Raw genomic sequence first — 72,089 nt, forward strand, 5'->3', positions numbered from 1 at the left:
AACTCCACTTCTAAATTACGATAAAGGTGAATCATCCCAATTAAAAGATGACAAAGGAAAAACCAAGGTGAGTTACACTTATACCTACGATGATGTAGTAAATGTGTTTATTGTTAACGAAAATCCATCTTTAGAGCCAATCAATGTTATCATGAGAAGCAAAGCAAAGGTTACCTTTCCAGGTATAGTAAAAGACCCAACACCCAATCCACAACAATACAATTTAGTAGAGAAATTACAACTAATACCCGCTCAAATATCAATTATGGAACTTCTCAAGATTTCACCTATGCATAAGGACATTTTGGAGAAAGCTTTAGTGGAAACAACAATTTCAAAATATTTGGATATAGATCAGTTCCAAAATATGGTAGGACACCTCATGGCTCCTCATTTCTTATCATTTTTTGAAAATGATGACGCATCCTTACAACATCCTCACAATGCTCCCTTACATGTTGAAGTCTCCATAAATAAAACTCGTGTCAAATGTGTGTTCATAGATGGAGGAGCTGGCTTAAACATTTGTGCATTAAGTTTGATAAAAGCTTTGGGATATTCAAAGAATGCAGTAGACCCGAAAAAGAAAATAACCATCAAAGCTTATGATGAAGCAAAGCGTTCTTCTAAAGGAACTGTTGTGCTACCAATAAGGATATGACCTATGAAAAAAGATACATTGTGTCAAGTTTTAGATTTGAACCTCTCCTACAACATTCTTCTAGGAAGACCATGGATTCATAAGATGCAAGCAGTTCCTTCTACATATCATCAATGTGTAAAATTTCCTCATGAAGGAAAACAAATCACTCTAATTGCAGATTACAGTCAATATTGCGATAATTTGAAGCCAACACAAGATACATGAGTTCCACATAACAGAGAATCAGTATATCCTACCAAAGAAATTCAAGAAAAGTTATGGGAAACTTTTGAAGAAAAGCTCAAGTTAAATGATGAAGGAATGGGAAAGTATTCTTTGCAAACTTTTCCACTTTCCCCTAAGTCATATGGAAAGCCTACAGATATTCAATCAAAGACATCAGGAAAATCAAAATATATGTTTAAAGGAACCTTTGTTAGTGCTAGAACTCTTGAAGAGGAAAATGAAGACAAAGATATTCTTGGTTGGTTATACAAGGATGAAGATAAAACTATAGCAACAATAGCAGAAGTTAATATTCCCATAAAACAATATGGCAAAGGATATGAAATCATGCAAAAGATGGGATATGAAGGAAAAGGACCAATTGGTAAGCAACATCAAGGTATTTCATAACCTATTTGTCTGCACTCACAATCCACAGAAGATAAATCCAGGCTGGGATATCTAAAATCCAATCAAAAGCAACATAATAATCAACAACAAAAATGGAGAAAGAAATCTGTTTCTAAAGAAGAAAACTAGCAAGAAGAGCTACATCAAGCGGCTGAAATAGTAATCAATAAACAAAAGAAGCAAGAAGAACATGAAAAGAAAGAAGAGGAGACTACCATCAAAGATGAAGAAAAATCTTGTCAACAAGTCTTGAAAATACAAACAAAGGCAAAACTTGAACAAGATATTCCAGAAGCAGTAAAAATAGAGATGATAGAAATCAGAGAACTCTTTGCACCATACAACATTCCGGTATGGTATAGTGGAGTAATCTTAGATGAGGATTCAGAAATAGACTCCAATGAATATGAATGGAGTCTAGATGTCTTATCCACCACATCAAGTAAAGAACATAATGAAGATCAAGCAACTATCACGAAAGAAGACTTGTCTATAGCAGAACAAAAGATGAAGTTAGAAAGAAGGCAAGAAAAACTTAGAATTCAGAGAAAAGAGGCATATACAAAAAGGAAAGGAAATGACAAAGACAGAGAAGCAATGCCACAGGAAGCACAAACATGGATCAGATATGGAAGAACTAAGGAAGAGGTAAGAAATAATCAAGTTGGACTAACTATTAGTCCAGAAGAAGTTGAAGAAGACAAAATCTATTAAAAGAATCCACTTTACCATGTGCACAAATATGTCAACTCCAAAATGCAAATGAGGTCAATCAACAAGGGATTTGCAGTATCAAAGATGTGCGGGTGGATATAATCCATTCATTTAAGGGACAAACGTCAGTTGAAGAACCACTTGAGTGTGAACTACAAAATGCTAATATTAATTTTGTTAAGACTAATTTGGAAATGCTTGAGAAAGACAATTCTCAAAAATATTTAATGTATGACAAAACCTATTCTATGCCAAGTTATGACCATTATGTCATGAACATTGAAATACCTAATGATGACAGTGATTATGATTTACGCCTTTTACATCCTGAACTAATTGATTGGGATAATTTAGACAACACCAAACTAAATGTCTTTCCAATGTTCATGACTTAGCCGTGTACCTTAACATTGTTGAACCCATCCATCCTAAGATATCTTCCATTACAGAATCAAGTGATGTTTCTCATAGTCAGGAGAATGCCAAACTTTCCAGTCACAAAAGCGAAATAAAATAAGGAAAGAGACCTATTGTTGAAAACAATTTTATGGCAACATTAGATCAATCAAAAGAGAAAACAAAGGGCATATTTGATGGTGAAAACCTCCTTGAGGCGCCAGGAGATGGAAAGTTTGACATTTTTCTTGCATATTTTCAAGAGAGATCTACTATCCTGATAGAACCAACAGAAGCAGTAAACATTGATACATCAAAAGATCCTAAAATACTTCATTTTGCTTCCTCATTATCAGAAAGAGAGAGGAAAGAATACATGGAATTCTTTAAGCAAAGACAAATAAATTTTGCTTGGTCTTATTTAGATATGCCAGGATTTAACCTAGATCTTATCATGCATCATCTTAATGTGGATTTAAAAGAAAAAACTGTTAAGTAGAAACTAAGAAAGATGCATCTGCATATTGTTCTCCTTGTCAAAATCAAGCTCAAGAAACTATTAGAAGTGGGTTTCATAAGACCAGTTGCTTATCCAGAATGGGTCTCAAGTATCATACTAGTATCAAAGCTAGATAAGAGCATAAGAATCTGTACAGATTTTAGAGATTTGAATAAAGCATGTCCAAAAGATGATTTCCCACTACCAAACATTGATATCATAGTAGACTTATCAGCAAGACACAAGATGTTTTCATTAATGGATGGCTTCTCAGGTTATGATCAAATAAGAATCACACTTGAAGATCAAGAGAAGACAACTTTCACCTGTGCGTGGGGAACATATTGCTAAAATGTTATGCCATTTGGGCTTAAGAATGCAGGAGCGACTTATCAAAGGGCTATGGCAACAATTTTCCATGATATGATGCATACATTCATGGAAGATTATGTCGATGACATACTTGCAAAATCTCACACAAGAAAAGAACATTTGAACATTTCAAGCAAGATTTTTGACGGGCTGGAAGATATCAATTGAGATTAAATCCAAAGAAATGTGCATTTGGGGTAACCTCTCGAAAGCTCCTTGGGTACATAATATCAGCTCGTGGCATTGAAGTAGATCTTAGAAAAGTTAAAGCTATCATGGAGATGGAGTCACCAAAGAACATAAGTCAATTGCGATATTTATAGGGAAGGCTGCAATCAATCAAGAGATTTATTTCTCATTTGGTTGATAGATGTCTTCCATTTACCCATCTTCTACATAAAAATGTTCCATTAAAATGGGATATAAAATGTGAAGAAGCTTTTTTGCAAATAAAAGAATATCTTATGAGTCCTCCAGTACTAATATCACCAACCAAAGGGAAACCATTGTTACTCTATGTCTCAGTAACAAGTGTATCATTAGGCGCTCTCCTAGCTCAACATGATGATGAAGGAAAGGGAAGAGCAGTTTATTATATCAGCAAAACACTTGTTGGCTATGAGTTAAATTATTCCTCAATTGAAAAGATATGTCTAGCAGTTGTATTTGCAACTCAGAAGCTGAGACATTATATGCTAATTCATTCTGTAAAACTAATAGCAAAGATAGATCCTCTCAAATATCTTTTGATCAAGTCAACATTGACAGGGAGACTAGCTAAATGGGTTATGATACTGAGTGAATTTGACATAGAATATGTTGACCAAAAAGCTATCAAGGGACAAGTCATTGTTGATCAATTGTTTGATGCACCTTTACAAAATAACATGCCTTTGCACATTGAATTTCATGATGCAGATATCTTGATAGTAAGTACAAACTTTTGGGAATTGTACTTTGATGGTTCTTATACTCAATATGGACCAAGTGCAGGAAGCTTTTTCATCACACCTCAAGGACACACAATTCTGAAATCGTATAGACTGCGATTTCCATGCACCAATAATACTGCAAAGTATGAAGCATTGGCTATAGGGCTTAAAATGGCCATTGAATGGAATGTCAAAGAGCTACATGTCTATGGTGATTCACAACTTATCATTAATCAAATAAATAATGAATATCAAATAAAGGATGATAAGCTTATGCCATACAAACAGCTAGTGGAGGAATTTAAAGAACACTTTAAAGAAATCACATTCACCCAAATTCCCAAAAATGAGAATAAAGTAGCAGATGCAATGGCTACAATAGCATCTCTCTTGCAAAATAAGGAGAATCAACAGCATTACGAATTTCTCGTGGAAGATATCTTAACCCCTACCATTCAATCCCAGCATACCTATCAAATTTCCCATATATCAAGAACCAGTCAATCATTATACGATCAAACCTACCAATATTTGAAAGATCATATCCTTCCCCTTGAATTATCTCATAATCAACAAAGAAACTTTATCCGTTAGTCCTCTCACTATACTATTATTGTTGATATCCTATATAGGCGTGGTCTAGATGGTACTTTATTGAGATGTCTTGAAAAAGACAAATCTGAGAGAGTTCTTAATGACATTCATGTGGGTATTTGTGGTACACACTCAAGTGGTTTAACATTGGCTAAGAAACTTATTCGTATGGGTTACTTTTGGCCTACTATGGAAGGAGATTCATTTACCTATGCTAGAAAATGTAAACAATGTCAGATCCACGGAAATCTAATTCATGCACCAGCACAAGAGTTATATCCTATGACAAGATCATGGCCATTTTCACAGTGGGGCCTTTATTTGGTGGGAAAGATCAATCCCTCTTTTCTAATGGATGTAAGTTCATTTTGATTGCTACTGAATATTTTACTAAGCGGATTGAAGCAGTGCCTTTAACAACAATGACAAGAAAACAAATATCATCATTCATCTTGAATTACATAATATGTCGCTATGGAGTTCCTATGACCATTATCACTGATAATGGAAGACCATTCAAAAATCAAGATGTGAAATAGCTATGTGAACAGTTTCATATCCAACATAGATTCTCTACTTCATATTATCCACAAGGTAATGGTCAAGCTGAAGCATCAAACAAAACTATCTTGAAAATCTTAAAGAAAATAGTTAGTGAAGCTGGAAAAGATTGGCACATTCAGCTAAATCCTACTCTTGGGCATACTGAACTAGCGTCCGCACTCCAACAGGGGCAACTCCATATTGTTTGGTCTATGGATCAAAAGTTATATTACCTATAGAAGTAGAGATATCTTCTCTACGAGTATCCTTGTGCGGTCTTATACCAGAAGAAGAAGAACGAGTCTCTCGACTCCAAGAACTAGAATTAATCCAAGAACGTTGCCAAAATGCAATAGAACATTTGAAGGTATACCAACAAAGAATGGCAAGAATCTATAACCACAGAGTCAAACCACGCATTTTCCAAATTGGAGATATAGTTCTAAGGGAGAATCCAAGAAATCAGCAAGACTGGGAAAAGAAGGGAAAATTTGAACCAAATTGGCTAGGACCTTTTGTCATAGTAGCAACATATGGATCAAGAGCATACAAGTTATCTACCCCCGAAGGTGATTGGTTTGATGAACGTATCAATTCTATTCATCTCAAGAAATTCTATGCTTGAGATATAAAGTTCTAAAAATCAATAAAAAGCATATAAAGTTCTAAAAAATCAATAAAAAGCATATAAAGTCCTGAAAAACTCAATAAAAAGTATATAAAATCCAAAAAAAATGCAATAAATTCAGATAGTGAAAACTTGGTAAACATGCGCTATCTACAAAGTGAGTTCCTCCATCTATGAGATCGCTTTGCGCACCTATCCACTCCATCCTATCGCATCTATCGATTCCATGTATCTTAGCTTGTCCATTCCATCTTTCGCATCCATTGCTCTGATCCATTTAGCAAGAAATATGCAGCTTACCAACAATTATCAATCTTTGACATACTTGTCGTAGTCACTATCTTAGATCTTATTAGAAGCAATCAATCTGCATTTGTATCCCTCCATGGTTTGGATCTTGATCAATTCATACATCCATAATAATTTTTGTTTCCATTGGGGGCAAGATCCTAATTCCTTTTGCTAAGGTGATCTTTTGAGTCTTTGAAAATCCCAAAACATTCGAAAAACTTAGAAAAACCAAAAACACCTAGGGTTTTGAAACAGATAATGAGCAACAAAACAATGAAGATCAAGGCATTTCATCAACAACAGAATCATGAAACTCGGAAACCAAAGAATCAATCAGCAAGTAATAAAGGATTATCAAAGACCATTCATTAAGATGATTATATCAGTTAATGACCATTTGAATGACATGCAAGATTCAGTGTTTATATCTTGATTTTATTGCTAATCATGTACTCTATGTGACTCAGGGACGTCCATGACTAGAGAAGCTATGATGGGGCATGATTATTTTCTTTGATTGTTGTCTGTGGTTTATCTCTTACTACGGTATGTACTTGTCTCAGGATATGATCGGCAAAAGATGAAGGAGGACATTCCAAGTCATGCATGAAAGAGGATAATCCTTGTCTATTCTGCAAGCAATACTCAGGTCAACTTGATCCATTATATCAAGTTGCTTGTATTAACTTGCTATATCAAAATCCATGTAAGAAATACTCAGGTCATCTTGAATCATTATGTCAAGTTGCTTGTATTTTCTTACAACATTTTAAAGCTCAATGATGAAATCAAGCACTGTTACAAGATAACATATGAAGAATGGCAGTACAATTTTTAATTAGCTTATTATTCAGTTGCATTATAAGCATTCATTATTTATTTGCATTATAAGCATTCATGATCAGTTGCATTGTAAGCATATCATTTCATTAATAGATCAACGGTTATAAATAAAGATTTAGTATACTTGGACAAACAAAAATAATTTGCATCTAATCATTGTAGGTGCATTCATTTTTACAATCATTTTAATCATCATCCATTTCATTTAGTTGCATTTAAATCATTGCATTAGTTTGCATTCAATTAAGTGCATTTCATTAACCATGTAGAGTATCATCATTATTATTTGCATTATCATTTCATAAAGATCATTTAGATGCATCTTTGCACTTAGATTCATAATCATTATAAGCATAACATATAAATAAAAAACAAATCAATCATTCATGTGCAAATCCATATAGATCATTGCATTCATATCATTAAAGTTAGAAGTCATTTTCATTTGCATCCAAGGTCATCAAAATAAAAAATCAACAAAAGCATTTATCATTACATCATCATATGAAGTATCATCATCAAATAGAATAACATACATAACATCATCCATATAATCACTGCATCCATATAATCAAAGCATATAGATCATCATCAAATAGAGTAACATGCATAATAAAAGAGAGATCATCATATAGAGTCCATGTCTACATATAGATCATCATAAAACAATAAAAGTCCAAGTAAACAATGATATCAAATAAACAATATACATCAAATGCCTCATCAAATACAAATCAAGTCACGACTGTCCTGTACCACTACCACCTGATTATGTCCATCTCTGTGGCTGTGGGTGAGAAGATCCTCTAGATGCCTGTCTCCCATGCTCACCACTCCTCTGAGGAGGTCCCATGACCCCACCACTGCTAGTATCAATCAGCATGGTGGTATGATAACTACCTGCTCTCTGTCTCTCTACAACTACCTCCTCATATCGTCATCGCCAGTGGGAAGTCTCCTTCCTAGCCCGAACTAATGCTCTAATAATATTAGCTGAGAGAGTACCTGATCCAACCCACTAAATATGATCAAGAAGGCCCTGAGTATTCTACTATCTCCTAACAGCTCTATCTCGCTCAGTAATAAGAGTCTGCACCTATGCTCAAAGTTGATTAATCTATTCTCTCAGACTGTCAATGGTATCATGCTCTAGTGCAACCTTCTCTGGCATGACATGCTTTGGTGCAACCTACTCTGACAAAGCCTGTTGTGGTGCATGAACCCCAATCCCCTCACCACCAACCTGTCCAACTGCTAGAATATCGATCCGAGTAACTCTCCAAATCCGTCATCTAATCAGGGGAACATGATCCTCAAGATCCTCATCATCTCCACCATGCACTACAATAACCCTAGGATCTGGCTGAATCTATCTAAAATCAATGCCTCTCCCATAACCCCCATCCAGTCGAGTCACCCTGCCTCCTGTCAATGGTAATCCTCTCAGTGATCTCATGTCGGCCCTACCATGATCTCTCCCAATCCGTCCAACATCCCTCCCACCCATAGGATGTGCTCTCTCAATCCTGCCAGTCGGTCCAAACAGTCCTCCATGGACTCTCAATCAGCCTCCTCTTCGTCCAGGTCTCCTCCCACCACCACCTCCATCCCTACCCTCATCTCCACCTCCCCCAGCCTCCTGAGTAGCTCCAAGCTCTCGTCTCCATCTCCATCTCCTAGAAACTGGATCATCTGAATCATCATCCTCATCTCCTAAGCTAGGAGGAGGATCTACTGGATCAGTAATGCGAGGAAATGGATGAGCTAATATATACTGGACATAATCTGCAGTAACCCCAGGATCAAGAATATGTAATCTCATATCATAAGCCACTCTCGGAGTAGCAACAAACTCTGCATGAGAAATCTCAAATGACAAGGAAGGTCCCCAATCTCGTCTATCTCTGCAACGTCGAACATATATCATCACACCAATAGGCATAGGCTGGATGATACCAAACTGTCTCAAAATATAACCAATCAACTATCGCTCAACAATGAAAGGTGTCCGACCAATGAGATATCTACTCTGCATGATAAATGGTAATGTATGTGCATCATCCATCCATGGCTCACAATCAAGATATGGTCTCCAAGTAATGTTATCCAATTAATCTAGCACCCAACGCCAATACTCCATCTTACCTAGCTTATGCTGAGTAAGGATACCTTCATAAAAATACACATATGGCTTCCTCTCTCCATGAACTCTATGATGGATAGGCCGGGTAACAGTAATGTGCTCCCAACACTGGATCTGCAATAAAGTACATCCAGTAGATAAACTCACACTCTCATCATACACTACCTGGTGAAGATCATGATATAAATGTGCCAGCATGCAAACACCCCACACATATTGAGTATGATGTTGCATCATACTTAGGAGTATCTCACCCCATCCAACCAAAAAACCTCGTGATCTCCTATCAGGACATATAAATCCTCCAATCAAACCAGCAAGAATAACAGGAAGATCCTCATAATACATCACCATATCAACCCATCTGATCTCTCCTCTACCAATGCTATCATCAAAAAACATGACTCTGCAAGCCTTTGTCCCAACATGATCCTAATAATCATACTGCACAAGCTCGCCAGTCACTGGGATATGCAGAATTCTGTAGGCATCCTCAAGAGTCACACTAATCTCACCCGTCAACAGGTGGAAAGTGTTATGCTCACTGTGCCATCTCTCGGCCAATGATGTCAATAATCCTCTGTTATGCATAATCTCAGGCATATACAATAAATGATGTAAACCATAGACATCTATATATCTAATCTTAGCATGGGTCAACTCTGGAACTAAATGACGCACGACGGGTAATTTCTCCCGACATTGGAGAACATCAAGTTTCTCCTATTTTGTCAAGAGAAATCAACCAAAACAAATCAATCATCAAATCTATTTATCTATCAAATCAAAATCAATCATCAAATCTATCTGTCTATCAAATCAACACTCAATCATCAAATCTATCTATTAAATCAAACTGCAACAAACTATGCTATCTATCTATCAAATCAAAATTGAATCATCAAATCTATCTATCTATCAAATCAAATTGAAGCAACTTACACTATCAAAACATTTTAAAACCTATCAATCATGGGTTTTTATCAATCATTGAGTTTACTCAAAAACTCTGCTAAGCTCTTACATCAGAAACTAAATCGGTTTCTTAGAGCTATCTATCAATCAAGCTAATCAAAATTTATCTATCAAACACGCTAATCAAAGCTACTTTATCAATCAAGCTAATCAAAGTTATCTATCAATCACACAATCATGAAATTGCTAAATCAAGACCCTATTTCATCATCAATGCGTATTAAACATGTTAAATCTAATCATCAAAGTGATTTTTAGCCTTTGCACTTATCAAAAACATCAAATTTGAGCAAAAGCGCTATCCTATTGAGCATTTGTGCTAAACTACAACAAATGCGCTAAATCTAAAGGCATTTGCACTAACTTAGTGCATATGCGCTATCTTTTTGAACAAATGTGCTAAAACTACAAGCATACGCGCTAACCCATGCAAAAGTGCTACCTTTTCTAGCAAAAGCGCTAACAAACTTATCAAACATGTGGCTAAGGAAATTAATATTTCTTAAATATTAATTCATCATTTATCTCCAACTTCCAAACTTAATGAAAATTGTGTACGTACACATATTTCATAACCATTTCCTATATTCTCTCCAACACCCCTACATCTTAGGAAGGACTTGAGTCCACTTATCCTATCATGCCTAAATCTTCTCCAACCATCCCTAGATTCTCTCAGTCAGCAACCCAGTCAAGCTGAGATGAGTGACACTTGTCTTCTCCTTCCCTCTTTCTCTCAACCTTCACCTTTGCTCATAGCCATCCAAATTTGCAGATCTGATCATGACCGTTGATCTATGCCACATCATCTTATCCTCTCAAAGTCTATAAAATCAAGAGCTTCAGTTGAGAGAGAGTTAGACTTCAAGAGGCTTCAAGTGCATTTTGCAAGCTAATCATATGCATCTGTGAGTTTTAGTTTTGAAGTAAATAGCATTTATCATATAATATCATTTAGCATAATCATTTAGTATAATCATGTAGTATTGCATATCATAGTATCAGTTAACTACAAGTTATTAGTCCATTCTTCATATGCCATCTTGGAAGCCATCAGTGTATTGTCTGAGAGCACACCATCTGCAACCTGGAACTGTGGAGTTAGGACACAATGAGACATAAATCATGAAGGTAAAAGAATGTTTTATTTTAGTATGTATTTCATGTATTTTCATTAGTTGAATTTGGATTTCCTGTATGCATTTCCACTTGTATTTTGTGAAACTAACTTATTGCAGGTAACATTCTAAGGATGAAATTCAAGCTCACACAACTATATTGTTATTTAAAAGTTGCATGCCTTAAAAAGTTTAAAATTATCCTTCTAATGGCTAAAAAATTTCATATCAATATTGAGTATGTTTTAAAATAATCATTTTAATATTGATATTATAAATAAAAACCTAAGAGTACTATTAAATGGTTTATAAAAATAAATATTTATACCTTTATAAACTAAGAAAACTAGAAATAGCTCAGTAAAAAATAGTAAGTGTGCAACATTTCGTCTATATGGCTATAAATATTTTTTCCTATCAACCATTCAATAACACCTTTAGGTGTTGTTTATAGTAAAAAGTAGGTTAAAATATTAAAATAATTTAAAATATCTCATTTAGTTTTTAGTATTTTATCAAGGTAATAATTCAAAATCACGATAACCCACAAAGTACACAAATATCTTTCAAAAATACTAGGAGATGATGTTAATAATATGACTTAATTATGTGAGGCATTATAAAAAGTTGTAAGAGTGTTTTTATTTGTCATGGATAAACATGAGTTGAAAAATAAAATAAAGCATTGCACCTACAATTTATGGTATAGTGCCACTCAAAACTTTATAAATAAATATGTTAAAGAAGTGGAGAAATAGGTAAATTGTTGCATTCAAAAGTCAACTCATAAGAATTAGTTTTCCTTGAACTAATAAATTATATTTTAAATTTTTTTTCTACAATTTATAATAGGTCACTTGAGGCTAAAAATATATATTTGAGTTGTCATTGACCATATGATTGTAAAGAAAAATTACCTCTTCGTAAAGCATTATTAACTAGAATAATCAATTGATGTTTTCAATAAATACAAAAAATCTAGATAATGAAGTTGTGGACCATGAAATGTCATAATAATAAATTCTAATTATGGAATTTATTTATAAATGGGTTAGGGTACTTAAATCTATCCCAATGAAGAAGAAGAAGAATTGTAATGTAACACTAGGATATCCCTATCTCAAGACAAAAAATTAAAAAATTACATATGCATTTTACCTTGGAATTGTAATAGTTTTTCAATGCTAAATTGTGGATGGATCTCATGCTTAAAGAATAGTTTTATCGGCACAAATATATTATCTGGCCCATCAATCTGATCTAGAATATTAAACACTTCTACCTTCTAATTCACTTGATTATCTACCTTGCACTAATTGTCAAGGACTAGTGGTATTTACAAATACATTAAGAGACAATTGGATCACAAAGGGTTCTCTTATCCTAGATTGATAGCCTTGATTAGTTAAAATTTATAGTCAAGTAAATGAGAAAGGACAACTTACTTTAGTCATGTAAACACTCTAGAATGATGATACAAATTAGATTTGTTTTAGTGATCCAAATCAAAATATATCTATAGTAGATGCCCCTTTAACGTGAATGATATTTCAACAAATTGTAGATGATAAATGAACACACATTGAATGAATTATATACCACCACGTAATAACAAATCACCCAGAACATGTACCAAGTCATCCCCAATCAAGAATGAAATGGGCAAGAGTTGATCAATTTGAAACTCTTAGGCTAATTTTATGTAGTGTGGGATTAGTCCCACACTATGGGATAACCCAATGCTTAATGAAAACCTAATCTCAAGGTGGATAATGAATTAATGCATATAGGGGCATAATAAATGTTAAATGTATGGGAATATGTGTTGAAAAGTTTAGAAAAGGTAGGATATGTGGAAATGTGTGAAGATGGGGACATTTAAAGGATAGAAGAATGAATCAAAATTCACATAAGAATGTGTCACTTTTTGATATTTGATTTATTCTATTAACCCATTCCTTAAAAATGGTCCCAAAATTAAATTGGAATTATTGTGGGTATGTATATTTTGACACCATTACATTTTTCCCCCACTTTGAGGTATGCTTGAATCATACCATTGCGTATTCAAAGTAAAACAACATTTATAAACATGCATCTAAAGTAAATATATAAATATAAGAGAATAATAAGGTAAAAATAATATAGTATACCACGTCATATCTCATGATGTGTTTCATCCTTTGGCACATGTGTGCTCCATGATGTTGGGATTAAGGTGTCTCAACCTTAGAGTCCAAACATGCTTAAATTTATTTATTTTGTTGCACCCACTTTGGAAGTCCTAAAGGTTATGGAACTAGTGCCATAGGTTGCTATGTTGAGACTATGATAATTGATGCTCTGCAAAAAGGATTAAAAAATCTGTTTGATGGCAACACACACAAGAGCACAAGAAACAAACGTTAGTGTTAGCAACAAAAGATTATCCTAAACAGGCATATCAAGAGAGATATTAAGCATGAAATAGAAAGCATACAAACATAGAATAGATAAACTATACTCCTCCAAATGCTAATCAAGATGCTCATAGTTGCTCCTCCCTTGTTCCTCTCCTCTCCAAGTCCCAAATGAGTGTAGCTCTTAGCTTTTAGCACTAGCTATGGATGCCATATGGAGATTTAAGATGGTTGAATATGATAAGCAAATCCTATGCAAGTGTAGATAGTGATGCTATGAGAAAGCTCTATGCTAATGCCAGTATAACAACAATACTCTAATGCTTCCTTCTTGCTTGAGGAGAAGGGTTCTATTTATAGAAGAAATGGGGAAATGAAGGGTTAAGATTGAGTAATCTTAACAAGGGTTAGGATTGAAAGATATTCAATCCATGTGAGACTTTCAACCCAATCCCATGTTGACAAGTGTCACCATGAGGAGGCTTGAGAGGAGAGATAAGGAGAATTAAATGCTTGAGGGGACATGATGGTTACCCTAGTCAAAAAAATAAATGCTTTGAAGAGACACATGGGTTACATGAGGGTTAAGTTAGGGGTCAAAGTCCTTAACCATGGGTGCAAGTGGAATTAACCATTAATGGTCATGTAAGAGCCATAAGTGGTTTGGAAGACTTTAGAGGTTAATTTGTTGAACACACAAAGCATTAATTGCTTTTCAAAGACTTTGGAGTCTTTGAGAAGTGACTCCAATTTGCTTAGGAATGTGACAATATTTAGAGGATGGATTAGGTTAATTAGGAAAGGTTTAGAAGAATCTAGAAGGGGTTTAGGCATGCAAGTGGATTTTGTAGGAAAATGCAAGTGGGAAAAATTTTGGTATTTTCAATTAAAATAAAATCATTTATTTCAATTAAATGGTGTAATTTGCATTTGGATAAATATTCAAATAAATATTAATTTATTTAAATGAGAAAAAGGAAGATAAAGCATTAAAATGCTTGAAGACTTCGAGGGAAACCATTAAAGGCTTGAAGACTTTAAGGAAAACCATTAAAGTCTTAAGAAGACTATAGAAGGAAGCCATCAAGTTTGAAGACTTTAAAGCCATCAAGTTTGAAAACTTTAAAGCCATCAAATTTTGAAGACTTTAAGGGAAACCATTAAAGGTTTCAAGTGGGTGAGGATAAATAGGATTTTAAATAAATAATTTATTTAAAATAGTTGTGCAACTTGCTTTTGTAGGAAAATACAAGTGGGTGGAGGATAAAGGTGATTTAAATAAATAATTTATTTAAAATAGTTGTGCAACTTGCGTTTGTAGGAAAATACAAGTGGGTGGAAGATAAAGGTGATTTAAATAAATTATTTATTTAAAATAATTGTGCAACTTGCATTTGTAGGAAAATACAAGTGGGTGGAGGATAAAGGTGATTTAAATAAATTATTTATTTAAAATAATTGTGCAACTTGCATTTGTAGGAAAATACAAGTGGGTAGAGGATAAAGGTGATTTAAATAAATGTTAATTTATTTAAATGTGAGAGGTGGGATTTTGGGGGATTTAAATAAATATTAATTTATTTAAATGTGAGAGAGTATTTAATTAAATAAATATGATTTATTTATTTAATTAATGGTCTGAATTTGGTTAAGTGAATTAAATCAAATAAATTGAATAATTTATTTAATTAATAGGAGAAGAGGGTTAAGATGAATTAATTAAATATTAATTTAATTAATTATTAATTGATGGTTAAATAATCAAATAAATACTAAGTATTCATTTAATTAAGTGGATAGATTTATGTGACTACAATAATTTATTTTAATTACTATGACATTTACTAGTTTGGTGGAAGAGTCATGGCGAATAATTATTTGGCAATGGGTATTTATGGTGGAGTTCACTTTTGACAAGTGGTGTGAGGTAGGTGTTGCATATGCCAAGGTGGCCATTATGGATGTTTTATACATATATGAATTGGAAGTTGCTATGTACAACATGCCATGGGTTTGGCAAGTTGCATTTTATGACATCACATACCCCTTTGGCGTTGGAGTTGGTTTTGGCAACCATGGGCACTTTCCGCTTGTGTTGAGCTCTATAAATATGTAGCTTCTTTGTGTATTTTGGATGATAGGTTGGATATATTCTAAAAATCTTTGAAGTGTTGAATATTCTCTAGAATTATCTATTGTTGTATATACTCCCAAAAAGTATCGACTCTAGGCACTGTATTGTAACTATTGGTGTTGTTGATAATACAATTGAGTCTGGATTTTGGAATGTGGTTTTTTTCCCAAAAGGTTTTTCCCACATATGTATTGTGTTGTGGATTAATTTATTTAAATCTATTTTTATATGTGTTTATCTAACCTACAATCATTTAAGAGTTTGTAATACATTTTTCATCATCTCTCCTATCAGATTTAGCATTTGGAAGAATTATTCTTCACTTTGGCTTCCTTTCAATTGGGATTAAAGTCTGGCCATCTTTGTTATTATTTTTGGGCTGATGGGTTTTTTATGTTGATCTAGTTTCAATTGGAGTTTTATATATGAAGATTTCATAATTTTATTGCAGCTTTGATATGGCAAGCACATCCAGTAGAATAGAGAAGAATAAATTTAATGGCAGCAATCTTGAGCCATGGAAACTCAAAATGGAGGACACGCCCATGGATAGAGATCAATGGGCTGCAGTTTCTTCAATGAAACCTCAAAATACACCATAGGATGAATGAGATAAAATGGATCAGAAAGCCAAGTGTTTGATAAGACTTTATCTAGCTAATTTAGTGCTCCTAGATGTCCATGAGGAGAATATTGTAGCTACACTTTAGAAAAATCTTGGTGATATTTATCAAGGTAAATTCTTGGTAAACAAGTTATTCCTGAGAAAAAAGTTATATTATCTGAGGATGGAGGAAGGAGGGTTTATTGCAAATCATATGAATGCATTCAACATGTTGGTTGCTCAACTAAATTTTGTTCGTGACAAGATTGATGATGAAGATAAATTTATTCTTCTATTATGTTGTTTGTTGGACTCATGGGATCACCTTGTGATGATCATTGGAAGCACAATAAACACTTTCAAGATGGAGGATGTGTTTGGTTTATTGTTATCTAAAGAGACATGAAGGAAATCTTCTGAGATGGATAAGGAGGCCTTGGTTACTCATCATAGAACGATGGAGAAAGGAAAGAAAAAGGACAAGAAGGGTAAATACAAGTCTTTGGGGAGATCTAAATTTCCTGGTAAAATATCCAAGGTGAAATGTTGGAACTACGATAAATCTAGTCATTTCTAAAAATAATGCAAGGAGAAGAAGAAAAAGAAAGGTAAAAAGGATTTCTCTAATTCTGACTTTGATAAATCCTCTCATGATGAAGTAGATGCATTTTTCGCAACCTTGGCAACACATACATTAGAAGATGTGTGGTTGATAGATTTAGGTGCCTCTTTCCACATGCCCTCTCATAGACGTTGGTTTTTAAAGTATAAAGAGTTTGATGGTGGGAAGGTGTATATGGGTTATGACTCTCACCTTAAGGTTGTTTGTCATGGAAGAGTTACGATCTGATTCCCTGATGATAAAGTGAAGCAAATTGATGGTGTCCTGCATATCCCTAGTTTGGAATAGAATCTACTTTCAGTTAGCAAGTTGAGTGATATGGGTGTGCAAGTTGTTTCCTTGCAAGGTGAATGCAAGATGACAAGAGGTTTTATAGTGCTTGCTAAGGGTTTTCGGATTGGTACCTTGTATAATCTAGATGCATGCACGGTTCAATGTAATAATGCTTCTATGAAGTCCAAGAAGAGGGATTTGGATTCTTCATCCTCACTATTAGATCAAGCAAAAAATAAGACTGTTGTATCAACATCTGATGGTCGTGCTTTCTGGGTACCTAAGGGTGCAAATGCTTTGGAGATGAATCTCCCAATTTAGAAGACAATGTTATGGCACCAAAGACTCGGTCACATTAGTAAGAAGGGTTTTAGAGCCCTATGGGTTCAATTTTTGTGAACATTGTGTTTATGGTAAACAACATTATTTTTATTTTTATTTCAGTTCTCATAAGTTTTATGGGGTTTTGGAATCTTATATTCATTTAAATTTGTTTGGTCTTGTTAATGATCCTCTAATATATAGATGTGCATTTTGTCTCTTTCATAGATGACTATAGTATAAGGACATTTGTGTATTTCCTCAGAAGTAGATTTTAAGTTTTCTGTCAATTTAAGGAGTTCAAATCCTTGTTTGGAAACTAGACTAGTAGAAAAAATAAGTGTTTAAGGATTGACAATGGTAGTGAGTTTTATTCAATAGAATTTGATATGTTCTATAAGGATCATGGGATTGAAAGACATAAGACAAATCCATACACCCACAATAAAATGGAGTTGCAAAGAGGATGAATATAATGCTGATCGAAAGGGCTAGGAGTATGTTAAGAGGTGTTGGGTTCGAACATAAGTTTTAAGTTGAAGCTATAGCCACTATGCGTTAATTGATTAATAGATCTCCTACTTTGGTGCTAGTTGAAAAGATACCCATGGAGGCATGGTCTGGTAAGAAGTCCTCATTGATACATCTCAAAGTCTTTGTTTGTGAGGCATATGCACATGTGTCAAGTGAGAAAATATCAAAATTAGAGAACAAGTAAGTTAAATGTATCTTCATCGGCTATGGTGTTGGTGTGAAAGACTGTAAGCTTTGGGATCTAGTTGCAAAGAAGATGCTCTATATTAGAACTGTGATCTTCTTTGAGTTGAAACCTTCCACCATTGATTTGTAGCCAAAGAAGATGCTCTATAATAGAATTGTGATCTTCTTTGAGTTGAAACCTTCCACCATTGATTTGTAGGACTATTAGAGAGGCTATGGATATGTGTGATTTAGATTCCTAGATGGAAGCCATGAATACAAAAATGGTTGCATTGAAGAGGAATGCTACATGAGATCTGGTACCTTTTCTTGAAGGATGAAAACTTGTTGGATGTAAATGGGTGTTCAAAAATAAACTACGTCTAGATGGTAGTGTTGAGAGGTGCAAGGCATAGTTGATCATTGAGGGGTATTATTAGGTGGAGGGAATTGACTATGGTTAAATATTCTCTCCTATAGGTAAGATAACATCCATTCAATTCATTTTATCACTTGCAACATCTTATGACTTGGAAGTCAAGAAAATGGATGTGAAGACATCGTTCCTTCATGGTGATTTGGAGGGGGAAATTTATATGTCACAACCAAATCATTTCATTGAAAAAGGTAAATAAAACCTTGTTTGTAAGTTGAATAAATATCTGTATGGTTTGAAACAGTCTCCTAGAATGTGGTATCAAAATTTTGACACCTTTGTGTTGTCCTTGGCATTTTTGAGATCTAAATTTGGCATTTGTATGTTATAAATATGAAAATGGTCACATTCTTATCATAGTCTTGTATATGTATGATATGTTGTTTATTGGGAATGGTAAAAGAATGGTTTCAAATTTGAAGCCTCAATTAGTAGCACAATTTGAAATGAAAGATCTAGGTACAGTGAGATATATTCTTAGGATTGAGATCATTAGAGATAGAGATAGAAAAAAGCTTTGGATAAGCCAAAGCAAGTATGTTAACTTTGTGCTGGAGAGATTCAACATGTCATCTTGGAGGAAGTTAGTTGTTCTTGTGTTACAGGGGACAAAGCTTTTTGTGGATGATTATCTAAAATCTCATACTGAGATGGAGGACATGTCTAGAGTACCTTATGCAAGTGCTATTAGAAATATAGTGTATGCTATGGTTTGTACGAGGCCAAACATTGCCCAAGCAATAGGATTGCTTATTCATTATATGGATAATCTTGGTAGGGTGCATTGGGATGTAGTTAAGAGAGTGTTCAGGTATTTCTAGGGTACTTTTGAGTATTCCTTATGTTTTCATGGTTATCCTTATGGACCTCAACTTTTAGTTTGTATCCATGTTGGGTAGGTGACATTGATAGTAGGAGATCCATGAGTGGATATGTTTTCATGATGTTTGGTGGTGCAATGAGTTGGATGACCAAGTGACAAGCTATAGTCGCTTTGTCCACTATAAAAGTAGAGTACATGACAACTACTCATGCTTGTAAGGAAGCTATTTGGCTTAAGAGATTATGCCTGAATATTGGTTTTGATGCAAGATAGATTACTATCTATTGTGACAACCAAAGTGCTATTTGTTTAGCAAAGAATCCTACTTTGCATGCCAAAAAAAAGCATATTGATGTACAATTTCATTTTGTTTGTGATATGGTGGGAGATGGAAAAGTGAAGTTGGAGAAAGTTGTTACTTTGGTGAATATTATAGATGCACCAATGAAGTTAGTCAGCACTGAGAAGTTCATATGGTGTGTCGGTTATATGGGCCTTGGGGCCTTGAGTAGATGCCAGAGTGTTTTTACTCTTGACAAGTGGGAGAATGTTGGGATTAAGGTGTATCAACCTTAGAGTCTAAACATATTTATTTATTTATTTTTTTTAACCCACTTTGGAAGTCCTAAAGTTTAGGGAACTAGTGCCATAGGTTTCTATGTTGAGACTATGATAATTTATTTTAGTTACTATGACAGTTACTAGTTCAATGGAAGAGTAATTATTTAGCAATGGGTGTTTATTCTGGAGTTCACTTTTGACAAGTGGTGTGAGGTAGGTGTTGCATATGGCAAGGTGATCATTATAGATGTGTTATGCATTGATGCATTGGAAGTTGCTATGTGCAACATGTCATGGGTTTGGAAAGTTGTAGTTTATGACACCACATACCTCTTTGGTTTTGGAGTTGGTTTTGGAAACCATGGGTGCTTTCTACTTGTGTTGAGATCTATAAATATGTATCTTCTTTGTGTAGTTTTAATGATAGGCTGGATATCTTCTAAGAAGCTTTGAAGTGCAAAATATTCTCTAGAATTCTCTACTATTGTGTATACTCCTAAAGAGCATTAGTTTTAGGCATTGTATTGTAACTATTGGTGTTTCTGATAATATAATTGAGTTTGGCTTTTGGAATGTGGGGTCTTTTTAAAAGGGTTTTTCCACATATATCTAGTGTTGTGTTTTTATTTGTTTAAATCTAATTTTATATGTGTTTATCTAACCTGCAATCATTTAAGAGTTTGTAAGAAATTTTTGCATCATCTCTCCTGTTAGATTTAGCATTTGGAAGCATTATTCTGCACTTTTCCTTCCTTTCACATGAAAACCTACAAAAAAATTAAAAAATATACAATGGCTAGAATCTATCACACAAGTAAAAATAATTAGAATTACATATTAAAACTTAACTGTTAATGATCATAAGAAGAAGGAGAAGGTGGGGTTAGGAAAATTATACCTATATGAAAAGTTGTACGGTAGTGCTCCCCCTAGTATAGTGGTCATTGGATGAAAATGCATATCAAGAATTGTCCTATCATGTGATTAAAATCCATCTAAATACAGTGATGTATCTTTGTGTAAGCACTTGTAAATTTTGGTGATCTAAACAAAGTAGGTTTTGTGAAAAATTGCCCCTTTCAATTAGTAATGCATCCATTGGATGTGAGGGAATGGAGGAAACAAGAAAATAGTACATAAAATGTAAAAGTGAGCTAACCATATAAGCATGTAAATCATGTAAATTAGTGGCTTCAATATATAGTGTAAAAAATAATTTAAGACACGTTGAATCATGTATAGTAAGCACGTGGGATGATAATAGTTGTGAAGTAATAATTTTTGTTCATTACTATGTCAAATTAGAGTGATGATGTAACCCTCAATGGATATAGATGTGTGTGTATGTATATGACATTAGAATAGGCATATGCATCCATTGTAGAAGCTAAGATCATGAGCACATAATGGTATAGGTAAGGTAGTAAGTCCCTAGTGCTAATCTAAATTTAGAATATTATGGTTAACTCTATGGTGTCCCTAGTGTGACCCTTACAACATGATAATAATATGAACAAAAAATAAGAAAATGAAGGAATAATGCATAATACTCCCAATGTGATAGTATGATTCTATAGCATGATTAGGCATGATAGTATGGCTCTACCATTGTGATTAGACATGAGAGTAGTGATATAAGATGTGGTCATGAGATTACATCCCAAAGTGATTGTCCCCACATGGGTTGGATAATATAATGAGGTACAAAAAACTAAATGGGCATAAATGATATATAGTTTCCCAAGTGTAAATATAAAATAATAACGAACATATAAGTGATATAATGATTATAAATATGATCTCTTTGAATATTTCCTTTGTTATGCATCTTCTATTTATATGGTGGAGAATCTACTTATATGATGGAGAATCTCTCTTGGTTATAAATTTTTTAGTAATCTATTTACCTCTTTATTTTAAATTATGTTATGTTATTAGTTATAATGTTGGATGCTAGATTGAATCTTAAGATAATATTATCTATCATAAAATTAGATATATTGTTCATCATCATGGCCTTAAGAGGAATGGCTTGGACCGATTTGGTGAAATTATAATTAGTAGTATTAATTATGAATGGATGTCCCTCAAATGAAGCTAGAATATTTTTTCCCACTAGCTTGAGCCCCCAAGTATAGAAATTTCCTGGTCAAGCATAGGGGTGAAGCGCATGGGTAGATGCATGATTTGAATTACTATGTTTTAAGCATTTTACATAGTTTTTCATAAAACAATAAGAATATAGTTATGTGTTACTTGATGGATACCCCATGCTTAATATATTTTGAACAAATAGTTTTGCAATAACATCAACTCCTTAGGCACGCATGTGGACCCCTTAGAGTGCAATGCATTTCTCTTCATTGTTTAGGAATTTAATCAATAAACCATTAGATCCTCAATGACATAAAATTTACACAATAAGTAAATACTTGATATTTTATTTGGAGATATGAATGCATGTGTTCTTAAAATATTTGGGTAGAAATGCTCTTGAATTTAGATAAACATAGATCTCATGTTACCAATCCTCATTAATAAGTGTAGCACAAACATGTAAGATGCATCATTTATTACAAACTTTCTTTTAATATATGAAAACTAATCTAAAGTGAGGATTGAAATTCTCGACTCTCATTGAGGAGGTGACACTAGCCATACCATCAATATTTCAATTGTATTTTCTCACAATGATGTTTTTGTTATTAAACAACAACAAAAACAAGGGTGTTGACCCTTTACACTAACAACCCATATTCAACATTGATAGTAACAATACTTTAATAGTAAACTAACAAAAACATACTTATAGTAACCAGATAGCATAAATAATCTTATAAGCACATATAAAAAATGAAACAAAGTATTAGGACTAGCGGGAGACAACAAAAAGACCATCAAAAACAAGACAAAATAAACTACTTGAGAACATTGCTCCATTCCTCACTAAGGAACTTAAAAAGTTCCTTGTAGTTTCCTTTAGTGTCAACAACCTTTCCAAGAATATTTTTTTGCATGAGACACATTGATGTAGTCGAGCTATGCATGACATGTAGGCTGAATTCAGAGACACTCACCATCCTTTGTTCTAGCTCCATCACCTTCTTTTTTAGGGCATCTAATTCCTATGTCATAGTCTTGCACATTGCACAATTTCTCATACTATCACATTTGTTGTCCACCTCCTTTGGCATCACATCCTAAGTGAGGTCGAAAGGCTCATTCTTGTCACTCTGTTTGGAACCCTCACTAGTAGATTTAGCCAAGCTTTCGACTTTCCATGTTCCATCTTCAACGTCCTTAATAACTATTGCTTCTTCAATCTTAATAGAGTCCTCCTCCTTAGAACCTTCATCATACCCCACCCATTTCTACTTAGTAGTAATACCCTTCAAGCACCTAGGTAGTCTATTGGAGTGTCTATGGTTAGCACTATCACTTTTGCTAACATCCTCCCCAACCTCCATTTTAACCTCACTATCAACCTCAATCCTCTATTTTTTTGGCTACCAGAGGGGGTCATTGTGCCTTCGTCATCTTATCAATCCTAGAGGAGGTAGCTTGTTTCTTAATTGCCATAAAGGCAAGGTTATGAGTCACAAGGAATCCCATACGAGAGGAAATTTTGGCAGAATGAGGCAATTTAAACGTTTCTTTTTTCCTCTCCCAAGGGAATCAATAATAGTAGCCACAGGGGATGAGACAGAGCTTAGAGATTTATGGGAAAATGTTAACAATTATTTAGGAGGGCTAACCGAAAGATGGAAATGATAAAGGTGGAAAATTAGGCCTTGGTGAAGCAGAAAAGATTTTTGACCTTGGGTTCTAGCCACCTCCAAAGAATCACACACAAAGCTTTCAAGAAAGGAAAAGAGAGAAATTCATGGTTACAAAAGTGATTCAACAATGGAAAATGGTAAAAGAATTAACATGTCTAAGGAATTTAACAATGATGTTAATAATAAACATATCTAAAGAATTAAGCAATTGTCATGCCAACTCATTATATTGACTTAATTTAGTCTTTTTAGTCTTATAATTTGATGTAATTTATCTAGCCACAAGTTAAGATTCATCACACATATTAATAGTTCAATGTTCAAGGAAATTACAACCCACAACCCCATCATAATGCCTCAACTAATACTTCAAGCCATATTAACAATTGAGACATTTTGTCTATCTCGGGTACTGCCAGTAAAGTCAGCAAAATAGAGGAGTGCCTGAAGACTATTGCTGAACAGAGTTTAAGCATCCTGAAGATTTCTGCTAGCAACACTAATACTCTCATCAACAAACTGGACGAAGAGAAGGAGATCCTGGATATTGACCCAGACACTGAAGGTACAGGGGACGCTCAAGGACCCAGAACCCGAACCAGAGGCAAAAAGAAAGAAAAGAAACCTAATAAGGACTTGGAAGATCTCAAAGTTGTTGGGGCTAGCTATGACCAGTTGGTGAAAAAGGCGGAGGACCTACTAAAGACTATAGCCATGTAGCGCTTTCCTTGTTTCTTTGTTGTTTTTATCTTTAGTTGTCTTTTTGGTTTGCTAGCTTTTTGCTAGACGTTTTGTAAGCTGTTTTTATGCTCTGGACTTTTTATTGTCTTATCTTAATCTCCTTTGTTAAAGGTTTCAGGTCCTGAAAACCTATTTTTCTAAATTAATCAAACCAATTGAGACATTTTGTTATCTAGTCTATAATATAGTGCACTTCTACCTTCTAATTTATCAAATTTCATGCTTTATGTGGACTATCGACGACTACTAAAATATAAATATACCTTGAGAAGATAGTCAAATTGCAAGGGCCATGTTCTCCTAAGTCAAAACCTTGATTAGTCCAAATTTATAGTCATGGAAATGAGTGAAGACAACTCTTTTCAATTGTGTAAATGCTCTACAATGATGATGCAAATTAGGTTCCTTTGAGAGCTCAAAATCAAAATAATCCTACAATGAACACTCCATGAATTAAATGATTTTTCAATAAGTTTGGATGACAAATGAATGCATATTGGATGCCTTAAACCACAATTACATACCATTAAATCACATGAAAGGTCTACCAAGTTGGCTCATGGTAGGAAAGAAATCATTTAGGTTCAACCAAATTATAAATTATAAATTTATGGGTTAGTTTTGCATGGTATGAGAATTGATATCATACTAAAGGATTGATCCTATATAGGGAAAGACTAATATCAAGGTGGAGAACTAAATTTTGGAAATGTGAAACATAATAAATGTAAACTATGAGAATATGTGTAAAAATAGATGAGAATACATGAAGACTAGAAAATAATCCCAACTTTGCATAAGATTATATCACTTATTGATATACAATCTTATTAAACTATTCTATCAAAATACAACAAAACCTAAATAAAAATTAACATAAATATACAAAATTTACCATTGCAATTATTTGCACATATCACTTACGCGATATAATTAAATCCTATCAAATACTTCATAAATACTATATATGAAAATAAATTATTACATTTGAACTTAATTTCATAAAAAGTAAATATAAATTCTTTAATTTAAAAATAAAAATCTTATCAAATATAACTAAAGAGTTAAAACTTTACTTATAACTATTAATAAAGCCATAATGGACCAAATAGTTTATGAAGGTGGTTATTCAGTAAAAGAACCACTTTATCTCTTAAAGGAAATTTTATTGATCTTAAATGATGAACCACTTGTGAGGGACCACACAAGTATTATTTTATTTAATTTTCTAAAGCTGAACTTCAAATCTCAAAATATTTTCAATATTTTATTAATATAAAAGATTCTAAATAATATGTAAAAGCAAATAAAGAGATTTTTTTTAAAATTACTCTTAACCATCCATTTATTTATTTTATAACATAAATAAAATATAAAAATTAAGGTAGATTCCAAAAAGTTAAAATAAATTTATAATGCCAACTTGGAGTTCAGAGAGCAACAAAGTAGGGGGATCTCCTCAAAAGAATAGAAGCCCAATTTTTAAAGTCTAATCTAGGGACCAAAAGTAGGCTTTGAAAGTATCATACTTCAGTGATTGAAATGAAAAACAAAACCAAAAAAACACAATGAGTTTGGTTTCAAAGATCAACAAAACATTTAAATATTTTATTATGAGACAAAATCTGAGTCTACAAACAAAGGACAAATGGTCATGAAAGCATTTGGAATATATTAAGCAATTTAGACATATATAAGAGAAGTGTCACATGCCCCAAAAGACTTTTGAGGCACTCTTGCAAATGGTGTAAGTAATAGTTCTTTTTAAAAAAAAACAAGCATACTGGAAAATGTTGTACCATTTGTTTTTATCTTTTTTTTTATTTTTTATTTTATGGAGTTTGTATATATGTGTAGGGGAAGGGAGTCAATTATCGTTTATATTTCAACTACCGTTTCATTAGATTCTGATATTCAAAAGTCCACTAAAAAATCATCCAGTTGATCAATAGTTGCACATTAGTATATTCAGTAGGTGGAAAAAAAGTTAGTAATTAGATCAATCGTGCAACTATATTGGTACCAATAGCGAACGACTACTGGAGCATTTGTGCATGAGTATTGGATCAATTGTACAAATTTTGTGGTGGTCAAAGCAAATGGTTAACAAGACACTAGAGAATATGTATGGGATGTCAACTCAAAATGACCACTTTTTGACCCTTGCATGCTTAAAGAATTACACAATGTTTGTCACATACAAATACAACAATGGGAAAAATCGTCAGAATCCAATGTATCGTTTACAAACTTAAGACACATAAAGTTAGCTATAACTATTATCGATACCCTTCCCTAATCAAATACACAAAAGAAATATTTTCACTTCGAAAAATTTAAAAATTTTGTACATTGTAAAATCGATTTAAAACCGAAATAAAATTTGATTAAAAATTATAATATTTTATTTATGAAAATATCATATCAACATTTGATTGTAATGATGAGATTATGGAATCAAATGCATACATATTATTTTAAACACTTGAAAACTTACATGAAGCACTCCAATTGAACCCTATTTGATTATTATGCTTAGGAAGAGAAAAAAAACAATTTGATAGCATGAAGGATTAGATTCTATGATAGACAAGATGATGTCACCCCACTATGAGCTTATATAATCCAATGGTTGATGTATAGGAACATCAATGACTTTCAATAGAGTACTAGATTACTAGCGCAAGGGGGACAAATCACTTTAAGGTGGGTCACATGGCCGTGTCAAAGAATCTACCTTAAAATGCTAAAAGAGGCTTTTACTTTTTCCTAATCTTCTTTCTTGTCTCTTGTATGAATTTGCATGGACTCACTTTGGTTCCTTTCTTTAGTTTTGGTTTTCAATCTTTTCTTAGTTTAGTGCTGATTTAGCTCAACAATAATATTTTTGTTTTATTTCATTGATAAAAAGGTCACATTTTGGGTTGATTTAGTTCAACAATAAATTAATAATTAGTCAAAAAAGTTTTTTTAAACGTATATTGTCAACAACGTAATAAGATATATATTTTATATATAAGGATATGTAACTGTGAATACATATGTATTTTAGTTTTTATCATTTTTGTAATAATTTTATGTATGTTATTTGAAATTAGTATTTTAATTTTTGAAAGTCTTCATAGTGAAGGTTGTATTTTCATTGTAATTTCAACAATGTTGAATGTCACGAAAAAAATTTCAAATGTCTTTTCATATGAATATTTATTTGCCTTAACTACTTTGTTGATGTTAACATGGTATCAATAAAGTATATGAATGAAATTTAAGAATTCGTGAAATTATTAAAAAAATAATGGAATTTAAGAGCTTTAGACACATAATTAACACTCAAGGATATTAATGGCCTTTCAACCAATCATCTATTTTTAATGGTAAAATATCATAAACATCTTTTTCCTTTATGGTTTGGACCCCTTCTATAACTATGTTGTCTTTTATGCATCAGCCATCAAGTAGCATGTAAGGTTGTCACATTCACCACCTTATTAAATCTATGTGTCAAATTGATTGAAATCATTTTTGTGCCCCTAGATTTGTTTCATTTCAGATCTGTGAGTGTAGAATTTATCCAAATTATTTAGATGGCCATAGATTTGAACCCCAAAGTTTCAAATTCAATATTTACACCTTCTTCTATTAGCCCTTAAGCATGAATGATTTTAAATTTGAAATGAGGATGGCCTATATTTAACAAATAACCCATATTCATTTTTATCTACAAAAGAATCTATTGAGAACATTTATAATTCAATTAAAAGGGATTAATTTTTTTATCAAATTAGCATCATGCATCACCTTAGGAACATGTTGCACACTTTCTTATTATCCTTAGTCTTGGTTTATCATCATCACACTCATCCACCTATGGGTCTAACTAGGGAACAAGATCCTCTTGATTCAACATATTCTCCAAAGATGCTTGTAATTTCCACCAAACTCGATTCAGACATCATAAAATTAGAATAAACTATTTTCAATCAACAAAATTTAATTAATTTGGATGTATGTATCAAAGTTCAATTTCATGCACAAGTTCAAATTCATACTAAAAAAGATCAATTTTATACATGTAAAGAAACATTTCCACACTCATAAAAGTAATCCAAAGAGTTACATAATGTTTTTTAGTTCAACAAGAGTTATTCAATAAGCTCTATTTTTTATATCATGATAAATTGATCTCTAAAATCCGTGGAGTGATATTTACATTGGATCTAGAACTAAGTACCCTTATATTAACTTATTTAATTTTTTATATTAATCACATTATATAACGCCAATCCCATCTTATAACCCCAGGGTTAATTTTATTTTTTGATGATCTTCTCTAAGTAAATTATAGTGAAAGATTCTCATTTTTCGTTACATTATTTGTTGAACCCCACATGTTCCTACACAAACTAGAGTTTATCCTTCTTTCAATCAAGGTTCACAATTTTTTTTTTAATTGCATTCTTTTTATATCATATTTAATTAGATTTGGCACCCACCCTCATTTTTTTTTAATATTACATCTTGTCTAGGGTTTTTGGTTTCATCATGTCATATCCATTTGATCTTCTTCCACCCACCCATTGGCTTGTTTAGTTTTGCTACATAAGTTATCATGGATCCTTAGAGCTTATTACTTTTATTTGATATATATGAATATGTTAATTATTATGATCTATTCTTATCTTGTATGGTCATCAATCCTCCCATCCTTGATACCCTTGTGTATTTATATAATACAAATGAGATATAATTCTAATGGAAAATTTCCTTCATTATTTATATTTTTTGCCCTCCTTTATAGAGTTGGTTCCTACGTATCATTTTCTTTAGATTCACTCATCTCATTTTTCCATCAATTTCATATTAATCATACCTCTCTTGGGACTTGAGTAGTGATGATAATGCACCTAGTTGGACTTTAACTTATGCTATAGATACACCCTGTATAATAGATATTGATAAGGTTGCACCTTCTTTTGCTAGTTATAATTTTGTGCATTATGATGATATTCGTATTGCATTCCATAACAAGCATATATATATAGATTTACATATATTTTTGATGATGTACCTTAGGAAGAATCTTAGGATGTTGCCCTATGTCAACTAGCCTTTTATACATGAGGATATGGTTTGTGATGATTTTTCCTTTACATCTTATATTAGTTTTTACCCATTGATTCATTACATGGTGTCAACATACATTGTGATGTTAATTCATTAACTTCTAATGTAGATGTTAGTAATGATTCATTTCTTCCTTGTTTATTAAGTGACATCATTATTCTTTGCAAGGAGTTGCTGCATAGAGATTTTGTTGGTACCATTGATCCATATTTAAATGTAATGTTTATATTTCATGCTAATTGTGTATATTTAGATAGAAATATCTTATCAATTAGTTAATTTAGACGTTATTTGAGAGGCAAAGAATTATAATGGTTTGATTCAGTTTATCTATTCTATCAGTCATTTATGTATTTGGTACCTATCATTTGATATTTTCCCACTCTCATCCTATCCACCACTTGATCTATCATATGGTCTTGATTTATAATGATACAAAATTTTGATTTTAAAGGTAAAAGCCTTGGAAGACATCAACATTGTAGGTTTGAACTCTTGACATATTGCAATTAAATAAAATATATTATGGTCTTGAGTGATTTAACTTATGGTTATGAGATTCTTTTTACTGCATTGATCGATTCATCATATTATAAGGATTTCATTATGATATGTAATATTTATTAATTAAGGAGTTAGTTATGTGCATTGATTATTAATGTTATATCATTCACATACACAAATAAACACATAGAAAAACACAAAAAACTATAATTTATTTTTGAGAAGCTCACAACTAAGTATTTACAAAATCGACAATTGCATTATAACTATGTTGTTTCTAAGTTATTTTTTTGAAGTTTGTTGTTTGAACAATTTCAACATAGTGAAGTTTATTACTAATGTTTCAAAGAGTATTCTTAGAAATTCACATTCAACCCTAAATGCAAAGTATCAACACAAAAAAATTGTAGCATGCGAGTGACAATAAAATTCAAGCATTGCTTCTAATAGATTTCGTCATTTTTTATGTATTTAAGTGATGCTATAATCGGATTGAGGGTTAAGGGATGTCGATGTCATGGGCATGAGCTCTCCAAGTTGTCTCTCCATTACCTTGAACTTATAATTCCATAGAAATGCATCACCAAATAGAACCATTTCCAAGTAGTACCTTCTTAAATACAAAATCATTAACAATGTAAGGTTGAGGTTGACTCTCATCCAATTTTGAAGGATATTGGTTACTAGAACAATGCAACCATGTTATATATTATGTAGACATACAAATCATGAATTCAATAATCTTCCATGTTGATTTATCACTTGTATGAAGATTAGAACCAAATAAAAGAACTGAGAAATCTACTCTATAACCCATCAAAATATTAGACCCATACTCATAGATTATTCATACACTTGTTTTTGTTATCTGAACATTAATTGAGACGCTTCATCTAAAAATATCTTAAGAATATAATTTTTTTTATATAAATTAGGTTTATCCATTATTGCACAATAACATATAGCTTATACACACAAAAAATAAAATGGATAAAATGACTTCATATCATCATGAACCAAACATAACCTCAAAAAACAAATTATTAAAATATTGAATAAACTAAATGAACATATATACAAGTAATAAAATATTCAACTAAAATTATAAATATAAAGATATATCATTTCCAAATCCCATTGATAATCATTAATGCTTTTGATTATACTTTAGTGAGAATTTTCTGATGCCAAAAACCTCTAATAATTACAACCAAACCCATTTAAAAACAGTCCCAAACCCATTTAAAAAGAGTCTTAACAAGTATAATTCACTTAGTAGAAGACTAATAAGGGAAAAGGCAAAAGCATCTTTTTGGGTAGCTAAAACTTTTACCATATTTAAGGACACAATGTTTCCCCACAACCACCCTTCTCAAGGAATATATAAATTCCATTCAAAATCAAAGCTATTGCAAAGGACGCATCAATTACAGTGTTCCCATCATGAGAGAGGTGTAGTGGTTGAAGCAGGCTATGTTACAATCTTGTGTGTCCATGGAAGTCAAATGGATTGAGGTACACTCATAAAATAGACAAAATAGAGCATGTGAAAGAGAAGAGGAGAGCTTTACAAAAAGAAATGGGGCTCACTCTTCTCTTTTGCAGTCATCATCTACTGATATAAAAGGACATTTTCATAACTGCTTTTGCAGAGATGATTGTAACATTGCTTTCTTTATTGCCTCTACTTAGATTTGATGCTCTAGTAAAGCTCTCTAGTTTTCTAAGTGGGAGATTTTCACAGATCTTACCTTTGCTGCTTTATGCTTTTCATGTAATCACTAAGGATTCTCAGAAAACTTCTTACAAGAGGTGTCTCTGAGAATTACAAGAATAATGTGCTATAATTCAATGAAGTGATAGTTACAACACACAACTAATGTAAGAAGTAAGTACACGACTACGCAACTTTAAGCTATATTCTTGATTTCCTTGGTGCTATTATATTCTTGGTTGTATGGATTTTTGCTTTGCTAGTTCTTGCTGCTGTTATATTCTAGTTTGTATAGACTTTTCCGCAAACTGATTTTCATGGCTCTTAAGAAAATGATAAAGTGGAGTTCTTACCAAGTAGAAATGGGTATTCTTTGGGTATATTATTCATGGTGGTTAATGCGTGTGTTTTTTATATTGGATTGAGCAGAATAAATGAATAGTTACAACGTGAATTGGTTGTAAGAATAGTTATAGTAAGTATGTTGCTAAGTCATAAAAGCTACAACTCAACCCCACAAAAAAACAGAGCAGTCTTAAAAGTGTCATTATGAAGAATTACAAGAGCAACTTTCTATAGTTCAATAAAAGAATAGTTACGGAAAAAAACAAATGTGAAAACAAATATAATAAGTACATGACTAAAAAAAAAGGAACAACTCAACCCCATACACACACAAAAAGAGAGCAGCATTAAAAGAGGTGTCTCTTAGAATTACAAGAACAATGTGCCATAATTCAATGAAGTGATAGTTACAACACACAAGCAATGTAAAAAGAGATAGAATAAGTACAGAGTAAGTCAGTAAAAACTATATTCTTGATGTTCTTGCTGCTGTTATATTCCCGGTTGTATGAACTTTTGCTTTGCTAGTTCATATTCATATTGGCAGTTGTTTGGTTGCCTTCCATAATGAATTTTTTTCATATTCTTGGTTTGTATGGACTTTTGCGTTGTTAGTTAAAAAAAAAACACAAGTAAGTTGCCTTCTACAATGTAATTGTTTTTCATTATTTAATTCAATATATATATATAAAGTACACGAGTAAGTCACTAAAAACTACAACTTAATCTTTCACACAATTTTTTTTCTAAAAAAACATTAAAATAAATATTAAAAAAATTGAAAAAAACACACTAAAACATAAATGTTCAACAATTTTCTTGACAACAAGAAAATCATTAAAGCTATGATTAACCTTAAAACATGTTCACTATTAACTCTACTTCAAGTTTGAATTTCCTCATTCATAATAAGAACCTTCCTAGTAATTTTTATCATAGATTTTGCCATAGTGGCCAAAAGTATTAAATGGTACCCCAAGAAAATTCTAGGAGAAAATGCAAGTAGAGTTTTTTTTTTTTTAAGAGTTAGCTCAATATTTTTTTTTTTTTTATAGCATTCTTTTTCGATGATTATTTGTTTTATTATAATTAGTATTAAATGCAAGTAGAGGGTTTTTTTTTTTGAGAGAGTTCAATATTACTTATTTTTTATAACATTCTTTTTCAATGATTGTTTGTTTTACTATAAGTATTATTCAATAAAAAATCAATTTAAATTTTTATTATTTAAAGATTAAATTAATGTTATTAATTTAAATTTAATATATTTTTAATAATAAAATAATGTAAATTTTATTTTATGTTTAAAGTAATATATAATATAAGTGTTCTTTGTTTTTTAAAATAATTATTAAAAAGATAATTTAAGAATACATTTTAATTTATATTTATAATAGTGTCAATTTTTTAAGATGAAAAATTAAATCTTTTTATATGTATATATAAATGTAGTGTAGTTAAATTGTCATACATTGGGCACCTTACACATTATGTTTTTTTTTTTAAGACAAGAATAATCTCTCTTGTTTATAACCTCTCTAACTTTAATTGAAATATCATTTTTTATGTTACTTTATTAAATAAATAAAAATAACATAATTAACTAGCATTTATCTAGTATTTTTTGTGTAGTGCCTTTGTATTTATCAATCAAAGCTTTAGTAAATCGAGTGTCCCTCCACAATAATAATGAATCTCAATGATTATTGCCTCATGTGTGTGTGTGCCTTGTTTTTGTACACTCTTTTTAGTTGTAGGTACTCTATTGTGTACTTTTAGAAGTTGTTTCATATCCTTCATGCACTACTTGGTGACACACACTTCAGTGGAATTGTCATATCTCTCCCTAGTCAACAATATGGGGGTATAATATTATTCAGTTTAATTCTCCATTAGTTTCACTTTGGATTGAGTAATGCACTCTTGCATTCCTTTTTGTAAAGGCAACCTTCCAATCCTCAGTTGATTGGAGTTCTTCAAAATATCGATACATTTATTTTTAACTTGCATTAGTTGAATAATGATATCAAGGTCACTCATCCAGATTAATGTGCCATCTATATCCTCAATTGTTAGATGTTATTGCCTTTGTTTATAATCTAATAATTGTTTGAGTATTGGGGAAACTCATACAAATTGTTTTCTTCTTGATCCTAATCATCATCTTGTTTTCAAAGGAGTTTCTTTAGTTACAACACTATATCTATCACATTGCGACAATTGTTTATAGCTACTTTGTGCTTTAGTGATGTTCTTCATGTTCCTCTTATTTTTGGGACATTGGTGTGGAAGCTTCTTAGTCCTTCATCTTGTTTTCTCTTTTTTGAAGAGGAGTTTTCTCCCATAGGGATTTTCTCATTTTCTCTATTTGTGAGAGATTGCCTATATACATGGCATCTCATTAGGTTTTGTTGTCAAGACCCATATTTTGCATCTTTGCATTTTTTTTCCTCCCTAAGTTGCACTGGAGGGGTGGTTTTGTGAATAAAATCTTTTACCTATCTAGTTCAACTAGTAAGTCTCATTGACATGTTAAGTTTACTTGAGTCATAGGAAGTTTTCTAGAATTCTTAGTTGTCTTGATGATATTTTATCTTATCTTATCTCATTTAATTTTTGTGTCCTAGGTCATTCAATACTTGTTTATGTTAGCTATCTCATACATGTCATAGGATTAAGACACATGTTGCTATCTTGTCTAATCTTATACCCTTACCTTTCCTATATAAGGAAGCTACCTCTAGCATTGTAAATCATACCTTATCCAAGCTTGTCTATTGTATTCTTGATTTGGTGGAATAACATCTTTTATTGTGGTTTCTCTCTTATCTTTGTGGAGGTTATTTGGTGTTGTACACTAATGACCATGGGGGCTCATCTTCAACATGGTATTAGTGCATGACACGGGGGCTTCACTTAGTGAACTTGGATATATCACGTGCGTTCATAGTGAACTAAAGAATCCTAAACTCCTTTTTTGTCACCCCCTCCCAATACACAATTTGAATTAAAAGCCCCCTATTTTCACCAAATTTATTGTATTTTTTCATATCTCGAATTAAAAACCTCCCTTATTTTCAAAGATAGGCAATATATTGTACCCTCATTTTTTAGATACTAAAACCCCCAATATGAACAAACATGATATAATATTGCCTAGCTAGTGAAGCCCCCGTGGTGCATGAGTGATTCATGTGTTTCCAACACAATTGACTATATAGTTCATAAAGGAATAATATTGATATGAAATTCCCCATGATAAGTGAATTTAAGTTTCTAGGTTATATCTCAATTGATTTTGTGACATATCTTGTCATTTCATATTTTTCAACGTCTGTATTATGTTAGTATTAACTTTATAATGCTGGCAATTTAAAACACTATATTTAATATTATTCTTTAAAATTATAGTTATCCATTAAATTGTAATGTCGGTTCTATGTTTAAATCATTATCTTATTTTGATTAAGTTAAAATTCCAATTAGACATAATGTAAGCTCCAGGGGAAAGGACCCAATAGATGAGTGCACTCCAATAGTTGTCATGGTTGTGAATAACAATGACCTTATTTAACTTTTATTTTTTACTTATAAAGTCAATCACTAGTACTTGCTATGTTTTACCTCAAAAATTAGTGATGTTTCTATTTTCATCGCATAAAAGAAAAAATTGAGCATATGATTACAAATAAGGTGACAATTCATATCAAAGAAAGAAACAAGCATATGGCGACACATAAGGTGATTGGTACTATATGCATTGATGCACATATTTTAGCATTTTTTTAAAAATTAATGAGTGCATGAATGATATGACTATATCATTGATATCCATAATCTAAAATAGTAGCTTCAAATTTTTAATTCACCAATGAAATTATGCTCAAATATTTTTACATATTCAACTTACTATTTGAGAAATTGTTGAATACAAAGATAAGATGCATGACAAGAGGAAAATAAAAATTGTGAGTTCACTTGGATGAGCATTCTTTTATATAAAATACTTTGGTGTTTATTCAAGAGAAAAGTAATTTTCTTATTTTTCCTAACTATGGAACATCAAGGACATCACATATTTATATAATTAGGAAAAAAATAAACAGACATAATTACATAGAGAGACATAACCTACAATGGTAGAGGGAGAGAAGAATTTGATGTCATGTCTATGAGAGAATACTTCAAAGTAAAACTATTTAGAGTTCACACTTATTGTTAGATAGTAAAACATAAATTTTTTAAAATTTAAATATTAATTCTACGAATCAACTATTTAGAGGTCCTAATCAAGGCTACACACCTCCAAGAAACATAAAAAATCTCCATGTAAGACAAATAATTATATGCAATAGATATCCTTATAAAATGTACAACTTAATAAAGGAAAAGTGAATCCTTATAAAAGAAAGAGACAAGATGAAAAACTATAATTTCCCCCAAGTGCAAATACAAGAATACCAAGGCTATTATGTTTCTATCCAACAATGATTGTACATAAAATTGTACCATCATGAATGGCAAAGAGCCCCCCAAAATGGAAATCTACTAGCAATGCACTACTTTCAATTTTGGATTGAGAAAAAGAATAAGATTAGGTGTAATAGGAATAAGAGCCCTATCATGTAAATATTGAACAAATTCTTCAAAATCTCTACAATCACCAATAGAATGAGAATAATGCAGTGAAAAAGACAAAATGTAATGCATCATTTTTCTTAGAATTATATGTTAATTTAATGAAAGGAAAAGTAAAGTTTTTTTTTTATCATTTTTAAGTCTCCAAAATATTCTCTTTGGTAGGTTCACACAAGTATCAGTATAGATAGGATGTGCTTCGTGTGGGATAGGGGGACTATGTTTTGGTAGAAGAATTGATAGGGAAGGGAGAGGAATTCCTACACCTTCTCTAGTGCATTGTGAAGGAGGTTCTATATGGACTTTGCTTCCTTGTTCCATCTTTCCAAGACATTGTCCACTATAGCCTTGTTTATAAGAGTTCATGTCATAGCAAAATTCATATTGTGTTTTGAATTGTGAAGGGGAGGGAATTTCATTATAGACCTCAATGAAGTTTGTTGTGTAAGTGTACTTTGAAGATCAAACATGATGAGTAGATGAAGGGGGAAGAATCTTTGTAAGGATATTCTTATTTCTATCATCATTCATATCCACTTTATTAGGTTGGGAAGAAGCGCTCTTATCATCTAAAGATTCATCTTTACTCAATGTTATGTTAGGAGTTATATCATGAATAAAATGAATAACATCATCTTGTCTCGAAATATGTTGATGGCTAAGATAAGCTCTTGAAGAATAAGGAGGGTCTGGAGTGATAGATGTATTAATATTAACATGTTTACCTTGTCCCTCTTACACCAAAGCACCTTTGTGAGAAGAGGATTCCTCATTAATATTCAATGTTACATCTCCATTGGAAAGAGCATTGATAGGAGCATTAATCCTTTCCTTGCAAGTAAAAGATATTCTGGGAGAGGTTTAAGTATGATTCATTTCAACATCATCTCTAGGAGGATTATCAAAGGTTCTCTTTGAAACATCTACTAAAGCTTTAATGAAATATAAATATTCCATAAGTTTATTTATAAATAACATAATATAACAACATGAAACATGTATGATTTTTTTGAGAAATTATTTAAATGTGGGAAAAATATTTGAAACCATGATAATGAAATACATTAAAGTATCATGAATGAATGCAAGCAACATCAAGTGAAATATGCTATTATCAAACATATAATTTTGGTAAATATAGGTAATAAATAATGTAATCACATGTGAAATATCAAACCAATTAGATTTTGTAAATTTTATATTGAAAAATTAGATTTGAAAAAACCTAATAAAAAATATGCAAAATGTTAGAAGCATCAGGTTCACCAAAATATTTATGGTAAAAAATGGGTGTTCACTAGTCTAATTATATGAACTAGGAACAAAACCCATTCTCAACCAAATTACATTAAGGGGAATAAGACTCAATAGGTTTAGCCTCAAAACCTATGGGAAAGGACTAAGCATAAATTGGGTTATTTGCTCTCCTTGTTTGATAATGGAAAGGGTATGAATCAAGGCTAAGATTGTAAAAATGATAATGATCAACATAAATATATAGTTTCAAAACACACAGGCAAACATCAATTGAAAATCTGGAAATGGGAAACATAGAACATGAGTTTGAAATTGAGCTTGGAAATGTGGGACAATAGGGCAAGGTGACCTTGTCCCAAAGTTATCAAATGTGAATATCGAACATAATTTCAAGATCGATATGGCACTTTAAGTATCTCCCTAAAATTCCATTAGAAAAGTGTCAGACAATGGGGCTAAGTGACTTTGTCCTATCTTTTTTGCTTCTTCAAAATTTGGTCCTATGTATCTCACTTTGCACTTTCAAGATTTGTATTTTCTCTCTCAAGAAGTTGTCACCTAGACACACAAGAGAGGGAAAATTGTGTTGGGTTTAGAGGGGTTTGCCTACATCAAACCTCGAGTTTGTAATTAATCCTTAATGAAATAGATATGAATGGATTTTTTTTTCTAAAGTAATATGTTGGATTATACCTAAAGCTTCATGTCGTTGATAATGGTGATGATGCAATGCTCCCCAAAAATGTTGATACAATAACATGACATGACAAGACATAAAATAATCAATCATGAAAACATGCTTACATGAAGATTATTGCAACTTGCTACTCCATAATACTTAGATCTGAAGAGATAGTTGCTCTTGAATGATGTAGGATATGTTAGGATGAAATTATGTGAGGTGTGCTTCTGGATGTGTGGGTATGAAAATGAATTAGGAAATATGCTCTTATATAGTGTTCTCAAATTATTTCATAAATTAGGTTGACCTCCAATGATCATATTAAATTATCAAGATCCGGAGTCAACTGGCGGGAAACGATACACCAACATATTTAAAAATAAGTTCATTTTGGGGGGACAAGGGCACATAGCACCCTAGTCCAATAGGAAAAGGGAGCCTAGTTCCCTTTTCCACTGAAAAAAGGGTTGAAACAAAGGTAGCTCAGGTGTACACAAGCCTAGGAAAAAGACCCAAATCACCATATGATCATATCACATTAGTTTTTCAATAAAAAGGCAAGAAATATGCTGGGAAAAAGAGCTAGGAGGAGACACAATAAGGAAAGGTCACAAAAAGGAGTGTAAAATTGTAAGGGGTTGCAATATACAACAATACAATAATGTTTATTATGAGAAAATGGCCAATGGCATTTTGTTGATATGTCACATGTTTCTATGGAATAAATGGATTCTACTAATTCTATTGTTAAGATTGACTGTTGATACCAATAAGAATGCAAATTCTTATTGTGGTGTAGTTTTAAATAATGATGGTAATAATTTGGATATTCCCTCTTTAAATTTGGGGCTAGTTGATGGTGGCATCCCCGTGTTCTCCTTAACTTGTCCCTTAATTGAAGGCAAGATAGTTGTGGTTAGAGCATTGGACAAGCCTAAATCTTAAAGGGTTATTCCCTCTAATGTGGGAAAAGATACTTTGTGTCATAAAGATATTTACTTGCATGATCCCTATCAAAACAATGCTCAACAATTGGATTTATAAACTATCAAGTGTCATGATGAATAAGCTAGGAAGAATAACTAGTTCTAATAATAAATAATTGTGTTAAACATTGATGATCCAAAGACCTTGGGTCATCATCCCAATACTAAATGTGAGATACTAGTCTTAAATTATTTCAACCCTCTTTATTCTTCATTTGAATATAACCTAGCAATGATTACTTAAGGGAGGCTAAAATATTGAAGGTAAAAATAAAAGAAAGTAGTTAGAGAGGTCTCAAAACACCGAGACTCGGAAGAGGTGTGGTAAGAAAGAAAAACAGGAAAAAAAAACTAGTGATGATAAAGCTCTTAAAGTGGACAACGTCCCCTAATGTTTTGAAAGATTGTATACAAATAAGAAGCACTCCCAATTCTTAATGCAACTCAATATGAAAAACTAGAATATCAAGTGTCTCGAGTCCCATGACATAAAATATATACTTAGTCTAAGGAAGTTAAGTAGCGGAACAACTTCCTACACTAATCTTGAGAGGAGGGTAATGCAAACCTTTTACAGATTGTTACAACAACTACAAAAACTTAATAGAAATAAACATAATATCATCCATGCCACAACACAAAAACACAATGATTTATGTGGGGAAAACCCTTTTGAGAGAAAACCTCGCACTCCAAAAGTAGCTCAATATATTCTTCAACAATCAATAATAAATCACAATATACTTGCAGAGCAAGCTCTTCATAAGGGTGCCACTAATCATAGATTTAGAGGTAACTCAATAGCCATAAGACTCTTACACACAACCTATATCTCACACACCTCATATATAGGAGATACAATACAAGAAACCGTCAAATGGTATTACAAAACCATAGGCTAAAACCACCCAATCAAGTAGAGACGAACTTATCTCCATTATAGATGCCCTATGACATGTCAAAACACACATCAACACATGTTCCTCCCTTTTATAGCTCATTTATGTGTCTGATGTAATTTATATTTACCTATTTTAGGAGTCCAAACTTTCAAAGGCCATAACTTGTGAATTGGGTGTTCGATTGACAAACTGTTTGATGCGCCGAAAAGCTTGTGAAGTGCTCTATCACCTCATAACCTGCTACACCAATTATACCCACTTTTCAAGGTGTTTCAGAGGGTCCAAAGTCATCAAAATTAAATTTAAACCATTCATCGCACCCTCCAAAAAAAGAAACTTTAATATCTTCAAAACTAGCTATGGTCTTGCAATGAAAATTTACTGGCATGCTTATCTAGCCAATCGAAAGCTTTGGGGAGAATTTCACACCATTTCATACTCAAATGAAAACTTACTATAAATAATAACCTCATGTAAATGTAAGGTTGAGACACCATTTTCCCAACATTCTCCCACTTGTCGAACACCTTGCAACAACAAAGGGAGTATCAACACAATAAATTTATTGCTAGGGGCCATGAGGCCCATCGACTTCGAATACCATCTAAACTTCTCTATGTGCATAGCCTTAGTTAAATAATCTATGCCATTCATCAAAGTCTCTACCTTAACCAACTTTACCTTGCCATCTTCGACCATATCTCTGACAAAATGATACTGACTGTAGTGCCCCTCCCTGATTCATCTTTCCTTTTTGTGCATCGTTAGATTACTTTGGCATAGCTTAGACTATTTTGTGATGTTTTGATAGATGTTTATGGATTTATCTTATGATTTAGATGCTTCATTATGGATATTAGACATATTATATTGTGTTGACATCATGATTACTTATGGATGATGACATTTCTAGACTATTGTGATGATGGATTACTCTTTGATGAATTATATGTGCTTATTTCTATGTGTGTTTCATGTTTGCTCTATGTTAATTTGATAAAATTGTATCATGTACTAACTCTATCTTATGATGATGATGATTATGATAATGTTTGTTTATTGTGAGTGTCTTCTACTGCGTTCGTGATAAGGGACAATGTCATACCACTCATTCGTGAGCATGATATGTCATTGTGATTTCCTTTGACTTGTCTGTTTATTTCATGATATATTATTGTATATGTTGTTGTATACATGTTGGTGATGACAAGTTTGCAGGTACCAGACATCGACTCCACTTGGCTTCACAAGTCTGAGCATGTCTTCATCCCAATGACAAGTTTATCGGAGATGACATGAAAACCCACTCTATACTCTAGGTTTAAGTTGATCACCCATGTTAGTTTAGTGTCTTGGTGTGAGTTGTTGTTAGCATCTAGTAATTCCTTGGGTTATCCTATGTTGGATTGCTTTGTGTAGTGTTGTGATTATTGATTTGGTTTAATTATTAATTAATTAATTAAATTTATCTATATAGTTTACTAATGCTAAAATTAAATTAATGGTTTACATAGTTATAATAATAAATTAAATAAATAATTTGCATAAATATCTAATAATAATGTATGATTATTAATTGGGAATTATTATTATTTTTACTATTATATCCTTTGGTTTTTTATTTAATTTAATGATATAATACCAAGGATTAGTTATTATGGATTTAATTATTTGTAGTTTTTATATCAATGTGGGGATTTGTTTATATCCTTTGATTATTAGATTATTGGGCCTTATATTTAATTGTGCCCATGGTTTTATCTATATTGGTTAATTATATTATTTTCTTTTCTTTTCTTTTCTTTTACCCTCTTGGTTATTTAATTAATTATTTATTCTACCGGCCCTATTTTACTATTGGCTAGAAGCTGGGTAAGTTAGATAAATATTATTTTATATTATTTTTGCATCAGTATATGGTATGATAGGTAGATTATATTGTATTTAGGAATATTTTGATTGGCCGACATTTGCAATGGTTTAGGTTTGATTTTCTATTTAATAGATTTTCTGTGCATTCACTCGGGTTGGGCCTCCGGGAAGGATTTTGCACATTTGGTTGTGGCAAGTGGTTTGGATTTGGATTTGTTTGCTTGGAGATTGTTTGGCTTGGCTAGAGAATTGGATTTCTCTTCATTAGATCTTATTTTGGCCATGACTTCTATTGGTTCTAGGTTGGAGATTCTAGCCTATGTGCTTCACATTTGGTTTTCAAAAGATTGTTTGCTCAGTGTCTGTGATGCTTGCTTGGGTTGGGATAAATGAAAATTTAATTGGATATTAATATTATACTTTGGAATAAATTTAAATAAATGGCTTTGAATTATATACTAGATTGCCACGTGTAATTTTTTTTATAGATGTTATAGAGTCTTTCCTATGTATGATTGTCGTGCATAATTTTCCCGACTGAGTCATGTTTTTGGTTTCCCTTGAGTTGTTTATCTAGATCCTTTGATTGAGTATCTATTTGCATCTCTTTTGATTGTATTTTCGAGGTTTATCATAGCCTTAGTGATTTTTTGTGTTGATCACAAGTTATTTATTTTCATTGTTTGAGTAAATGTTCCAATACTATGGAAGCACTATTGTTTGTGTCAAAGGCACTATTCTTTTTAGCAAAAGCGCTAACCTATTGGTCATATGCACTGTCTGAAGTAGCAAATGCATTAAACCCTTATGTAAGCATTAAAACATTGAGTGAAAACACTATATAACCTGGTAAAAGCACCACAATGTTTGTCAAAAGCGCTAGAATATATAACAAAGGCACTGCAAAATTTGTTGAAAGTGCTGCTCTGAGGAGTATATGTGTTAGTCTAGTTATTTTGACTTCTGAGTCAATTTTGTAGATTTCTAAGTTATCTGATATTGGTTTTCAAATACCCAGAAGCTATTTCTAATTCTTGAGATGTTCCAGGACTGGATGATTTAGCTATATTTGGTTATATTTATATGTGATTATTTATAGCTAAGCTTTGTTATTATATTTCTATATGTTGGATTTCTTGCTTTGCCTAAGAGGCTGCCATGTTGCATATGATATTGTTGGATTGATTTGACACCTTGGACTGCCAGGTCTTGTATTATTGTGAGCCCATGGTCATGTTGAGATATTTTATGCTATGGATTTCTTTGTTGTAACCCTAAGGTCTAGGTTCATGCTAGGGGAAGTGGGCTTCAAAGTGAGTGACCTGGATTTCAAGGGGGCAGATAGCCAGGCTACCCAGGGTCTAGATCGTCGGATATCTCATTCGAAGTTTGAATTGTAATCAAGCGATAACTTAATATAATGAATCTTGGGTTTGGGTAGCATAGTTCATCTTAATAATATAAGAAATGGATGGTGACCCCTCTGCCTTGCCCAATGGAATTAAACTAGGATAGGATTGGGAAGGCCTTGGTAACACAGGTAAGCTAATCTCCCTTACCCCATTAAGGTTGATGAGGATAAATGGAAAGAGGAGGAAAAGAGAAAAGAGGATGAGAAGAAAAGAAAAGAAGAGGAAGAAGAGAAAAAGAAACAAGAAGATGCGAAGAAGAAGAAAGAAGAAGAGGAAAAGAGAAAGGAAGCAGAGAAGAAGAAGGAAGAGGAAGATAATGAAGAGGAGAAGCAGAAGGAAGCGGAGAAGAAGAAAGTAGAGGAGGATAAGGAAGAGGAGAAGAGAAAGGAAGCAAAGAAGAAGAAAGTAGAGGAGGATAACAAAGAGGAGAAGAGAAAGGAAGCAGAGAAGAAGAAAGTAGAGGAGGATAAGGAAGAGGAGAAGAGAAAGGAAGCGGAGAAGAAGCAGAGGAGGATAAGGAAGAGGAGAAGAGAAAGGAAGCAAAGAAGAAGAAATCAGAGGAGCGACAAAAAGAAGCGGAGAAGAAAAAGAAGGAAGAAGAGAAAGTAGAAGAGGCAAAAGGCATGCAGATGGAGACTCCAAAGGCAACCGGTAGTCAAGCCAAACTAGCTGACCTCACTAGTCCTATTGACCTCTAGTCTGCAAGAGAAATGGAGCTGCTATAGAGCATTAAGGTTGCTCAAGAATGCCTTGAAGTGATAAGGAGGAAAAAGGAGCAAGATGTGATCCAAGCTGCGGCGGACACTCTTACCAGTTTGATACCTAGTATAAACCTCCCCAATACTGATTCATCACTGGCACAATTGAAGCTCTTATGCACAGTAGTGGATGATCAGGTGTAGAGCCTAGAAGAGGTAGCAGAGGCAAATGCCAAGAAAGAGCATCAAAAGGCTCTGAACATTACCCTAGTGAAAAAGCTAAATGAGCTCTAGTCCGATCTACAAAAGGCTCAAAAAGATATAAGGAACGCTCTGGATGAGGGGAATCTACTACTTAGTAAGATTTGTCAACCCCATCTCTTCTGTGATGATGTGCTTATATAGAAGCAAAAGCTACAATCTGACTTGCAGTTATACACGAGCACCTTCAAGCCGCCATATGACTCTTTCACAGCTTATGGACAAACCGTTCACCAGTTCCATATCCAGTCTGCAAGAATAGAGCTTGAGATCAGTATCCAGTCATGAGATTTGCAGGAACTACAAGTGGTTCTACTCCCATGCCTGCAAATACTTCAAAAATGCTATCTCAATTTGGATGCCTTAACGGTGACTCAAGAGATGAGCACAATAGATGCCATGGAAGAGCAGGTCTCCCAAATGCAGATAGAGAAAGAAGTGGCTACCTCCCTACTCGAGTCCTGGTCCTTATCCATGAAGCAATTTTTATAGGACTTTAAATCAGTTTTTAACAAGTTTTATTCTTTATTGTCATAAACTCTTATCATTTTAATACCAAATGAAAACATGGGTTGTTCAGCTATACTTTGTCATTGTTGGCAAAGGGGGGGAAGTATTCTGGTATTTATATTTTGATGTATGCTCTGTATATCTTCATGTCTATCTCTGTATGCAAATAGTTATATGTTGTATTGTTAGCAAAAGGGATAGTGTATATGCTTAGGGGGAGCAATTTTTCTTATGGCATGGTTTTGTTATAAAACACTTAGAAGTCAATTTTTTTTTCCTAAGTGTTGCCATCAATGCCAAAGGGGGAGATTGTTGGCATTTTTTAATGATTATGTTGTGATTGTCATTGATGGAAACACACTTGCTATGGGATCACTTTTATATGCATGAGTTATGCTCAACTGGCAATTGTTCCCAACCGATATGATGCATTATAGTCTTTAGACTATCGGTGTTTTGTAGAATGTGTTCACCGGTCTGAAGCGATATGAGAATCCCAAGTGGTACGAGGGATCAAAGTGGAAAAACACATATTTCCCAGTCTTCATTTTTTTGTCAAACCGGCAATCGGTATTTTGTATGAATCGGTAATACTCTGTGATGAGTTACCAACCAGCATTTTGTGATGAGTTACCTTCCACCAGTTGTTTGGCGGTGCTTTTTGTGTCGTGTTACAGAATGTCTAGATGCATTGAACCTAGGAAATTGTAATGTAATCCTATTGGACCGACATGAAATCAGATTCCTTTATAAGGACATCATGTCTAGGGTTTTACGTGGTTGCTAGGGTTTAAGGTGGTTGATGAGTTTCTGGAAGTATGATCTTAATTGAGAGATCAAGTTTTATGAGCTGTAATAGAGTGAGAGTTACTGAAGACTGAAGTAATGCTGAAATGCATTAGCTATGAGCCATAGTGGATCTAATCAAGAAACCTATGCCATTTGATAGATCATTCACTTGTTGATTACTCACATCTCTGATAAGTTTGAAGCCCTTAACCGAGTAGGCTCAGAGAAGCCTTTGTAAAATCCTCTAACAAGGTGGTTCACATCTGTGGATCTAAAATCCTCTAGCAAGGTAGTCTTTGATCGGACTTATCTACTTATAGAGATTGAGATTCCTAATAGGATCTGTTCTGGTAAAGAACATTGTATGACCTTAACCAGTCTGGTTCCTATTCTGCAGATAGTTACTTGTGAGTTTCATCTCACCGTGGTTTTTCCCATTTGGATTTCCACGTCAAATATCTTGTGTTATGGTTTTATTGCTCCTGTGGGTGAATGTCTTATTTTCTATTTGGTTTGCATGTGTATTAACCAGTTTGTCTGTCAAACTATTTTACTAGTTTATCACTAGACTGTTTAAGTGTTTCAATACAGTGTTTTTTTGTATAGTAATTCACCCCCCTCTTAGTATTCATCATAAATCTCCTAACACGGTAGCTCTATATTAGAGTCTTAAATCCTCTTGTGAAGTTGATACTAACAGGTCAAAGCTCCTAACAAGGCTCATCATATTAAATCCCTTAACTAGGTGACTTCTAACTGGGTCTGCTCCTAACAGGGCATATTTGTAAGACCTTAACCGGTCAAGATTTCTATTCTGTAGATAGTGAATCTTGTGGGTATTAACTCCCATCGTGGTTTTTCCCTTTTGGGTTTCCACATATAAATCTGTTATGTTATGTGGAATTTCTTTTATTTGGCATTAGCTTATGTGGTGATATTCCTCTTATGCTTGTTAAGTTTTAAGTTGTTTAAGTTGGTGATTAGATTCATATTGTTTTTTCTTGCACTGATTCACCCCCCCCTCTTAGTGCCTTATAAGTTAATCAATTGGTATCAGAGCCTAATTCCCTTAAGGCTTATCCGCTTGGGAAAGATCCCTAAGGCTATCATAGGGGATATGAGTTATAGAGAGATTTCTAATAGACTTGCAGAAACTAAGGAAGCCCTAGAAACATTGAGAGGCAAGTATAAAGCTTCTCTTGCTAAGAGAAAAGAGCTAATTGAACAACTATTGGAGGATTATGAGAGAAACTCTTATGATGAAGAAAACATAGATGCATTGGTTGATGAAGTGGAGATATTGAATGATGAGAAGGCTAACTTGAGGAGAGAGCTAAAAGCCCTAACCATTAGAATGAGTCAAGAACTTGAAGCAAGGATGTCAGCAAAAGACAAGATCAAAGAGAAAGAATATGAGATCTTCAAGCTGAATCAGGAAGTCGGTATCCTGTATGCTCATTGGCATGAGGAAAAAGAAGATAAAGAAGAAATAAAGGTAGAACTGGATATGGCAATGTATCTTAGAGAGACTCTTATGAAATGGAATGAAGATATTACAAAGGAACTTGCTGATGCTAATGAAAAAATTGCCAAGTTTAACAAAAGTTATACCATGCTTGGTGAACAGATTCAATCACAAAGGATGAATAGTGACACAATTGGATTGGATTATACTATATTTGAGAAAGGTGAGTCTTTTGGTACAAAGGACAACATGGAAGAAGGTAAATCTGTACCTAAAATTCATAAACACACTGGTAAGAAACCTTATAAACCTATATGTTTCAATTGTCATAAGTGAGGACATACTACTAATGTTTGTAAAAGAAGATCTAATGTTGCCAATGGTTATAGACCTAAAATATATCAAGGATATAAGCCTAGAACTTTTAATGGATATTGTTACACTTGCAACATGCACATGCATAGAGCTGTTGAGTGCAGGTATGGAGAAAATAATCTGGCACCTCACATGAGTCAAAGGTTTGTTGGTGATTGGCAAAGAACATTTAATATTGAAGTAGTCCTAATTGATAGAGACCCTATGCTAACCGATCTAGCCCTTATGGGATGGAAAAGAGGATGAATGTGGTTTGCACAATTTGTCATAACTACGATCATGTAGCTATGAATGTCATAAACGGGAAATATTGCAAATTTTTGCAGAGCTAAGGTGAACCAACTGGCGAATCAACCTGTTGACCAAAAAGGGAAGATGAAAGTTGAGGTGGAGGAGACCAGAGCTTAAATGAACAAAATCTAGAAAAAGAAGGATGATGAGAAAATTGAAGACAAACCATCAAAAGATCCTAATTCTTCACCTAGTGTGGAGAACCCTTCATTAGTAAACTAAGCTATTAAAAATCTTAGGGGGAGCTTAATGTTAGATCTATTTTAGAACCCCTTGAAGGACCATAAGGTATGTTAAATCTATGTACTTTGATGTATTATGATATTAAGAAGTGATTTTATGATCAAACCGGTAGTGTGTTAAAAGATATTTTAGGGTTTTACCGGTAATGACATTTAATGGGGTAGATAATGGGGAAATAAAAAAGAACTTTTTGAATATCATTTGTCACTTTGGATTCCTAAGAGCACTTGGAGAGCGAGAAGAGCAAAGAAAATTTTGTGTTTGCAGAATTGACAGAGATTTGAGGAGATTTAAGGTGATCCACGATCAACAATCGGCGAGAGAACTTTGTCGGTGTCAAAACCCTAGTTGTGAAAGAGAAAAAAGGGATTTATCCGGCAAATCCTATTTTTTGTATCTAAAGTTTGAATCTTTGAGAATGGATACCCCACATCTAGTATATGTTAAAGATAGACATCATCCTGAATTTCAAAGGCACTTGTTTAAGTCTATTGAAATTGATCCCATCGGAGCCCTATCCAGAGTTCCCTATGGAGTGTTGCATGTAGAAGATGCTAGATCTTTTTATCATTGTAAATTGGAGGATCTTGGTGTTATTGTGATCTTTGACCAATATATATTGTTGTGTGATAAGAACAGAGTGATAAAGGAACAATTTAAGAAGGTTACCAAGAAGGGTTTTCACCATGCACTAAATTCCATTGATGATTTTGATGGTGAACATGTTAGATATGTTCTTAGCAATATTCACAACCAATTTATGTGGCTTGACAGACCACATAAGATTACAAAAGAATCTATTCATGCAGTCACTGGACTTTGCGCTACTAGTGAGGTTCTAGTATTGAGATCCGTTCCTAAGAATGATGTTGAAGGATGACTAATTCAAGATGGGATTGAAGAGAAATGACAGTGAATGATATTAATGATCTGGTAGTTAAATATACTTCAGTGGTTATTGGTTATTGGATATATCATTCTAGTAGGATGAACAACATCCTTGTTGCAGCTATTCATACAACTTACCAGATGATAAAGGAAGATATTGATTATGATTTGTTTGTGGCACTATGAAGTGAACTGATACTGAATCTTGAATCCATCAAGAAGGATAAGAGATTGAAGTTTGAATTTGGACAATTGATCATTGAGTTATTTTTCTACTTTCAAAATTATTTTCCTAGTATCGGCGATGTTTAGTGGTCTAAAGACACACCAACATTGCTACAGATGAAGAAAAACTTTAGAATGTTGGGTAATGGTTTTGAAAAGATTGCATGGGGATATTTTAAATATTTTCAAAAGAAAATGCATGCAAGGGAAAGGATATCGACTGAGGTTATCAACCAGTATGAAAACACAATTTGCTTTATGGTTGATACAGATACTTGCATGATGGAGGTAGTTGAGCCCCAGACTACATGGGTTATGCCCATGGGATATGAAATGGACAAGGATCTTCTAATTTCATATGTTGATCATTTGCTTTCCCAACCGATAGATACAACAACAAAACATTTTGGCACTTACAAGGAGAAATACCTTCAAGTGCATTCAGAACTTAACAAACTGGTAATTAAGAAAGTGAGAAAAGAAGTGGAGGCATTTGCTGAACAACAAGGATTTACTAAGGAGGTCATTGCAGATGCAAGAGCAAGACATGCTGCACAATGAGCAAGAGAATCTAGTGCCCCAACCGATACCAGCACCAGTAGACAAACAAGGAGTATAGTGGTGAAGGAGACACCTACAGAGGAAAAGAAGGAGAAACCTTCCAAGATTCAATTCAAGAGGAAAGGGAAAATTGTTGAGCCCCCTATACCTAAAGTACCCAAGGTGAAAGAAGTTTACAAGAAAAGGAAAAAGTAACAAGCAAAGAAACTGGTAGTTGCTGATGAAGAAGAAACCGATTCAAAAGGTGAGAAGAAAGCCTTAAGAGCTAGTGGTAAGAGATCAAAGGATTTTGGATCTTCCACTGTTAAGATAGTAAAGAAACTAATAACCAAGCTTATAGTTTTAAAAAATATGTTTATGCATATTAAGGAATATGGAATTCTTAAGGGCTTGGATAAACTGTATGATAAGTTTAGTGAGGATCAACAAAGGAAAATAGAAGATGCAATTATTTTTATGATGAGTAAAAATAGTAAAGCCCTAATTGAATTGCAAGGGCAGATTCCAAATTCATTGTATGAAAAGCTTGAGGGTTGATGGTAGGCAACCATAAAATAGGATAGAGAATTTATTGAGTACATTCTTAAAAATATGCAACCTAAAGCTACAAGAGAGGAGATTGATGAAATTCTAGTAAAGGCAAAATCATATTTTAGATCTAAGAAAAGGTTGACAAGACTGTTAATTGGTGAGACCCAATCACTTCACATGGAAATTGAGTTGATATTGAAGAAGCTACTAGGTTTGATTCCTGAGGAGGAAGAGCAACTAGAGAAGTTTGAGACAGAAGATATGCCAGGCAATGTTGATATCAATGACTTTCAACATGATGAAATTGTAATGGGAGACCAATCGGTAGATGATCAACTGGTCAACACACAGACAAAGATAGTTGTCATTACTGATGATGACACCAGTACTAATGATGTTGATGCAACTAATAATGTAGATGTGCAGGTTGATGATGTACAAATGTCTAAACAATAATAGGAACATGAAGAGAAGAAAGATAAAGAAAACAAGAGCTTTGAAGAGACACCGATACATACATAGATTGTTGATACTCATCTACCACCAATAAATGATAGTGAAATGAATAAGGAAGAAGAAAAGACAGAGGATAAATCTAAAGAGAAGAAAGAGGAAGAAGAGAAGGAAATAGAGAAAACATAACCTAAAGTGACACGTCTATCATTTACTTCTAAGAAAATTATAGATGAAGATGATGATGATGCTATAAGCATCAAAGGCCCACTAGAAATGGAAAATTTGAGCTCAACTAGGTTGATGGAGATTGCAACTGTCATGTAATCCCTGGCCAAGAAGAAGAGGATGAAAGAGTAGCAGAAGGAGGCATAAACAATAAAGAATGTTGTTCAGATTTTGTCAAGTCTCCTACCGGAGACTGATACTGATAACTTTGCCACTCCTATTGACAAGCTTGGATAACTTGTTTTTGATGTTGTAGAGCAAATGAAATCATTTGAAGATGCATCTTGTGTCAATGTTGAGAAAGAATGCAAGAAGAAGAGAATAGAGCACTTAATGACTGAAATTGATAAAGGGAAAGTTGCTCTTACTGTCAATAAGGGCTATTTAAAACAGACACTTGAAACCAGAGGTAAAATCCTCTCAACTATTTCTAAATTTTCATTATTTTGTGCTGATTTGAAGAAGAAGGAGGAAGCTGAGTAAGAACTTGAATTTCTTAGTGAGTCATTCAAGCCCCTTAATGACTCTGCTATCAATTTTGGAAGATCGGTTGTTGAACTTCAATAAAAGCTGAAAGCTTATGAAAATGAACAGGTTAAGAGGATCCGATCACTGCGGGAATTACAAACACAACTGATACCAAAGGTGGAAATCTTGCAGAGAGCTTATAAATAATTTAAAGCTATCCTTGCAACATCAGAGATGAGTACCATATATTCCATGGAGGAGCTTGCTGGACAGATAAAGACACATGTGAAGATAACCGAAACTATTTTGGATACATGGTATAATGATTTGAAATAATCAAAGTCTCATTTCAATGATGCTTTTTCTAAAATTGCATTGTAAAAACATTTTGAACTCCTATATCTATATATGCTATGCAATTTTGATGTAAATGTATTTATCTTTTTATGTATTTACTTTCCTTTGTCATTGTTGTCAAAGGGGGAGTAGTTGAAAAGAGTCAGTCAAATTTTATTGTAACCATAATGGGGAGTAGGAGTATGAGTCTTGTAATGGTTTAAATTTTTGTAAGAGCATGTAATTGCTAAGGGGGAGTATGTGTAGAGTCAATTTTTGTACTCCACACTTAGTTGACAAATTTTTTCCTAAGTGTTACCATCAATGTCGAAGGGGGAGATTGTTGGCTTGATGATAATGTCTTGATGTAAAGAGTTGATTGATGACTTGTTTTATGTTGCCATTGATGACAACTATGTTTTTATAGTCATCTAAGTCTATTAGGCCAACCAGTAAAGCATAACCGATAGAAAAGACAGTTTACCAGTGAACCAACATATAGGTCCTCAACTAGTAAACAAGAACAGAGTTGCATTCATGCAACCGATACATGGGATTGATGAAGAGTTGGATGATGCGGTTTTACAGGAGTGATGGAGATAGGTATTTGGTGTTATATTCATGACCGCATTAGAAGATTCAATAGGATGATCAATATTTGATCTACAGAGTAGGCTATTTGTAAGAACACATAACCAGTAGTGATAAAGTCACTATAATTGGTAAATTGACATAGGTTTTGTCTTGTTTTTTATTTCTTATGTCAGTGGCCAACATAAGTAAGGCATGTAATGTAAGAATGTCTAGTTATATTGAACCTAGGAAAGTGTTCCAAGGTTGTAGCTGACTAAGGGATGTTTATAAAAAATGTGATTAGGTATCAAGTCGGTGTGTGTATGAAGAGTGTGAGATCATTAGCGAAGGATGCAAATTTGATTGTGCGGTGATTAGTGAAGCTTTGTATTGATGTGTTGTTGAATTTTTGAGGACCTGAAGAAAATCTTATTAGACACAGAGGTGTTACATGAATATCATTTGACTATTGTTTGTTGGCATTATGTGAACCGGCATGAAGACATAATGATATTGTATGTTGTCATTGATGTCAATATGTGACATGATGTGAACCGGCACATGTGATAGGTGAAAAGAGAGAGGAATCGGTTTATATGCCAAAGTGAAGCAACATATTTGTTCAAGATGAACCAGCATGCAGTTATGGGAACCGACACATGGAAGCATTGTGTTACTACCGGTTGGTAGGTAGTTTCCACTTCAGGATTTCTGGTTGGAGTACCTCAAGCTTGTGTGACTCAATCAGTGATCTTTGTGTGATGAGCTAGCAGTATAATGGAGAACAGATCATGTTGCCACATAAGCTCTGTGTGCGTGAAGGATCTTGCACGAAGAACACTATTCCTATCTACCTTGGGAATGTGCGAAGTCTATCAAATGGTGATAACACGTGATGGGTTATCAGTTGCCATGAAATCGGTGGAAAATGGACGATGGAGAATGTATTGAGATCGATTAAAGATTGTTGCATTTAATGCAGTATGATTCAATAGTCAGGATTGAACCACTTGAATTGCTTAACCTAACAGGTTTAGGGTTTAGGGTTTTCGCTATCGACCTGTCTGTTTCCTATAAGGTCGATGTTGTGTTTCTTTCTAAGGTTGTTGGCAAAATTTGTGAGTGTGTATCCAAGGGAAGTGATACACGATTCTTGCCAGACCAAAGGAGAGAAGAGATACCTGCAAAGTGAATGTGCAGAAGGAGAAGAAGAGCCAAAATAGATCTGCATTAGCATTGAGTGCTGTTATCAAATCATTGTAATTCATGTTGATCTTTAACCACTTCAACAGTTGTGAAATCCCTTAACAAGGTAGCCTTAACTAGGCTTGATGCAAAATCCCTTAACAGGGTAGTCTTAACCGGCTTGATTCAAATCCCTTAATAGGGTAACTTGAGGTTAATGAGTTCTGAGAAGCTATAGAGCTCTGGAGATCCTTTAGCTATTTAGTTCTTGAAATCCTCTAACAAGGTAACCCTAACCGGGTTTAACCCTTAACTGGGTATTATAGCCATCCCTTAACCGGGTGATCCCTAACAGGATCGGTTCATGTCTTTAACCGGACAAGGCTCCTAACAGAGCGGACTTCAAAAGAGTTCAAAAGAAACTTGTGGGTATTCATCCCCATCGTGGTTTTTCCCAGTTGGGTTTCCACGTGAAAAATATGTGTGTCATGTGTAATGCTTTTATCTTGTGATGCTTTGTTTTTACCTGTTGAGCATATGATGGTTCTATGTTTTATGCCTATCTATAAAACATATTGAACTCACTGTTATGAAGATCTGATGTTAGTTTACCTGTTCATACATGAGAGCGTAATGGTACTATAGTATTGAGCTAAGAGGAAAGCTTAGTGAGTGACCAGTTTATGACTGTTTGAGCTGTACTGAATGTTATCGATTGCACTCTGTTTTAACCAGTATCCCTCTTTGCCAGTCATTTGGAGTATTTGCTATCAAATTGGTTTTGGATTGTATTTGTGTTTGTACTGATTCACCCCCCCCCTCTCAGTACCGGTTTGGTACTAGTGGTTCATCATTGAGTTATCATTATTTTTCTAACAATTTGCAGTAGTAAAATCCCCTAACTGGGTAGGTCCCGACAGGCCTTAATTTGTGAATCCTCTAACAGGGTAGCTCTATATCAGAGTCTTAAATCCTCTTGCAAGGTTGATCCTAATAGGTCAAAGCTCCTAATAGGGCTCATTATATTAAATCCCTTAACTGGGTGACTCCTAACCGGTTCTACTCCTAATAGGGCATATTTGTAAGACCTTAACCAGTCAAGATTTCCATTCTGCAAATAGTGAATCTTGTGGGTATTAACTTCTGCCGTGGTTTTTCCCTTTTGGGTTTCCACGTATAAATCTCTTGTGTTATGTGGAATTTGTTTTATTGGGCATTAGCTTATGTGGTGATATTCCTCTTATGCTTGTTAAGTTTTAAGTTTTTTAAGTTGGTGATCTGATTCATATTGTTTTTACTTACACTGATTCACCCCCCTCTCAGTGCCTTATAAGTTTATCAAACTTAACTGTTTGAAAATTGAGAAAAGTAAGAAAAGAATGTAATCATCATAAATATAACAAAAAAAAGGAAAGAAGAAAGAATTATTAAAATCTCAATCCAAAGGGTTATTCAAGTACCTCCACCGGGGCTATGGATGCCTAACTGGCAGTGGAGCAATACTTGAGGGGAACCAGAGGTATCTCTATCGGGGCTATAGATGCCTAGCTGGCAGCAGAGCTATGCCCAAGATATCATTGTACATTGGTAAATACATACTTCACCTACGTAGCCTGGATAAAGTCTACCTTGCTTGTTTGTAATGAAACTCAATGAATGGTTAATGAATCATTTGCACACACTTACGGTTTCAGTTGTAACTTGGGCCTCTTTGGTGTGTTGGGGTTGGATTATGTTGGTTTTCTTTGAGTTGTCTCATATGACCTCAAACCAAAGATTCTTGGTTCTTGAAGGGTTAAGTGCTTTAAAATGCAAGGAAGGATTTTCCCAGTCGAGTCGCCATTTGTTATGTCCTACATAACACACTCCAATTTTTCGCTTCTCAAGCTGGGGACCCCTTTTTTTTGCTTCACTTTGTTTTCTTCCTATTTCATTTTCATTTGCACTTCATAACCTCGGGTGTTGCTTCTATTTTGTATCATTTTTATATGTTACGAAATACCTGCCTTTGGGGCACTGTCACCGAAGTGAGCAGTGAGCGCTAGTTTCATAATAGTTAAGTGGAACCATGGAACCATGAAACCCTGAAGTCTTCATTGTTGTCATCCTATCATTGCTTTTTCGTGTTTCTCTCATCCTTCCTTTTCCAGGTTGGTCTTTCATTTCCTTATCCTTGTTTTCTCTTTTTTTTGTGTTTCTTGTTTTTGTAGTTTAGGGTTTAGAGTTAGATTTCATGCTTTCAATAAAATTGACTTTTATTGATCCGTAGGTTGTTGGCCTTGTTTTTTGGATTCCCAAAATCTTGAAATCTTTAATAATGAACCCTGAAATCCCAAAATCATCAATAATGAACCCCAAAATCCCAAAATCCTAAAATCCTCAATAATGGACCCCAGAACCCCGAAACTCCAGAATCCCAAAATCATCAATAATGAACCCCAGAATCCTGAAATCTTGAAATCCAAAATAATGGACCCCGGAACCACGAAATCCCGAAATCGTCAATATGAACTCCAGAATCCCAAAATCCCAAAATCCTCAATAATGAACCCTAGAACCTCGAAATCTTGAAATGCTTAATAATGAAACCTGAAACCCTGAAATCCTCAATAATGAACCCCAGAACCTCAAAATCCTGAAATGCTTAATAATGAACCCCGAAATCCTCAATAATGAACCCCAGAACCTTGAAATCCCAAAATGCTTAATAATGAACCCCGAAACCCTGAAATCCTGAAATTACGAAATACCTGCCTTTGGAGAATCATTATAGAAGTGAACAGTGAGAGCTGGTTTCATAACAGTTAAGTAGAACCCCAAAACCAAGGAACCCCGAAATCTCAAAATCATCAATAAATAGACCCCGAAACCTCAGAATCTCAAAATTTTGGAGTTCCTCATGATTTTACTAATATGATGAAACTGATTATGTATCTTGTGTTGCATGTTATGAAATACCTATCTCTGGAGCACCGTTACGAAAGTGAACAATGAGTGCTAGTTTCGTAACAATTGAATTAGACTTATGGAACCTTCTACCTCATCTAGAAAGAAAACTAGAGAGTAAAGAGGAGGTGCTCAAAGTTTTTTAAATTCAGAATGGAGTATATTGTCAATCCACCAACCGCTTCCATAGAATGTTTCATCAACAACTACCATAACTACAAGAGGAATAAAGGACAAACATGCAATTGGAAAAACAAAAATGCATGTTGAAGTAGTGTCACCACCACAACCATTATAGGTTCAACTGATACTAGATGTAACACTTGTTTTTTGGGCATTATTTTGCATGTTATGAAATTCCTGCCTCTAGAGCACCATCACGGAAGTGAACAATGAGTGCTAATTTTGTAATAGTTAAGTGGAGTCCACATGCAATGACTTTCATGTTGACTGTGAATCCCATCATTTTGTAATCCTAGTTTGTAGACATGATCACTTGCTTCTATTTTGTATCATTTTTGCATGTTATGAAATACCGGCCTCTACAACACTGTCACGAAAGTGAGTGGTGAGCACTAGTTTTGTAACAATTAAGTGAAGTTCACAGGTAGTAACTTGCATGTCGATTGTGGCTCCCATCGTTTTGTAATCCTAGTTTTGCATGTTGGATTACCATCACCACCACTACAGCTAAGCCTTCAACTGATTTTGTAACTCACACTTCCTTTTTGGGTGAGATTTATGCATGTCATGAAATGCTTGTTTCTAGAGCACCGTTTTGGAAATGAACCTTGAGTACCAATTTAGTAGTACTTAACTAGAGTTCAAAGGCAGAGACTTGCATGTGAACTACGACTCCTTACTTTTTGTAATCCTTAATTTAGGCACGATGCCTTCCTAGAATGTAGGGTAAAAATCTATAAATTGTATAATTTGGGCCATTTTGAGGGTCCATGAATTGATTATTTGAGGTCCATTTTAGAGATTCTATTAGAGATTTTATGCAAATTTTTATAAGTTTAGAAGATTTTGTGATACTCTTTGAAGTTTAATACAAAAAGTAGCTCGTGGATTGCCTGATCTACTTGTGTTCTATATGGTTGTGTTCTTCGTACTCTGGTAACTTCTATCATTTTAATCAACAACTAGTTCTTTTGGATGCTTTATTATTTTATGAATCATATTGCACATGTAAATGGTATATGAGGATTAAATTGATAGGCCGATTATTGGCTGGGTTATATTCATTTCCGTTGGTGTGTAAAGTTGTCTAACTTTATATATTTTTTGGAGTTTGTCATTTGAATGCTGATTTAGTGGTATTGATAATATTTGGATTATGAAATTCTAACCGTGTGGATCATTCAGTTGTTATTGTATCAATTTCATTGTTATTTCCTTGTTGCCCTGATCTATCTTTTGTTGTTTATTCTAAGAAATTAAAAATTAGAAAATACAAAAAAAGGAATTTTGTTTGTTTTGTTTCTACCAGCAGGCTCCTTGACAGGTATGATCACATCAGCCACTGAGTGACCCAACACCGTCGTGACCCGACTATAGAGACTTTGGAGTAATTAGTCTTTCATGATTGATTTCTTTTCAGGAGAGGTGGTGAGTGTTCACATAAACTACTTGATGGGTGGTGAGTGTGTCAAAACCCCCGTCAACACTAGGTATGGGTGGGGTAGGTGCTCAGGTTCCCATTTGTCACATGTGATGACACTCCTTTCCCTACATGTAGGTCCTAGTGCCTTGAGTCATATTTTGATGTGTTGCCTCAGGAGGATTTATGATTGGATATTTTATGCTTTGCATCCTTTTGTTAGTATTGTGTTATCCTTTGGTTGTTAGGTGTCAACCTAGATCTAGAGTGTGAGTGGGATGTTGTGTCATCTCCTAGCATGGGGGTGGTTTCGTATGGTTACACATGGTTGGGTGGTTTGATACCTTCTTCCATTGGGATTCTCTTCATTGGATGCTTCTGCATGGTTGTGGATCTCTTGTCTTCTCAGCTATGGGTGGATGCTAGTAGAAGATTGATGTATATGACTTATATATGACATATGAATGTAATGGATTCTTGATGCAATTGTATTTGTAATTGAGAGCTATGCTCCTTGATGAAACTGGGGTATTGTGTAGTAGATGGTTTAGTAGTGGACATAATGATGTATCATATGTATCTTGGATATTGATTCATTAATGGAAATAATGGTTTTGGATATATTTTTATGCATTTGGTTTCATGTATGGGATTAAGAATATTTGGTATTGGTATTTTAAAAGAACTTAAAAGGGGGTTGGATAATGTATGCATAGTAGACAGATGTATTCATATTTAGGATATTAAATGATCATATATGCAAGGGAGGAATAAATAATTTTAGAATTAGTATGCATTAGATCATGGTAGTAGATGTATTATCATGCTTGTGTTGTTATGTTATTGCTTATGTATAGGATTAGGTGATGACATTGAGATACCCTAGGGAATGATATTGATGTTCTTTTTCGCTTACGATATATGATTTTGTGATTATGTTCATGAAGATTAAAATGTTATCTTGATAATGGTTATATTAAGTTTATGAGTAGTTAGTTATATGTGTTGCTTTAGTAGATGTTTAAAAGGAAATTATTTGCTTGTTAGTTAGTTAATTTATCTAGGGTATTTTGGTGGGAATTACACTAAACATCAATGTGTTTGGTCAGGGCATGAAATGTCGGGTTCTTAGCTATGTAGATCGCACTCTGACTGTCATAATAAATTGTCACTGCAACTTGTTTTATTCCAATATCTAGACATAGTCTCTTAAGCCAAATGACTTCTTTACAAGCATGAGTAGTTGCCACATACTCTACTTTTGTAGTGGAGAAAGCAACCACAACCTTTCGCTTACTCATCCAACTAATTGCACCACCAAATAAAGTAAACACATAAGCACTGGTGGATCTTATGCTATCATTATCTAATATGAAATTAGAAGTTTACAAAATAATTGTACTTAACTCCTAATTACAAATTTTCTTCCCGATCCAACAAAATTGCATGATTATGTATCTTAACCGTTGAAATTACAAAAAAAAGTATTCCCTTGTTCTTTATCCAAAATTAGTAAAACATAAACTAATTACTTAAATATCGTAAGTAGAAAACTCAAAGAATTCATTTACTGAAAGATAATTATAAGATATAAGAGAAGAATAGAGATCGTGATCTTGATAACGAAGTTCGCTCAATTTGAGTTGTGTCTTTGGGTCCGCTTCTCAATGTGAAACTGCTTTATTAATGATTCCAAGCAATTACATCTTCTGTACATCACCCAAGCTTTAGTCCCGCAATAAAATCTTTGTCACAGTCTTCTCTTGCACCTAAAGGCTCTTGCACACTCTCCTTTCTCTAGTTACGCTTCAACGACCTCTTTACCCAATTACATTCAAGAGTACAAAAACACAATGCTTTTGTGCTTGATAAAAAAATCCTCCCAATATGACTAATTCTCTCCAAGAGAATTTCTTGTCAAAAATCACTTCAATGAAAAATCAAACATCTTCACCTCCTTTTTATACATAAAAATTTTCCTTAATAAGGCCTAACCATCAAAACAACAATATAACCCCCTTAAAACCAATTTCCCTTATTTCACAAATAAAACAATAACAATACCCATTAAAAACCATTTTAATTTGTTTTTAAAGCCCTTATCATTTTCCATCCACGGGCTATATTGGTTTTGGGAGTTTGTTTTTATTCATTAGATTTTTGTCTTTTATTTAATAGCCATTAAAGGTTATTTTAGTTATTAATTGTTTTAAATGGGTTAATTGTTGTTTTTATTAATTTTTAGGAGATTTTCCTTTAAATGCCATAAAATCTTGTGCTCGCACAAAATCCGCTTGGAATCCCACAAAAATGGATTTTGTGAAATAAAATAAACCTCCACCACTTTATTTCTCAAAAATAAAGCATGGTGTAGTGGTATGTGAATTTAGGGGGATCCACATTTTTGCCACATCACCTACACTTGCCACATCAGCATCCAGTCAATTGCCAAGTGTCAAGCCACGTCATCATTTTGACTAAGTTTGACCAAGACTTTGACCGGTCATAACTTCCATATATGAACTGGGATTTGGTCCGTTCAAAATGCATCAAAAAGATTTCGTTGAGCTCTATGCAATGGAACTGGTAGAGAAGTGTTCTACGATCATCAATTTTTTTGTTTGACCATCTTTGACCACATGTTGACCAAATTTTGACCGAGTATAACTCCTACATAGAACCTCCTTTGACGCAATTCAATTTGCACCAGGATCATGTCAGCGAGCTCTTTCCAATGATGCAGGTTCTGTTGGAATTTGAGACTGTGATTTTTTACAAGTTTTCAGGATCCTCCTAGATCAATATCACCTGCCTAGTCTGAGTCCACATAACCATGAATATCAAGGGAAATCACATCTCCAACCAAATTACCATGATAAACACAAATAATACTCTGAGGTACCCTTCAAATATATAAAGACTCTTTTGACTACATCCCAATGAACTCTACTAGGATTAAACATATATCTGGAAAGAACTCCCATTGCTTGGGAAATGTCTATTATAGTGCAGACCATAACATACATCAAACTTCCAACTACACTCTGGTAAGGCACTCTTCTCATATATTCCATCTTTGATGGAGATGTAGGACAATTTGAATTAGATAATTTTGTTCCAACTTTGAAGGGAACACATAATGGTCTACAATCCTGCATGTTGAACCTTTGTAAAATTGAAATCAAATACTTACTCTGGCTTGGCCATATCTTTCTGTTCACTCTATCTCTTCTAATTTCCATCCCAAGAATGTGTTTTTCTACACCAAGATCTTTCATTTCAAATTTAGCAGCAAGATGAGACTTTAGTTCCAAAATCATACATTTCCCTTTACCAATGGATAACATATCATCAACATATAATACAATGTACATGAAAATATCACCATCAGATTTATAATAACATAGTGATCTGATTTAGAACTTTCAAATCCCAAACTCAACACATATGTATCAAATTTATGGTACATCTTAGGACTTTGTTTGAGGCCATACAAAGATTTCTTCAATTTACAGACCAAATTACTTTTACCTTTTATCACATAGTGCTCTAGCTGTATCATATAAATATTCTCCTCCAAATCACCATGAAGGAAAGAAGTTTTCACATCCATTTTCTTAACCCCTAAATCATAAGCAGTAACAATAGAAAGAAAAAATCTAATGGATGTCATTTTTGTAACATGATAAAATATCTCACCATAATCGAAACCCTCAACCTGAGAGTAGCCTTTTGCAAACAACCTTACTTTATACTTATCAATGCCTCCAACTGAACCAATCTTTTTCTTGAACACCCATTTACAACCAACAGGTTTTTGTCCTTCAGGCAATGGTAAAAGATCCCATGTTTTATTCTTTTTCAAAGCTTGTATTTCTTCTTCCATAGAAGTTTTCCAATATCCTGCATCATTCATACCTAATGCCTCTTCTACAGATCTAGGTTCATTCACATTAGTATTCAAAGAAAAAATACATCTCCAATCATTAGGTGAATACCTTTCAGGTGGTTGTCTATGTCTTGTAGACCTTTAAACAAGATTAGTTGTAGGTTCTTCCTCCTCTTCTAAAGATTCAGAGCTAGATGAGGTCTCCTCAACTTCTTGCATATCAAATGGTCTCATTTAAACTCTTTCAGGCATAGAAATGAATTGAATCACATCTTCCTCTTTACTCTGTTCTGGTTGCAATGTAACAAAAGGATCCTTAATTACTCTAAAAATAACACTTCTACTATGAATTACCTTTTGTGCAACAGGGTCCCAAAGCTTGTATCCTTTCACACCATAACTATAACTGATGAAAATAAATTTCACAGCCTTGTTCTCTAGCTTTGTTATCTTCTCCTTTGATACATGTGCATATGCCTTGCAACCAAAAACTTTAAGATTTCTTAATGAAGGCTTGTGACCTGACCATGCTTTCATAGGTGTTTTATCAAAAAGAGTTGATGGAGGAGACTTGTTAATCAGGTGGCAAGGAGTGGCAACAACTTCAGCCCAAAATTTTTGGTCTAGACCAGTACCACGCAACATACTCCTAGCCTTCTCCATCAGTGTCTTGTTCATTATTTCTGCAACTCCATTTTTTTGTAAAGAATACAGAGTTGTCTTCTATCTATTAATGCCACAATCTTTATAGAATATGTCAAAATCATTATAGAAAAATTCATTGCCATTATCAGTCCTCAAACATTTAATTTTCTTTCCAATCTGCAATTCAACCATTGCTAAGCTAAACTCTATAAAATTACTGAAAACTTTAGATTTACTCTTTAGAAAGTATACACATTTCCTTCTACTAAAATAATTAATAAATGAAACATAATATGTGGATTTTCCAATTGAAGGAACATCTACAGGACCAAACACATCAAAATGAATAAGATCCAAAACACCACAAGATTTATGAGAACTCAAGAAAACTGAACGCAATTTTGTTTTCCATAAATGCAATGCTCACAAAAATCAAAGTCAAGATTACAATCATTCAAACCTTCAACAAGGTTTTTATTTTTCAAGGTCCTTAGACCCTTTTCTCCAATGTGGCCAAGCCTCTAGTGCCATAACATAGTCTTCTCTGCAGGTAACTTTTCTTTAGAAGAAAGAGCACCCTTAGGTACCCAAAAAGTCATGTCCAATTGATTAAGGTGAAACCCTCAAATCTTCCAACGAAGTATCCACATATTTACTTTTTACAAAAGTACTATTACACCCAACAATGTATGCCTCTAGCTTATACAAAGTGTCGAACCTGACACCTCTAGCAATCACCATAGAACACTTAATCATCTTACATCCTACATTAGAAAAGACAACCTGCACACCCGCATCTATCAATTTACTCACAATTAATAAATTTCATTTTAATCCAAGGATATGCAGCACACTGCTAATCCTTTTAATTATACCATCAGTAAACCTGATTCTAACTCTACCATGACCATTAATATCTAAATGTGAATCATCAACTGAGTACACCTTACCTCCATTAAATTCTTCATATTCAAAAAACCAATCTCTATTGTAATTCATATGAAAAGATACACTGGGTCAATTAGCCATGCATCATTACCTGCATGAGTAGCCAAAGTTGTAATGAATGCATCACCATCTCCCTTCTCAAACTCAAAATCAGAATCAAAATTCTTCTTTTTCTTCTTCTTTTCCTTTTTGCATTCCTTATGGATGTGACCTAAATCACCACAGTTCCAGCAAATGACTTTAGTCTTTCCAGGAGATTTCGATCTCCCTCTAGATTTGGACTTATTTCTCTTCTCATTCTTCTTTCCTTTTTCCTTTGGTCTTCCACAAATAGTTAGGTCTTCCTTTGAATTGATGGATACCTTCCTCTGCATCTCTTCACCAATTAGAGCACCCACCACATCTTCAAACTTCAAAACAACAAAATTACTACTGATAGCCATAACAAGATAATCTCACGAATTAGGCAAAGAATAAAGAAAGATCTAACATTTCTCTTGTTCGTCCATCTTAACACAAACAAATACCAATTGAGCCACCAACATATTAAATGGTTCTAAGTGGTTTTCAATCCATCCACCCTCTTCCATCTTCAAGGAATGCAATTTATTCCTCAATAAAATATGGTTTAATAAATATTTGGCTTGATACATCTCACCAAGCTTAGTCCATAGCTTCTTTGTAGTGTTCTCTTCATGGACATTGATTAGAACAAAGTATACCAGGCACAATCTAATTAGATCCTTGTCTTTAAGGTCCATAATATCATACTAAGTAGTCGCAGTAGGATTTGTAGGTCTTGAGATATTTGCATCAACAACATCCCACATATCTCGATCTATTAGTAGATCTTCCATCTTTGGCTTCCACATCTCAAAATTAATTCCATTAGATTTCTCCACCTATATCCTTCCCTAATGAACTTGCCATCTAAAAATTCCTGCAACAAGATCAAAAAGTGTCTTTTGCGCAAGCTCCCACTCAAATCTAGATTAGTTCAAAAAACCCAACAACCCACAACTGAAACCAAAGGTGATCAGGATCTAATACCACTTGTAAGGAATTTAAGTAGTGGAACAACTTCCTACACTAACCTTGAGAGGAGGGTAATGCAAAAGTTTTACACATCATTACAATAGTTACAAAAACTTAACATAAATAAACATAATATCATGCATACCACAACACAACAACACAGTGATTTACGTGGGAAAAACCCTTTCGGGAGAAAAAACCGACACTCCAAAAGAAGCTCAAAATATTATTTGACAATCAATAACAGATTACAATAGACTTGCAAAGCAAGATCTTCACAAGAGTACCATTAATAAGAGACTCAGAGGTAAGTCATTATCCATAAGACTACTTACACACAACCTCTATCTCCCACATCTCATATATTGGAGATACAATACAAGAAACCGTCAAATGGTATTATAAAACCATTGGCTAAAACCACCCAATAAAGTAGTACCAACCTTATCTCCATTCTAGATTCCCTATGACATGTCAAAACACAAATCAACACATGTTCCTCCCTTTTACAACTCATTTATGTGTCCAATGCAATTTATATTTCCTATTTCAGGAGTCCAAACTTCTAGAGGCTATAACTTGTGAACCAAGTGTTCGATTGACGAACCGTTCGATGTGCCAAAAAGATCGTGAAGTAATATATCACCTCATAACCCACTACACCATTTACACCCAATTTTCAAGGTGATTAGAAGGGTATAAATTCATTTAAATTAAATTTAAACCTTTCATCACACCATCCAAAAACAAAAACTTTAATATCTTCAAAACTAGCTATGATCTTGCGACGGAAATTTACCGACATGCTTATCTAGCCAATCCGAAGCTTTGGAGAGAATTTCACACTATTTGGGGCTAAAAAAAAAAAAATACTATAGATAATAAGTTCATGTAAATGCAAGGTTGTGACACCATTTTCCCAACACTTAGGTCATTTTGTAAGAACAAACCTAACAAAAAATATCTATAATTGATGGAAATCATGTTGATGGCTTGGGAGTGTATATGCATCCTCCATTCTCCATCCTTCTTCGGTGCTAGTACCATAGGTACTGTATATGAAATCAAAATTTCTTGAATTAATCCATTCAACAATAGTTCTTGCACTTGTCTATTCAACTCTTCATTCTTTATTGGAGTCATTTTATGGGTTGCCTTATTTGGAAAACTACCTCTAGAAATCAAGTCCATTTGGTGACTAACATTTCTTACTAGAGGCAAACCCTCAAGAACATTATCAAACACAATATTTTGAAACTCATTAAACAAGTCTTAAACCTCTACCATGTATTGCTTTATCATTATCTCTATCAATTGTACGAATAAAATTATAACACATAGTCATTCTTCATACCTTCCAAAAAGTTTCTTCCATCAACTAAACAAATTTTGGCATTACTACATACCTTTTCCTCTACCTATTTTATGAGCTTCAACTTATGATGAAATCCATCCTTTGTCAAGGAATACATTTTGGTATGTCCATCATTTACTGCACATTGATCAAACTTCCACAGTATCCCTAACAATAGATAACAATTATCCATAGGCATAATATCACATAATACCTCATCATGAGAATTTACAAGCTTGAACTCTACCAAACCATGCTCATTGAACAAAGCTTTAAATGGGTTTTCTACAACCAAGTAATCTAGTATGGATTTGGATTCATTCTTTTCTCTAATTGCAACTTACTAACCATTTCTTTTAAAAAAAAATTATTAGTACTACCTCCATGAATAATTACATTGGAATATTTACCTTCACACTTACATCTTGTGGGAAATAAGTTATTCCTCTGAACTATTCCTTTCTCTTCATTCAACAAGGGTCATCTAGTAATAAGAACCTCTCATCTTTCAAAATCTTCAAAGTATGAAGACTCGACATCCTCATCTACATGTGTTCTCCCTTGATGTTGAGGACATTCATATGCTTTATGTCCTTCTCCACATAGGAAATGGGTTCCAAAAAAGCCTTCTCTTCTAGATCCTTATCCAAATCTTCCTATTCCTCTTTGATCTACATTATCTTGATCATGATAATTGTAGGTGTTATTTTATCTTTTTAATTTAACTACTCCTAGATTCTTCATAGTCTCCATTTCAGCCTCCAAAAGATCATCCACCAATATTTTACCATGACATCTTCCATTTTTCTTTCTGTCAAATATTCTATTGAACTTCCTTTCTACCTTCAAATAAAATTGATATGCATCTTAAATGATTGACATTCTTACCAAATTCAATCCTTCTTGAGTACTCATCTTGAACCCATTTATTAATGGGCAACTTGCTCCATGTTGGCCTCATAATGGAATGTTATAATCAAGACTCGATAGAACTCTTATGTATACTCTTTGATAGGTTTTCCTATTTGCTTCAACGTTTGCATTTGCTTCAACAAATCAAGCTCATAGTTAATAGGAATGAACCACCTCTTAAATTCGTCCACTAGTTGATCCCATCTCATTATTTTCTCTTTTCCTCTTCTATTTATTTCTAACTAAACTTCTTTCCACCTAATACTGGCATGGCCTTTTAGCTTTATTTCTATGAACTTGACCCTCTCATAATCTTCTACTTCTTCATACTTGAAATTCTCCAACACATCATTGATCTAGGCAATCAACTCTTTCTAATTTAGACTTCTAGAAAATGTTGACACTTCAATTTTTGGCATCTTTCAAATATTAGAAATCGCCCTAAAAAATCTATCTTCTTCAATATCTGTTGCTACATGTTCTTCTTTGAATTGTTCTCCTTCATATTTATTCTCACTTTCATCTCTTCCCCTAGCATCAACTCCTCTATGTAGCTTCTCTTGTGTTGCTTGCACTTGTTTCTAAAAGGTTTTAAAACCCTCTTATATCTCAACAACATTTATTCTACCACAATTCCTTCATGGAGACACTTTTTTTCACTTTTCTTACAAACACATAACCATAGTCTTGGTACAAACTATCTCGCATTCAGTGATCTATTTGCACATTTAGGAAGTTTTACTCTAATACCACTTGATAAAGGGTAATCCCCTTACAAACCAAAACACACAACAACAACAACACAAAATGAATAAACAAAAATGTAAGAAAGAAACACATGCTTTATATTATCTCAATGAAATGAAATTACAATTTTCAAAAAATTACAAGCTACAAACAGATAAACTTTTTAATTACAAAAATATAAAAGTCAGAGCCACAATTTGCACTACTAAACTATCCTATATAAGCTACATTTTCCTTTTTTAAGTAGAATTTGTTATTACCCTATAATATTATAGAGGTTTTAAACTCCCATATGGGAACTAAAAGTCCAACCATCCATATCCCCTCTCAAGAAGTTGTTTTTAAAATTTTAATTCCAATAGTACAACTTCATGAGGTCATAACATTTTATCTGAACGTTGGATTTTCAATCATAATATATTGTTGGAAATCTATGAGAAATATGTTTGTTGCATAGTAGGCCTAAGAGGTGTTTTTTTATTTTTAACCAATTTTTAGGCTCATTTGGAACCTCTAAGTGGCTTAAATTTGACTTAAGAGATTTAAAAAAAATTAAATATTCATTTCTCACAAGATGATAAATGTTATTAGAGTGATTTGTCACCATTGACTTCATTTCGCCATTGTGGAGGCTTGTGTAATATTTTGTGTCCAAAAATGTATAAATGCCAACTTACAAAAATAGTAACCCTATCATTTCTAGCCCTTATTGAAAAAAAATAAAAAATTTTGGTGATGCAAGATTTCTCTCACACCCTAGATGCTCCTACATTAAATAGAAGGACCCAATTCCGTATATTTTCACTCTATTGCTCTTTGCAATGTTACTTATAAAACAAGTGCCAAGATTATTGTAGAGTGCTTTAAGAAGTAGTTCATTTCATTGGTCTCCTTTTTGCAAGGATCTTTTGTGAAAGGGTGTCATATTTTGGATGATATTGTTGTGGCTATGAAATTCATTCACTCTATGTTTAGCTCCAAGAAGCAAGCTATGCTCCTTAAGTTGGACATGTCTAAGGCTTATCATAGGGTGAATTGGTATTGTCATCAAGGCATCATAAACACTATTGGATTTTTCTTTGGCTAAATGGTGTAGGTAATGAGTTGTGCAACTTCAAGATCTTTTTTTATTTTCATTAATGGTATTCTCTCATCTCTTGTTTAGGTTGTGAGATCTTAGATAAGAAGAGCATTTATCTCATGATTTGTTTATATTGATGGTAGAAGGCTTAGGTTAATTGATAAACTAATATCAATTCAAAGGATTTATTCAGGGTTAGTCTTGGGTAGAGAATAGTATCTCTTAACCTTGTCTTTATCTTGTGGATGGTATTTCTCTGATGGGGATCACTAAAATCAAGGAGAAATTAATTTTAGGAAATTTCTAGATATTTATTTATCTCCCTCTAGGAAACAAACATTGCAACTAAAGAACAAAGATGGAGGAGTCTTCGACTGGTGTTCGAATTTTGAATTCTCGAAAGATGAGAAACCAAAATAGTTGTAAAGATGGTGGTGGGGGTTCTTGTGTGGTCTCTAATTACTCTAGTGAGGATGTTGATCCTTCTATTGGAAAAGAGTCAGAATCAATCAAGAGCCTAGATGCTTCAATGTCTCCTCATGCTTTCAATAAGGACATTTGTTCTTCTTGTGTGGGAAGATTTCATTGGAGTGTCCTAGTAGCTCTATTTGCCCACTTCAGGGTCTTAAAAAGGTCGCCCACAACCATAAATGGTCAGAACTCTTTTGCTCCCTCTTTAAGGGTAAAATTTAGTCCCTTGTTTCACATTCTATTGATCTGGCTTCTATCTCCTTTTATATTTCTATTCTGAATTGTATCATGGATAAGGGCATTGCCTCCATGGAGAGCTTGATTGCTATCAGGTTTGTTGGACCTCACCCAAATATTGAATCGATCCACACATGGGTGGCCATAGAATGGAAGAAGAAACGCCAGATTGATGTGGTAGCTATGGAAAAGGGCTTCTTTTATTTTTCCTTTACTTGTGAGGAAGGTTTATCAGTAGTTATATCTGGAGGCCCTTGGATGTTGGGTTTCTCTTTGTTGGCTCTCAAGATATGGGAACCAAGGTTTAACCCTAAGGATTGATCATGTGATATGGCCCCTATTTGGGTGGGGCTTCTGGGTCTTCCCCTTGAATTTTGGGATGAAGATTTCTTCTGAGGCTTGGATGCTTGTTTTGGGGAGCTTATTTCTCTAGATCCTATAACTGGTTCTAGGAGTAGGCTGGTGTATGCACATATTTGTATCAATATCAATCATTCAAATGACTTGCCTATGGAGATTTTTATTAACTCTAAACTTGGTGTTTGGACACAAGCAATATAATTTGAATCAATTCTCTTTGCATATTTCCATTGCAAGAAAGTGGGTCATTAGGCCAGGGATTTCTTGGTTAAGGATTTGAAGGTTGTTGTTGTCAAAAAAGTTTACACCCTTCCCTGAGGTATGATCTTAGAAAACCTTGTGAAACATGGAAATAACCTCAAAGTGTGGGACCGTATGCATGTGAGATTGAATCTCCAAAGAAGGTTGAATTTGTCTCCAATTAGAGTGTAGTGTTGAACCAACCCAACACTTGTAAAACCTATTCCTAAGCCTATTCTACTAACTTAGACGGAAATGGGGAGAAAGAGTGCAGAAAATTAAATGAGGTGATGCACCAAGATTAGAATTGGTCTTCCCCTACCTATGATTGCACAAAACATTAAAGAAAGATACCCAAACATACACAAATCTCTATCTTGATCAGTCTCTTAAAGCTTCATATGAAGGTTACAATTCATAAAGTGTTAAAAGGAAAAAGCATTCACAATGTAACATATATGAGCTAAATTAACAAAGTCATACAATCTGGAAACAAAGAAAAGCACTCAATTATAGAGGCAGATCAATCTTACACAGGATATCAGAAAGAGATAAGGTAAAGTAAGTAGCTTTATTAATGCAAGACAAGGCAAAAATATATATATATATATACAAAAAAACATGAATTCTATATGAGAAATGATGGGAGAATGACCTATAGAATATGTTACAAAATTTCCTTTATAGTGTAGGCATAACTCAGATTAGGCATTGAAATTAGAAACCCTAACCAAATAGGGATAGGTTACAACAGGAGATAAGGTACATCAATCATATAAAAGATTGGATTGTTTGTGTGCTAGAACAGATCCTCAAGATTAAAAGATGTTTCTATAGTCAATGAAGGCATGAAATCCCCAAAATTTAGGTAGCTCTGTGATAGGGATATCATCTAAATATGCTCTATCAAGTTGGAAAGTCTTTTGCAAGCAATAAATGAGCATGGGCAGCCATGAGAAGTGTTTGCAGAGTCTGAAAAAAGAAATTGAAGTTGTCCTACATCAGCTAGAAGTGGTTGGAATAGGATTAGATCTGATTTGAGCCATGGATGAGGTCAAAAATAAATTTTGACTTACTAGTCAGCAACTACCTTGCCTAACTGCATGAGCACTTCACTAGCTAGGCAATATTATATCATGTGCATTTATATTGGGGGGTTTAATACCCAAAAAATGAAATTAATATATTGTCTATCTAGTAAAAATAAGGAATTTTTAATTTGAGCTATGAAAAAATGTAATATTTGGTGAAAATAGAGGGTTTTTAAGTCGAGCTGTGCATTGGGAGGGGGTGACAAAAAATGAGTTTAGCTGTGCATTGGGAGGGGGTGACAAAAAATGAGTTTAGGACAGTATTTTTTGAAAATAGGGGGATTCTTTAGTATGC

The sequence above is a fragment of the Cryptomeria japonica genome, chromosome 4 (assembly GCF_030272615.1).
Source record: "Cryptomeria japonica chromosome 4, Sugi_1.0, whole genome shotgun sequence".
NCBI classification, from domain to species: Eukaryota; Viridiplantae; Streptophyta; class Pinopsida; order Cupressales; family Cupressaceae; genus Cryptomeria; species Cryptomeria japonica.